Source organism: Talpa europaea (assembly GCF_964194135.1).
Source record: "Talpa europaea genome assembly, chromosome: 3".
Lineage (NCBI taxonomy): Eukaryota > Metazoa > Chordata > Mammalia > Eulipotyphla > Talpidae > Talpa > Talpa europaea.
Window position 1 is genome coordinate 16,400,398 of NC_140069.1, and position 72,089 is coordinate 16,472,486.

The following is a 72,089-nucleotide window of genomic DNA, read 5'->3' on the forward strand; positions in this document are numbered from 1 at the left end:
TTTCTTCAGGGTTTCCACTCACACTCTTGCTTCTTCTAGAATATACTTCCTCCTACAATTCATTTGAATATCACCTATTTTTTTGTTCAGGTTTCAAACTTGGATGTTTTTATTCATCGAGACCCTCCACAGGCTTCCTGTAATCTAAATCAGCCTATCTTCTTTCCTATCAGTTGCCACTGTTTGTGGTATATACTTGGTGGTGTTTATTAGTGAAATACCTGTCTTTTCACAAAAGGGAAAGAGTTCCATGAGGGCAAAGACTACATCGGCTTGGTTCATCAATGCTCATACCATAGCTTGTAGTTAAATATTCTTTGGGTGGGAATGTAAATTGGTGTAGCCAATATGGAGAGCAATATGGACATTTTTCAAAAAATTAAAAATAGACACACCATATGATCCAGTCACAAAAAAACACTAATATGACAAGATATATGCAACCCTGTGTTCGTTGCAGCGTTATTTTCATTAGTCAAGGTATTAAAACAATATAGTTGTCCATGAATCGATACCAGCCAGCTATTAAAAAAACAAGATGAAATCTGGTTATTTGCAAATAACATATATGGATCTTGAAAGTATTATGCTAAGTTAAATAAATCTGATAAGAAAGAAAATTATCATATAGATTCATTCATATGTGGAATATAAAGAAACAAAGCAAACAAACAAACAAAAACTCATAGGTGCAGAAAACAGGTTCTGTTTACCACACGGGAAGGGTGGATGGAGGAGCGGTTGAAATGGGTCAAGGATGTCAAGTGGATGTTGACAGGTTAAAAACTACAATTTTGGTGGTTATACGATGGAGCATTTATAATGCAGAAATACAATGCTTACCCCCAAAGCTTATATAATGTCATTAACCTATTGTTACCTTAATGAAAATTTATTTTACAAAAGAAAAATATTTTTGAGTGAATGAATTAATGGTATTGGTTAAGTTACTCAATCTCTAAGAGTTTAATGTCTTTATATGTACAATGAAATATTGATTCCAGTTTCCTAGAGTTCTCATTAGAATGAAATGAGGTAACAAGTCTAATTGGTTCAGGACAATAGTTGGTGCTTCATATATATTATTCAAGACCTGAGAGTTATCTGAATTCTTTGACTCAATTACTTTCCACATGACTTAGGATAAGTATTCTCTTTCTCTCTGTTCTTTTATTTTCTTTTATTATTAGGTCATATGCTATAAAAAACACAAAAAGCAGTTATTTCATAATTTTTCATTTGTCCAGAACTTTTGTACAGAGAAGTAAAATAGAATTCGATATTTTCAGAAGTATTACACTATAATTTGTAAGCAAGATGAAGAAGGTATTTCTATCCCAGTTATGAACAATAATGTTGATAGACAAGAAATCAAAAATATTTGCATCAAATCATATTAAGCTTAGTGGGAGAGACAAGTTCTAATGGGGTATTAGCCTCCATATTTCTTTTACCCTGACATTGCATTCCTTATTTTTGCTTCTTCTGTGTTGGGAGAATTTGATCGCTCTTTTCCTTGCCACTGATTCCTGATAAGACTTTCATTTGCCCACTCATTCTTGTGATGTGTTTTTGAAAGGAAATGAATTTTTTGTTGCCTGTGATTACACTATAGCCTTTATCTCAGCCTCAGTCAGGAACAATCTATATACACATTCCTATAATTGAACACAGTGACTAATGAATTTATAAACCAATTGATTAATGACTATAAATGCATCTTCATTCACAGTAGATAGAGCTAAATAAATGACAAAATGTGCATGGTACTGTATTATGAACTTCTCAAACCTGCTCCTCTGGTTCCTTATTTCTTATGTCCCAGAAACTTCAGAGCAGCATATATGGCCTGTCAAACTTGGGAAGCTGGCAGTGTGACAGCGCTAGTCCTGGGGGTCTTCACAGAATAAGCAGTCAGGGTCCTGGTCGGCTGGAGATTCCATCTGAATAGTGAGTGAGTGCACAGTAAAGCTGTTGCTGAGGGCTTTAGCAATCTCTCTCCGAACAACCTGGCTGTCCTGGCTGGCTGCTGTTGATAAAGAACCACAGTGAGATTGGCATTGATTGCACACACTTGGGCAACTGCTAAATCTCCAGCTTTGAGTACTTTGTCTTTGACCTAGTGGTGTGGGGCATGAGCAGAGCACTCAGAAGGAACCAGGTTGGCTCTGACAATCAGCTACACTCATCAGACCAGGCAAAGGGAAATGCTGCAGCAAAGCATCCTGTCACTATGGGAACTTGCCCTGCCTGCGGTTCTCTCTAGGGTCAACTCTCCTAGGAGCTGTGTATAGAAGGAGAGAGACGCTTTGGAGATAGTCAAGGTGGAACGATCTCATATACAATCCTACTCACCAGGCCCCAGGGACGACGGGGTTGCAGCCCTTCGATCTAATCAGAACTTATATCAAGGCCAGTGACAGGAACCAGGAAGCATTTAGAGCTCCCCACAGACCTTTCTCAGAGCAGCAGCCCTCAATGCCATCTTTTCTCTTGTCCTGAATGATAGGAAGAGGCTGTAAAGTTCCCTCTGTAGTAAACTGATTGCTTACTGGATTCTTCCACTGCAGTGAAATATGGGTGTAGTGGAGACTATAAATTCCCTGGAGCCAGATCTATGCCTCTCAGTGAAGATGAGGATGTCTGAGAAAGCACAATTCCCAAGTGACCACCACGGGCATTCCTGTGCCCTGCCCCTAAGTAATTTCTTGAGTTACAATTTAGCAGCCTGACATCCTTGGCTTAAGCTGTCTTCTGAGGTCATGAAAGACATTGCACTAACTATTTTCCCAGCTAGCACATGTCATGGGCAAAATAACCTTTCACTTCAGGAAGAAAAATTTAGGGGAAAAAAACAAAACCTAAGAATTATTCACAAGGTTATAGAATTTGTAACCATCCAGTAAAGGAACCTCCATTTATTTCAACTAACACATCTTTTAGCCTGTTAGAACCTTCAGGATGGGACCTGTGTCTCTGTCTTTCCATCTTCAGTAGCAAGCAAAGCAAAGAAGATTCTCAGGGAAGATTTATTGTTGGATTCATCCCTGTGGTTTTAGGGGTAGGGCAACAAGTCAAAACAGGTAAAGCCTAATTTCCAAATCTAAGACTTTGAAGTTCTGAACTTCCAAAGTTCAGAATCGAAGACTTTGTTCTGCCCTCTGCACTTGGCCTCAAGGGATGCCATATCACTGTTTCTATGACAACATCTAGATGTACGATAGTTTTCAAAGGTCCTTGGTAATACAAAACACTTTGCAGTTGTTTTGACAGGCAACAGACAATAAAGGCAGTTCTGCAAAAGGAGGAAAATTACTGACATTACAGGACCAGGACTAAATTTTGTCCAGAGTGTTTACAAAACTTACTGACCTGCAGCAACATGAACTGATAGAATTACTTGGTTCATTGTTAGAGACCAGATGTGCAAGCTGTGCACAGACACCACTCCATCCACCGATAAGATCAGCTCTTTCACGCCATTGTAATTCAGGCTCTTTGGCACACCTGACAAGAGGGGAGAGCAGGAGGTTATTGCTACCCAGCTAATACAACCCAGTAAGACGGCTGAGTGGGGCTGCAGTCCTCAGCAAAACACCAGCTTCTCTCCTCTGTATTGATTCTTCAAATGTTTCCAAATAGGAGTCACCTGGCTATTTCAAAGGGCTTAACATCAACCAGACAAAGAGTACTGGTTGCAGAGTTTACCGTGCAATAACCAACAACAGTAATCACTCTTTGATTTCGGGATTATTATTAAACCAGGGTATTATTAAGCCAATTGTGCTTTTCCCAATTATCTTCACATACACTCTGGAAAGCAAAATGAAATGACATGGGATTTGGAATCAAGTCATCTTTGGTTCACATAATGGCTACAACTATTGCAAATTTTCCCAAATTGTAGGACTTCTCTAATCTCAGCACATTTGTAATTAAAATAGGAGTGATAAAATCAATATGTAGTTCACAAAGTTCTTTGAGGAGTAAATCAGAAAATATGTGTCCTTTGTAAACAGTCATGCTATACAAATGTTAGTTACCCAGTGGCCACTTAGTGAGCTGTGTTAGTAGGGGATTCTGACATTGTAACACCACCTAATTCATTGGTTTATGAAACTTCTATTATGGTAGTTACATCAGTCAGGGTTCAATGTCTGGGTCCCAGAGTGTAATAGTTTGACTGTACTCCTTGTTTCTAAGGGAAGGTGTGGGGCACACAGGAATCAGCCCTTTTTTGGGACAGAAGGGTCTGGGGTGTCCCTAGCCTGGAAAGAGAAAGCTAAAAAAAAAATAGGATCACTTTTTAGTCAAGGATTTACATACAGAAGATAAGAGGAAATGAATGTGTGAGGAAGCTTGCTTTGGTAGCTATACAGAGAGAAATCAAACCAATGGTTAGTTAGAATGATAAAAGATATCAGTTCCATATAGGAATTTAAAAAATCAACTCAACCAGCACAACAATGGGGCAGTCATTTGACATATGATGAGAGGTAAATGCCTCTCATCCTAAGAAGATGCTGTAGAAGAGATTTCTAAGCATGGCTGCTTTTTAGCCTCCACTTCAATTATATTGATATATACACAATGGAAGCACTTGGTATATTTATTAAAAATACATACACTTCAGCTCCATTCCAGTGCTCCTGAAGAAAATCTCTAATGGATGAGAATATGAAACCTATAGACTTTCAGAGTGGTTTTCCATCGTAGATGCATATTAATATCACTAGGGAGATTTTAGAAATAGTGATGACTCGATTATATCCAAAAGCAATTACATCAGAATCTGAGGCTAGGGTCAGCCTTAGTATGGCCATAATTCTATTGGTGATTTTGACCTACAGCCTGTTGAGAAAAGTTGCACCATTTCCAAGTCACCAGGATACAGTGATTCTCAGGTTTGGCTGCATGTTAGGAAATATCAAAGCCTTTCCCCACCCCAGTCGATTTAATCAACATTTCTGTGTATAGAACCTGGGTTTAAACATTGCTGAAAGCTTCCCAGATGCTTGCCATGAGCAAATAGGTGTGAATCACTTGCTTAAAGGAATAGAGAATCCTCTTCCTTCCTTGTGTCAGGATTAAAAAATCTTGTTCATAGGGATTTCCTCCGTGAGCCTAACTTACAATTCTCTGTAGTTGGAGTTTAGTTTAATTTCATTTCATATACCAATGTATTGTTTCATGGAGGTAACACGGCACTGGTCAGCATGTTCTTTTATTCTATGAGCTGCAAAAGACTCCATCCTATAAGCAAATTAAAAGAGTTTTTGGCTCAGCTTAACCATCAAATGTGTGTGGGGTCATGGGTGAAATTGTTATATTGCAATCACTGTAATAATAATACATCTTTATTGAGAACCTACCCCATGTCTAAGTTTGTGCTAAGCACTTTATTTGTAGTGATTATTTCATTTAATAATTATAAGAACTCTATGAGTTAGTTTTCAATGCTATAATTCCTATATAATTTGGGGAGAGGACAGTGGGAGGTAGAAAGGTCGAGAAGCTTTGTAAAGACCATATAGATAAGTGGTAGAGCCGAAAATGTGGAATTCTAAAGTTCATACTCTGAGTGTGAATTGTCATGTAAATGCTAGATTCCAAGTGTTGCAACTCAAATGCTAGATTCCAAAGGCTGCAATCTAATGTCTGTCATCATTGGGGAGTTACAATTGACCTTTAAAGGACTGTGGTCATTCATCTAGGACCCTTGAGATGAAGTCATAAGCCCACTACCATTTGCTCTCTTGCCTTGCTTATCTTTTTTTATGTAGAACACAAGTTCATCATTACTTATTTTAGTCTAGAAAATAATGTTGACAAGCAAAGGAATATGCTTCCCCTGGCCTCAATGTTCCATCAATCTTAGAAAACACTTTTCCTGAAGAAAAGGCTGCCAAGATATTAATGCATCCAGAAAATACCCAAATTAGTGTTAAAAAGTAATTTCCCAGACATACAAATACATGCAAAAGACCACTCAATATCACTCACAATTATGGAACTACACATGGAATCAGTAATATATAGTGTACCTATCAATTAGAAAAGAAACAAAAGTTTGATGATGCCCAATGACAATGAGAATGTGAGGGTATGGGCACTGTCTTGCTTTTGTTGGGAAATAAATTGTTATGGAATCTTTGGTAGAAAGAATAATATTTGCCAAATTTTAGAATGCACATAACTTTTGAGATAGCAATACCACTTCCAGGAATTATGCCACGGATATAAGGTGCTGAAAATATATATGCACAGAATGATAATTATAGCATTGTTTGTAATGTCCATTAAGCATGTAAGCAAGTACATGGATACAGTAGAATACTTTGGAGCTATGAAAAAGAAGGGGGTGTATCTATGTATCTACTAGTATGAAAGATCTCCAAGAAAAAAAAAAAGCAAGGTACAGAACAAAACAAGCATCAATGTAAAATCCTGTTTGTATAAAAAAAAGACATATACACATATGTTTATTTGTGGTATATTGTGTGGATGCATAGAAAGATATATAGGCATCTATTTATGGATCTACACATATTTTTTAGAAAGACATAGATCAACTTATTTATAGGTGTTACCTTTGATGAATGGGGCTGAGAATTCAAAGGCTGGAAAATGGAGAGACTTTTTCTTATCATTTTCTACTTTATTTTAAAATTTTACCAAGTACAAGTATCTTTTTATGCTAATGTAATTTGAAAACTGGGTTTAAAAATTAAGCATCTTTCAGAAATGAGTAACATTGCTGTTTCAACAACTAGCTGCACTTTTCCTTAAGTAAAATAATATAGTCTTCAAAGAGGAGCTATATGGAGAGAAAAAAAATGAATACAGTCATCTCAAATTGTGTATCGATTTGTCTTTTATCCTCCCCTTTAGGTCAATAACTTCCATAATAGCAACAACAGCTGCAGCTCAGCATTTGGCCCTCAAGAAAGGAAACGGCTGCATCTGTGACTTGACAAACCAAATATCATCACCCTGAGAGCAGGAAAGTTTTCTCATTATTCAGTGATGTTGGACTCCATTTTCTGTTTCGCTGTCACCAACACTGTTATCAGCCATAGGGCCCAGCACGAACAAAGCCCTTACACATATGCCCACCAGTGACCACCAACGAAGTGTGAGCCTCCCTGTAGGCAACCTCCCCTGAGACTGTCTCCCTTGCATGCAAACATGCTGGACGAAGAAGAAAACTTCAGCCAATGTCTGGAAACCTGGGCTCATCTGAATGTTTGCTGGGTTGCAACCCTCGAGTTCTGAGCGAATTTTCTAGGTGATGTTCCCAGTGTCCTCATCATGGAATCCCTGAAGTGGTATGAAAAGACTAGTGCAGTGGTTCTCAAAGTGTGGTCCCTGGACAGCAGGATCAGCATCTTATTAGAAATATAAATTCTCAGGTCCCACCCTAGACCTGCTGATTCAGGAACTATTAGGTTAAATTCAGCAATCTGTGTTTTAACAAATGTCCCAAGCGATTGTGATGCCACTAAAGTTTAGAAGTGCTGGACTAGTCTGACAAGGAATATAGATAAAATCCACAATAATTACAATGCTGCCAGAAGGATGCATTTATGCAGTTTTTCTTAGGTCTTTTCTATATTATTAAGGATAGATTTATGTATTTTTCAAACTCTCGCTATCTTCAGTGTTTGTGTGTATTGTTTTTATACTGTGCCATATTTTTGAGTAATTACTGGAGCAAAAACAGACACCAATTCTTTTTATTTGTTCCTATAAGACTAAAATCACAGTATTTGTTTTCCTAAAAATTCCTCATATGTTCCACATTTTCTCTATAATGCAAATTAGCAATGAGTGTACCTCAAGGTTATCCCCTTTTGTGATTACAAGGAAGAGAAAACATTGATCATAATAATAATAAAATCACTCCTACCTTCCATGAATATGATGGAGAAGTCCTTTAAGATAGTGATGGTACTGGCCAAAACCAGGATGGAAAAAACAAATGTGCAAATTGGGTCAGCCATTTTATAGTCTGGCTAGAAAAGATAGGGACTTTGGTTAACTGAATTTGCATCCCCCATGCAGAAAGTCTGATTTATTGAATTAGTAAACCTCCCAGCGTCCTTGCTCCATTTCACTGAGAAACAGTTTCTTTATCCCTTCACCCTCCTGATACTTGACACCCCACTCAAAGGCAAAACTTCCTGGAAACACAGTGCTGCCTTTCAGCTTTAACCTACCAGTGACTATAGCAGGGAGCCCATAGGCCATGTTCTCTCTGGAACTTAGGAAGTAAAGGAATAATATCCTTCATGGCTCTCTCAAGAGAACTGAGCTGACTTCTCTCAAATGAATAAAAGTGCAGAGTATGGAATGAAAATATGCACAAATTTGCACAAGAATCAATGATGTTTTGGCATTAATCATGACGAAAAAAAGGGCATCATCTGTTCAGAGGTTATGTTACCAAAGAAAGGGGGGTACCATGTTCCCCACCCCACTTAAAGAGCCGAGTGGCCAGGGGAAGCTGAATAACATGGAAGGCAGATGGGTTGAGGGGAGAAAAGAAAAAGGAAAAGCTCTTGTTCCTGTGGCCAAACTTGCACCCTGGTACTAGAAGGAGACACAGAAGGAGACACAGAAGGAGGAGAAACATGAAGAGACACTTGGCAAAGATACGTGAGGAGACCAACATGCGACCGTTATCTTGACTTGTACTTTGATTTTGCTCCTTGGGTCCCAGATTTCCCTGGTCGTTTATTTCCTTCTTATGCAATGATGGTCTTTCAGGCCTGGGTAGCCCTGCTTCAGGCCAGCCCTGTTTGGCTGGGCATTTGCCCATAGGAGATGAGGTGTGTGTGTGTTATGTTGGGAAACTATTCCTTAATCTCTTCTCTGTCTATGCATACTAATTCTTTAAAATTCTTTCACACTAAGAATCTGCTTTAATCTTTGTGTGTGCAAATGGTGGGACCCCTTAGAGTATGCAAGTGTGGGGGTACAAGAGGGTCCCCCTTGTTCTCATCTAACAGTTGCATAGAACCAAGGCCTGGATGGACTTTGGTCTTGGTACATGGAATTAGCTTTTTTCTTTTCCTCCAAGTGTGACACATTCATAAGACAGACAACTTTGATGAAATCCTGAGTAGAAACTGAGGCCTCATTGTTGCTTTTTTTCTCCTCCACCCCAACTGAAGCATTTAACTTTAGGGTGAAACACTTGCTATTCTGCCCTTGGTGGCTGTTTTTGGCATAGAGAAGTCCATGCCTGACTGCCTCTAATAAATCTATTTCTTGCTTATATTTTATATATATATATGGCAGAAATAAGACATCAAACCAACATTTGTAAATGTATTCTCAAGCTCCACTAACCCTTACAATTTTGAACTCTGTTGACTTAAATTTTTCAGTGAGTATCTTGTCCAACTGAATTTGGACATCCTTGAAAATTTTATTTGTAAGTTTTCATTTTTCAGTGATGTAATAAAGATTCCCTGCTAACTGGACAATCACGGTATAAACAGCCAGAGATGAATTCTCTTCTCCATTAATCCCCAATCTTCAACTGAACCTACCTCTGTAAGTTCTTAGTATAACCAAATAAAAATCTATAGTAAATATGGCCAGAGGAGGTTCACCCAGAATATATTCCCACTTTCCATTATCACCCTGGCATTTGGAGAAGTTACCTCCTGCTCCAGCTCCAGCCCCCATTTGTGGATGATATAGTTACTCTACCCTTCCCCAGCAAAGCAGTAGGTCGGTTAGACTCTCTTTCCCAGAAATACGAATTTTCAGCAGAGTGAAAAGAATAGAGAAAAAAATCAGTAGGATCACATTCATTTCAGTATGGTGCCTGGGACAGAAGGTGGATAGTTTTTCTGAAATCTACATTTCAAAAGGTGTCGTTATTTCCAACCCTGATTCTGTCCAAGGATACCTCCAGTAAATTTCAGGCAATATATCTACTTCTCGCTTAAAGTGAACTAGAGATCTCTTTGTTATTTACAACCCAAGAACTTTAAGTTATTTCTGATTCCATTGCTGTCCATCTTGACACCATGACAAAAAGAACTGTTTTTTTGAAAGAATGGCAGCTCTGCAACTAAAGACAGAGTTTGCAGGAATTTGGAGACTCGAAGGTTTCAAGCACTGGGTGATTATTTAAACTTTGCAAAGCAGTTTATATAGGCAGACAGAGTCTGTCCACCCTCATTTAAGTTAATATTGGAGAGTCAGCTTATATACTATCTAATCTATAAAGTTGTGGTGTGGGGAAAATAAACACACTTACCTTAAAGTAGATAATAAGTGCACTGGTCAGCACACTGATGCTCTGAATTAGGTCCCCAAGGGCATGCACAAAAGCTGCTCTCACACTGGCATTCGCTTGCACTTCCTTGTGAGTGTGGCCTGAGTGTTTCTGGTGCAAAATCACACTCAGTCTGAAAAAAGAGAACAAGATCCTTGGTAGACCTGAGATGAATTCTTAAAAACATAAGCAAGAATGGAGGAGTTGACAAAAGCACCTCAAATGGCACCAGAATGCCACACAGTTGAAATGCCAATGCTTTAAAAGGTGCTACTTTGGATGAATTTCTAACACAAGATTTTTAATTTCAAAATCATAAAATTTAAATTTTTTTCATAATATCCAAAATTTTTGTCATAAAATTAAATTTTTTTCACCTCGGGACAGGCAACAAAGATTCACTTCAGTTTTTTCATTCATCTACCTAACACTACTGTTTCATGTTACAACTGGGAAGTATCACTTCTTAAAGGAGAAACAAGGATTTAATAAAAAGGATGGGAAATAACATCTTTTGGGATATACTATCAGCCACTGTACTAGGCTTCACGAAGTGAACTTCATCAAGATTGGCTTTTTTAATTTTTCATTTTCTTTCATTTTATTCATTTCCATGAGAATGTGAAATCTGCATAATTCATAATTTCCTAAGGGCCACAGAGAGTGCTGTACTTATGTGTATGTAGCTATTTATCAAGAGAGTCGAATATATTAATGTATTATAAATATTTAAATATCTTGGAACAGACATTAAGGGAAAAAGTTATTGTTTAATATCACGCTTCCCAGTCTACTTGCAAGTAAAGAGTATGCTAAATCTCTGATCCTCACCACAAAGTGGATGACTGCTACCCACCAAGATTTGATCATTACAGAATGTACAATTTTCAGATGAACACTATTTTGCTATAAATTAATTTTCAGTTAAGAGTTTAAGTTTCATTAGAGAGCCTGGTCTGGCTGGCAGTTAAGAGACTCTCTAGATCTGTCATGTATACGCATCACATTGTCATTCATCTTTATAGTCATTTCATTAAAAAAAAGAAAACTTACTTAGGGACTCTCATAGGCAAAGCGCTGTTAAATGCTTGTAGCATAAAAGTGAGTGAAAACAGACATGACCCCTCTCCTGTGTGACTTTAAGTGTGATGGAGAAGGCAGAGGTTTAAAACACACACACATAAATGGAAAATTCAAATTCTAACATTTTGTAAGAACTGGTGCTATGGGATAGGGCAACAGAGGAGCCTTATTTAGTTAGACAAAACAATTGAGCTGGATTTGAAAAGTTAGGTTAAAGTTAATAAAAGGGCTAAGAGAGGAGGAATATTTCAGATAAAGAAAACTGAGCATGTAAAAGCCTCAAGGCGGGCTCTTTCATGGCACAAGGGGTTAAGACGCAACCTGGAAGCTCACCACAGCCACTGCAGCATGAGTTCGATTCCTGGCCAGGGAGCTACCCATGTGGCACAGCAGACCTCTCCTGACTCACATGCTGCTCCCCTCAGCAGTGTATTTCAGTCCATCTGCCTGTTCTGTTCCCCCACTCTGCCTCTGGTGAATCCTCTCACCCCCCACAACTCTTGCCTGTACCCCAGTTCTTGTATGTATAAATAAATAAATCTTTAAAATAAATAAATAAATAAATGCCTTAAGGCTATGGCAATAATTTTTATTCTAGAATCCTTTTGCAACTTCTATTAGAATTTGCCTCCTGATTTTTTGGGTCCCCAAGGAATAGATTTATTCCCAAGTTACTGCTCTGATATTCCTATATTCAGATCAGACAGCATGTAGTAGCAGTTGAAACCTGTAATACAGGTTCCGGGAGAAAATATTGTACTTAGTATCTTTATTTTTTTTTTTTTTAAATCTTTTTTTTTTTTTTTTTATAGAGGCATGTTTTATTTAACTTAGTATCTTTATCCATAAATTACTACCTACTTGCATGGAAAAGTCAATGCTTTTCAATTCCCTTGTCCTTTTAAGTATTAAAAATACCTGCAATTCAGGTCAAAGTTCATAAGCAGTTGCAGTAAAAAGCAGATTTGGATGGTATCTCTTTAGAAAGTCAGACTCAATCATTGAGGTCCCAGATTTATGTGGTAGTTATCTAGGAGTTTCCTTCATCTTCATGAGGCATGGGCACACCTATGAGACTTAAGACTCTGGAGAAACCCTTCATATTTCTACTCATCCTGCTGCCTTGTGGACTTATTGTTCTCATGCAAAGAAGATGCTCTTGACCCCAGTTTGCAGCAGCGAGAGCTCTGGCTATTCATCTCCTGGTGATGATAGATTCGCATTGATCTGCCCCCATTTCTTTCTCTCGGTGCCAACGTGAAACGCATTTTCAAGTTAACCATTGGAAGCAAGGACCAAGTCAGAGATAGCAAATACCACTCCTCCAATGTGTTTAGCTCAGAGACTTTGAGCAATCGGTGACAGAGAAGTGGGAAAAATGGAGCAGGTATCGGGTATAGGGTGTAAGAATGACCGATGGAGATTTTTCAAAGGGGACATGCTCAGATTTCTCTCTTAATTCCAGAGGTCCCACTGTGCCCTCTTAAAAATCAAGTCTTAATGGTCTCCCTGACAGCGCAGCATGAGTTCAATCCCTGGCCAGGGAGCGAACCCACATGGTGTGGCAGACTTCTCCTGTCTCGCCTGCTGCTCCCCTCGGCAGTGTATTTCAGTACATCTGCCTGTTCTGCTCCCCACTCTGTCTGGTGAATCCTCTCACCCCCCACACCTCTGGCTTAGACCCCAGTTCTTTTATGCCTAAATAAATAAAATAAATCTTTACAAAAAATAAAAAGCAAGGCTTATAATGTCATTATTCTCTCTCTTCCTTCTTCACCTTTTAGTATAAGCCTGCCTCATAGCATGTATCATGGTGCATTGTAAGATGGATGGATGATAGAGAGCATGAATTTCCTGTTGCTGCTATAATAAATTACCACAGAATCTTCATGGCTTCGAACAACATAAATTTATTTCTTAAGTTTCTAGAATTCAGAAGTCTAAATTGTGTCTGCAGTACTGCATTCTCTCTGAAGGCCCTAGGGGAGAATTTATTTCCTTACCTTATCCATCTTCCAGAAGTTACTTACATTCCTTGTCTCCTTGCTTCCAGGCTCACTCCTCCATCTTTAAGGTCCGCAGTGTAGCATCTGTACTCATCGCTGACTTCATGACTCTCTTTTTAGGACCCTTGTGGTTGCATTTCACTTACCTAGATACTCCAGAATAATCTCCCTATCTCAACAGTCCCCCTTGACTTAATCGTATTTGCAAAGTTCATTTTTCATGTAGATTAATATATTCAGCAGTTCCAAGGATTAGAATGTGGTGATCTTGGAGGAGCCATTATTCAGTCTACCACAGGTAAGAGAGAGAAAGAAGTACATAGACAGATAGATACACGATAGAGTTTTAAAGGACAGTTGCCCAGAATCAGTCTGTCAAATGGGAAGGAGCCAATCAACCCTAAGATATCAAAGCCCTGGCTTCAAAACTCAACTTTCACAGACAGCTAAGCAGCTTATTTGGGAAAGAAAAGTCCAGTATGGCAATGATTACATGTCTAATAAGACACAATCACTCATAAGGTGGTTTACAGATCATCTGAACAAGAGAATGGAGCAATGGGTGGGAATAGCTCAAAGAGAAATTTTCAATAACACAGGAAGACTTTGTATCACTCAATGATACAAAGATAAGATAAATTGTTTTAAAGGAAATGACTTTCGTTATTGGTTCTGGGAAAATATATAAAAATAATGACCATTCTATGGGGATGTTGAAAAGGAAACGTCAAACATAGAAAGGAGACCAAAGTATACAGGTTTAAGTTCCCTTCAGGGCCAGTTCCCTGGGAACTCATGATCTGTTCATGAGACAACAATTGAGCAGGAGTAGGTCACATCCCATGTGGAATGATCGAGATGCATGACAGAAGAATGTCCAGCAGCTAAACTGTGGATCTGGTGGATCTAGATAAACAACCTGGTTCTATACTGATTGTCAATTTACATAATCTCTCTGACCTTCAATTTGCTAATCTGTAAAGTTGCGTTGTGAACATTAACCTTGATAATATATATCATTTTCTAGCATTGTCTCTGATAGATAGGAGACATTCAAAATGAGAGCTATTTGAAGGTGACATTAAAACACTCTTCCCAGCTTAAACTAGCACGACCAGCCTTATTTTCATTCTTAGGAGCCCTTTGAGTACCCTGACACATGGCTAGCCTCTTCACAAGTGGAAGGATTAAAAACAAAAAGTCCACAAATCTCTTGTACAGACAGGATTAAAGATAAGCCCCTTGGGTAGTTTCAGGGGTGACTTACATGATATTGGCCAGCACCGCGCAACCCGACACGATGATCATTACCGTCGCCTGGATCTGGTAATTGGGGTGCAGCAGGCGTTCACACGCCAGGTACACCAACACACCAGTCACCACCCAAACGCACAGGATGGACAGCAGGGCACCAAGGATCTCTAGAGAGTCAAGCACACAGATACCCGCACACAAGGAATTTATGAATCACCTCTACCCCCCGGAGTCATAGCACATTAATATTGCTTCCCCAGATGAGAAAAAAAAAAAAAAAAAGAGGCTAGAAACTGGTTTACTCAGTGATTTACAAAGCAAATGTATGGATGGATTTTAGCACTAAGATGAGACCTTTAGTGTTGCATTCACAAAACACCAGTCTCTGAGTTCATTATGCTCCCTATTACTAATTTTTAGCAAATTTTTGAAGCTTATTAATTGCTGCCTCCCCTTGCTGTTTTCCTTGGAATTTTAATTTAAACAGGTGTTAAAATGATTGAAACTTATTAGGAGATGAAATAACGAGACACAAAGTAAAATGTGTTTAGCAACTCTTAATTTCACCATAAAACATTTGCAACTTGCCTGTATCAGTACCTTCTGTGGAATAAGATAGTAAAAGTAGACTTCAAATGGTGCTTGATAAAAATGGGTCTCATTTGCCAATCCAATATTATAAATACACAGGCAAGCTCAGAGGAATAGCAACCCTCTAGCTAAATTTGAAGAGCAACAAGAGAAAGCAGTATCAGTATGGAGACACTTGTATTAATATTTAAAGGTAAGATAGTGTTCAATCTGCCCATTGAGCAGAGTATATTCACTCAATTAGGAGTTCCTTGATACCTCACTCTCATCTTGAAATTAACTTTGTTGGTAGATTCCAAGGGTTGATGGCACATCCCATAGTATTGACCTTCCCTTCCTTAAAGCTGAGCTACGTAAGGTGTTTTGTTCTCAGTGTGTAGCTATTATTTCCCAGACTTCAGCTATTTCCATTCAACCTTCATAGTTTTTGCTTTATCCACATACCATTTATCTTAAAAGCCAATTCACTTTTCACACGTAGCTTCTTCCTAAATAGCGTTTTTAATGAGGCTGTGTGTCTGATGTGCTAACTGATTTTCTAGTACATATTAGGATATGTCATTATTGTCCATGTGGCACAGTATTATCTGACTTACAGCCCTGGCACATTTCACTGTGGGAAACAGTGGGAGATGTTTAGGCCATGAATTCCAGTTTCAGACACATAAAGTCTGCCAGTTACTGGCCATGTGATTTTAGACAAGTAACTTAACCTGCTTGAGGCTGTTTCCTTGTCTGTAAAGTAAGTATAGTAAACAGTACATCTAACAGGTGGCATCTGTTATAGGTTGAGCTGTGTGCCCCCCAAATTCATATATTGAAGTTCAAACCCTTAATGCCTCAATGATGACCCTATTTGGAAATAGGATTGTCTTAACTAATATAATTTTTTAAGATAAAATGAAGTCATAATGGAGTAGGATGGGGGCCTCCCCGGTGGCACAGCAGTTGAGCGCTGGGTTGCGAAGCTGCCCGCGGCCTCGGCAGCGCCGGTTCAATCCCCAGCCGCTGGGTGAGGGTCCCACATGGCGCGCAGAACTCTCCTGCCGCCCGCTGCTCCCCTCAGCAGAGTACTTCGTCACTCTGCCTGTTCTGCTCCCCACTCTGGCTCTGGTGAATTCTCTCACCCTCCCGCGCCTCTGATTGTACCCAGTGCTTGTAAAAATAAATAAATAAATCTTAAAAAAAAATGGAGTAGGATGGGTCCATAATCAGACCTGCATGCAGGAGGATAACAGGTGAAGATGAAAGCAAGTCAAGAAATGCCTAAGACAGGCAGCTAACCACCAGCAGGTAGGAGAGAGCTGTGGAAGTGATTTCTTCCACTGTGGGAATGTTCACAGACCTCTTCTGAAACTCGGAGACAATAAGTTTCTGTTGTTTAAGCCCCCAAGTTTCTATCATTTTGCTATAGAATATGTAGGAAACTAATAGCATAGGCAGCAAATCCACCTTGGAATGTTTATACTTTTATCAGTCTAGCTAGGCTATTTAAAACCCCCCTTTGCAGAATATTTAGAGGATTAGGTCCAAGAATTTCCAGTTAGCCAGAAAAAGAGATTGGGTTTGTAGTTTCCTCCCCATGAGAGTCCAGGTCAGGGTATGCATGTCCAAATCTAGACCTGTGGCTAGGAGGGATGGCAAGACTGGAGTTAGAAGGGGAAAACCCAAACACCACACCCTAAAGTCAGGTGTAGGCACTAACATAGAACAAAAGACAGTCAAGAATTGAAAAGTAACCACTTAAAAAAGAGGCCACTGATAATGGCTATCAGGACTGCTCAGAAAACTGTTATTAGAGCAGTTGTCAACCAACCAGCCTCCCCTACGTGTACACAGCAGTGCTGCCCAAGATGGGAGCCACCAATGGCATGTGACTATTTCAATTTAAATTAAGAAAAACAGAAAGCTCCGTTTTTCAGTAACACTAGCCACAATTAAAGTGCACAGCTGACACATTATACTCTCCATTATAGAACATTTTCCCCAAAGTCAAGTCCTGTTGGGAAGCCGATGCTCATAAACTCCCATGGCCAGCATGAGAGAGTACAGGCAGTGTTCCAACAGAATGAGAGAGTACAGGCAGTTTTCCAAATTCTCAGCCCTCCCTATGTTTATAAAACATCCCGTGTTTATGAAACTATGTTGGCCAATGGCACCAGAAAGGGCAAAGCATGTGTGAAAATTTGTATGGCGAAATGATGGCTGCTCTCAGCCAAAGGTACATGTTTTTCAACTATAGATTTGAAAGCACTTCAGCTCACATTGTCACAAATTCTTTCTACTGATGTTTATTGCCTCATCTCTCTCTCTAGGCATTGAAATAAAGATGATTGAAACCAGCCACAAAATGAACTGTTTGGTATAAAATTAAGACTTCCTATCCTTCTAAGTTTGAAAACCCAAGTCCACAATTGTCAACCTATGTGTTATGGTCTGTGTCTAGTTGTGCCTTTAGCTGAAGGCTGACTATGTGAGCATGTGCCACCCTTGTTTGCCCTCTCACCCAATGTGAAAACATGGAGTTGTGACTATTTGTTCACGTGTAAACACAAGGAGAAGTGGCGTTGCAATGTGTGCGTTGGTGAGACACTGGTAGAAATAAACCAGTAAACATTTGTCAGCAAAGAGACCCTCATCATGATCGGGGTCAAGCAATAGCCAAGCAAGGATGAGCAATGACTCAGTCAAAGACCCAGTTCTAAGAAAAGAGAAAAAGTAAAATTTCATTCCCTTCTGTTTTTGTGGTTGTTGATGATTGATTGAGCAAGATGTTCGGCTGAACCATTCACTGAATGGTTAGTGCTGTGTGTGAGCAGGCAAGCTTATATTCTATTCCCAACACCCCTCTGAGAAGTTCTCCAATCTCGCCAACTATCTTAGGCTCTCTGTTTATTTTGCAAATTGGCACAAGCTTACCTAACCATTTACTCTCCCAGATACAGAGCAATTTAATGAATCTCATGGCTGTTACTATAAGCTGAGATGCTCAGGTTGGGATGGTTGTTAAAGTGATGTGTGTGTGCTTGTCCCTAGTAGAGGAAGTACCACTAATCTGGCTGTTCACTGAATTAATACTGAGCACACACCTTCCCACAATCTCGTCTATTCTATCCCATGCACCAGAGATGTGCCACTAAGGAATTTTTGAACAAGGCTTTGCTTTGTTTCTTGCATATTTAATCTTCGTTTGACTTTGACTTTGCAGCTCTATTCTGCTGTGAATGTTCAATTGGTGGGTTGTACCTGCTCGGTGCCATCCAAAGGTCAGCTGCTTGGAAGGGCGCTTTGAAGACAGCCACAAGGAGAAGAGACTGAGCAGGAAACTTGTCAGGTCAATTAAGAGGTGGGCAGCATCTGTGACAACAGCAAGACTCCCAGCAATATGCCCACCTGGGGGGTGCAGAATATTACAGGGGGTTAGGGAAATCCAGCGCGCAGTTAGAGTCATATACATTCTAAATGCACTTGATGAGGCTGTCCCAGACTCATAAAACTGTAGAAGAGAAAGTGTCTCAGTGTTGATTCAATCTACTTCTTCTTCCCAACTTGACAGTAAATTGAGACCCAGATAGTGGATAACATTGAAACATATAGAAAATGAATTTCAAGGGACAGGTCATTTTTAGGAAGCAAAATATAGAGCAAAATATAGAAAATATGGGGCACACTTGGAGATCATCCTGGTTAAACTGGGGCATAAGGACTGAAAAGAGGTAAAACAAGTAGAAGAGACTGGAGAGCTACAGGCCAGGTTTTAGGACTCCCGTGTGCCAGGTTGAGGACCTGGACTTTGCCTGTAAACAGGTGTGGCAATCTGGTCCACTGTTTGATTTTGACTTTCCATTTTACCACCTTCTTTAGCACTTCCATCTGCTCTGCTCATTTCTAGGATCCTCCTGAGCATGAGATCTCTGTTATGAATAGTGGGGCATAGCAAGGCCAGGGAAGGTGCCTTCCAAAGAGATTATTGCATGCACTAATCCAGTGCCACTTAGGATGAGAACTCAAGTCATGCCAGTTCCATCTTATTATTTTTCACCATTTTTTGGTCCCCTTACTCCCATCTGGTTCTCCTTTGAGAAAACACCTCTAGTCTGCAAAATAGAAACCAAAGGAAAACCTTGTTTTTTCTTCCCGTACACGGTTTGTTGTTCAGGAGAAATAACCTTTATTGCTCTTACTACATCTTCTCAGCTATCTGACTGATTGGTCCTCCCAGCAACGGTTTATTGCCTTGTGTACTACAAAGCAAAGGAGACTGTCAGTCATCAGCCCTCCATCATCAGACTCACCTTGTCTCGACTAATGATTAAAAAAAATTACATATATGTCTCATAATTGCAATAATCCCCACAGACTGCTGGCTCTAGCTGTAGTTAATAACCGGTTTGTCAAAGTTTAATGGTCTGAAGCAAAGTAGTCCTCGAGCTTGTTACTGAGCTGTCAGTGCAAAAATCGGAATGATTCATTAGCCAAAAAGCAACATTTTGCTAACAAATCAGCTGTCCTTCCAATTATCCTCTAATGTTCCTCTAACTGCCAAACTTGGGTCTGATAATAAAGCTGTGTTAATAATGCATTATTTCTTGCCCAGAGAATGACTACATGCAGATAAGCAGTGCTCACAACCTCAGCAGTAAATGATTTTGATGATTCTATGAGTTGGGCTAAAACTGTAGCTTAAATCAAGGAAATAAAACCTTACAGAGTTTCTTCAGCAAGCTCAGCTGAGTCAGGAGGAAACTGAGAAAGACAAAGGGGCTGGCTTAGGAGGAAGCATGTTAATATGGAGCCTGGGAACCGAGAACCATATCGCAACCATCAGAGCTGCTTACGAGATCAGTCCAGAACACTGTGGGCAATCATGCCGAATCCCATGGAGCAAACTGTTTGCAAGAAGCAGTTGGCACCTGAACTTGCATTTGCTTCTAAGAACATGGGGTACTATTGACAATTAATTCAATCATCTAGTCAGTATTTACTGTGCCCTTACTGTGAACAGCACCAGGACAGAGTAAACAAAGATAAACAAAGTTAAATAGATCACAGTACCTCTCTTCAATGGTCTCATTGTCTAATGTCCATGGCAACAAAGAGATGCAGCACAGGTTAGGGGATCAGAAAGTCATTCTCAGGGGGAGCATTGAAGAACTCTTACCGAAGAGAGGGTAAAAACTAATTAGAGTGAAGTGGTTTTGTTAGGGGGAAAAGGATGTCCCAAAGCTATTTCCATATAGGCTTTGTGGACTCCACCCCCACCCCAGGTCAAAGCCAAAGACACTGGGAACTCCAAATCCCATAACCACCAAAGGGAAGGTGGCTGGGACCTGAGGGTGGGGTTCAGCAGCCAGGTGGATAGAAAAGGCAGACACGTGGGCTTTGGGGGACCCATTTTTGGGCTCTCCACCAGCTCGCAGCGTCCGGGCAGCTCTGAGAGTGACTTTGGGTTTCTAGGTCGGCGGATCAGGTAGGACGCATTAAAGACTTTATTTCCCTATTTCCCCCCTGAGTTGTACATTTTCCTTATTTCCTTTTCCTTTGTAAATAAACCTTTTATTAACCCTTTTGTGTGTGCCTGTAGTGGAGTATTCATAAGTCCCTTTAAAGCGCGCGGGTGAGGACCCACAGCCAGGAACCTGTTTAATATCGGGGTTGCTCTATAACAGTTTTACTTTTTTCCAAGAAAAGATATAAGCAGGAACAAAAAAAGAGAAATGAAAGACTATAGCTCCTTGGTGGAAAAGCAGGAGGTATAGAATGTTTGGAGGAATAATAGGAATGAGGTTAGATGGGTGGGTGGAGCAGACTCTTGCACGCCACGCTAAAGAATTAGAGTGTTATTCTATGAGTGTAGGGAATCTTGATGATTTAGAGACAAGGTTGTAACATGTTCAGATCAGTATGAAGGGTGAGGTCTTTGCCAGTATTATGGAGGCAACTTGAAAGCAGGAGAAGCTGGAGGCTAAGACACAAATAGCTTTACTTCGCAGTAATGGCAAAGGAGATTGCATTCCAGGCATGAAGGAAGGCAGTAGCAGTTGTATTTCTGAATTACTTGGCAAGGTCTAAAGCACAATGCATTTGTAACAAGTAGGATGGTGTGTGAAGAACTGAGTCCTGGAAACAACTCTACTTGGTGCCTGTGGGGCAAAAATGACAATAGGAAAACCCAGGAGCCAGTGGACCAGGGTCGCATATTCGTGTCAAGTGTAGGTACTTTAAGGTACAATGATTGTTTTGCATAGAATGAATACACAGCTAAAACAAAGGAGTCTTGTAGGGAAGTAGTAAAAAAAAAAAAAATTCAAGCATATCTAGTGGCCAGATGGTAGCATGACTGGAAAGCCAAAATAAGAATTTTTCATTTTGTCCAGGAATCCAGAGCTTCTCAATATATTAATCTCTACTCACTTGGGGCAACCTACAGGACCAATCACAGAGGAAGACCCTGACCAGTCTCTTCCTATTATTAGCACCCTTGTCAGCTTACCCCAAAGCTCAGTAAAATGTCTTCTGCTTGCCATGATGGGGGAAAGGTTGTGAATTAGGCAAAGGGGAGCTATTGAAGAATTTTGAAGACAAAATTAACATGACGAGAGTAATGTTTTAGGAAAATCAGTTCGCTACCAAAGAAGTTAAAATCCCAAGTGATTATCTGTCAATAGCCACCTAATTCCATTACTGACAATACCACCTTTAGAACTCATAGGCAATAATTATTAGGAATGAGAAGTAAAAGAGTTTGATTTGCTCAATCAAAGTGAATAGTTTCCCATTTCATTTCTAAGACTATATCATTTGAAAAGCAAAATGACTTACCCTGGCCCTAGAAATTATGTGATATCACTTATTTTTGAAAGCTTTGACTAGATGGTAATAACCATCTAGTAATAACCATCAAATTACCAGCACTGAATTTGCCTTGGAAAGGATAAATTTAAGTACTTCTCTAGTTTGTAAAAGCTATGAAAATCTGACATATAGGCTTCTAGAGTCTATAGCTTGAAGAAACAAATTAATTTTGATTAATAGCTGTTAAAGTAATAATAATAATAATAACAATAAAAATAGCTTAGCATATTCTGTTTTTTTCTAGTCTCAGATTATTTTAATTTTAGCCCTCTTTGGGGGCAAAAAATAGAAAATGAAGTCAAAATATTGGTAACATTGTAATGGGTAACAGTGGGAGGGAGCTATTGTAAATAATACTGCAATAAACAGAGTTGCAGGTTTCCTTTCCAATTAGTGTATTTTGTGTTCTTTGGGTCGATTCCTAGAAGGAGAATAGTAGGGTCATATGGCAGATCCATTTCTAGTGTTTTAAAGAACAGACAGAGATAAATCTTGAAAGCTGACCTTAGATATGAGGTAAGCAGGAGGGGGAAGGAGGAGAAGTGGGGTTGGGAGGGGTGAAATGTGAGAGAGGGAGCAGGGAAGGGCACAAGGGAATATGGTGATGAGTGACGATGGTGCTTTGGTGGTGGAAGAACTACAATGACCACAGCTGAGGGGAAAAATTATATAGTGTCCCAGAACTAACAAGAACAATATAAGAAAAAGTACCAGATTTAAATTTTTTAAATGATAGTAATAAATGGCTCTGTCTGTATTAAAACAAATACATAAACTAATACACCAAAACTTTGAAATGAGAGATGTAGACTATTTTGTTAAAAGCAGAGATACCATATTCATAGGGTGGGTGTGGGGGACGAACTGAGTATTTTAAAGACCTTTGTGTTCCCAAATTAAATTATATTCTAATAAAATCAAAATTATATTTTTGATAGAACTGGACAAAATGATTCTCATGCTTAATGACAATGGTAAATAGGAAAGAATAGCCTCGCCTTTTTCCAGTTAAATGAAGAATAATGAGGAAAGAACAACAGCTATCGTAACATATAAATTTACATTAATTAAATATATTATTGCTGACAGAAAGCATTTCAGTCTATCTGCCTGTTCTGCTCCCCACTCTGTCTCTGGTGAATCCTTTCACCTCCCACACCTCTGGCCTGTACCCCAGTCCTTATATGCATAAAATAAGTAAATTTTTAAAAAGTTTCTGAAATCTATTTGATGGTATGGCCAATAGCATTCAGCATGTTGCAAAAAAAAAAAAAAAACTGTGAGAGATAAAGAGAAATAAAAAGTGTCCAACAATACTTCATGATGTCATTGGAGGTGATCACTCAAATGTGGGCTAGTGACTAATAATTTTATTTTGCTTCCCTCCATTTTCAAACTTATCTACAATGACCGTGGTTTTATTTTATTCTTACAGAAAATATTAAATCTTACTTTCAAAGAAGAACCTAAGCAATGTTTCTGTGATGATGCAAGCTTTTGTCAGTTGTTCAGTCAGAGAAGTTTCTTGAGACTCACCCACGACCTCCGCGACCATGAACACGAAGCACACCGCTGAGGCTGCGCAGAGCTTCCACTTGGCGCGGTTTTGCTCGTTGGCCCTCTTCTCCGTGGCCTTGGAGTCGCGATGGCAGTGATAGATGGCTCCTGACTCCAGCTCCTCTGGCAACTCTCCAGGACATTGATCTTTACTGGAGGGTTTCTGCTGGAGTTCTACACTACAGATGAGTTTGACAGAAGCAAGAAGTGAACCTGGCTGCAAACACACACCGCAGTGGCAGCCCTACCCATTCTAGAAACCACTATTGGGACGTTTGCTAACTAGCTAGGAAGTTATTATTCACAGCTCCTTCCACAAGAAATAACAAGAGTAAGGAACAAGCATGAAATTTCTTTCTGGATTCTCAGCTCCCCAAAGTTTTGCTTGTATTCAGTCAAGTTCTTATTCAGCCTATAGTACCAGTGACTGGAGAGCTATCAAAGAAAAAGGGAGAGGAGACACATTCACTTTCCTTCCCTAATGTTTCACTTAGAAAAGATTTTGGACAAATCTTTTTGTGCTACAGATTAAAAGGGGAGGGGAGTGTTAGATATGTTTATATGTGCCAGTCTGGTTACTTCTTATTGCACACAACATTATTAATAGATCATAGTGCTTTTCCTTGCTAAGTCAGTACAGACCCACAGAAATCTTCCTAGCACAGCTTTGCAGATTATCTCTAGCAATCATGCAAAATTATGAGTTGAAACTTATACTTCCTAGAGCAGAGCGTGAAGATCAGTTCTGCTGAAATACAAAGGATTATAGAGAAAGATTTATAAGATTATGGAATGTCACAGGTAGAAAGATTATAGATAACATTTAGTCCAGCCTCATAGTTTCTCAGCTGAAGTAGTCAAAAGTCCCAGTGATAAGTTATTCCCTGAGGTCAAATAGCTAAAAAAATAACCCAGCTGGGATGTCAAACCTAAAGGTTTTTCCTTTATGTGAGTACTGTCTCCCTGCCTGAACATCAGTCAGTATACCCAACACCACGCTTTCCTGATGCAAATGTCAAAGCCCACAATCCTGAACTAATCAGATTTTTTATTTTTAAATAAGCAGTAAAGAAGGCATTAATTAGATTCTTAGAATTAGGTACTTTGCACTCATGGCTTTGAAAGGTATAAAATGAAATGAATTAGCTTTCACCAGAAGAGTTATTTCATCTGTCTCATCAGCAGCCAGAATGAAAGATGGATGGCTTTGGCTTACATGATGATTATTAATATGACTCTAATTATCATTATCTTTGGGTTTTCTGAATAAAATAACATATTCCTTATAGAAAACCTAGCATTACAGAAAAGTATAAAAAAGGAGAAAACCACTTGTAAACTTACCTGCCGTGACATCTTTCATTGATATTTTATTGTCTCATTTCACAACATAAGGATACCAGTTAGAATTTGGGCGGGGGTCTTTCTATTGCAAATAAAAAAAAAAAAACTCATGCTTGATGAATTAATAATGGAATGTTACTGGTAGGATTATTGGGCTGTCAAAAAAGCCATAATGCATTTTTGCTTGAAAAACACAGAAAAAATATGTCATGGCTCTTCTGACAACCCGATATTTGTTCTGTAACTGACAGTTTGTAGAGGTATCAGTCTTCAGGCTGATTTATCAGAGCTTCAGATCTGTTGCTTCGTGGTTCTCAGTATGCCTCAACCTCAGACTGGTTTCCTCATGGCAGTGAATTGGTTGCCTGATATAATCAGGGTTAGATATTGCTTTTTCTTAAGCAGGAAGAGAGAGTGTCTCTATACCCTCATGATAAACAAGGTTCCTTGGGGAGCACACTGATTTGGTCAGTGGGAGCTACCCTCTGTAGTCTCAGGGATATGAATGGGCTAAGTAGATTAGACCTTGTTTCAATCAGAAGATTGGCTAAACCCACCGTGCTGACTCCTAAAGTGAGGAAGACGCTACTGCATAGCTCAGAAGGGAAGGCCTGGAATGGATTGTGGCTGAAATGACAGCATCAGGACTTTACCAAAGATACAACTTTGGGAACTGAGACTTAGCTATGTAGTTTGTTAACTTTTTCTGTTTATTGAATCTCCTATTTCATTACTTTTGACATACAGGGAGCATTTATTCAACATAGTCAATACAGATATGTCAAACTTAATAAACTGATTTTCTATTACTGGACAATTCATTCTTTCCCAATTATTTGTTCATAAATACCTAAACACTGCTATGATTTATCTCCTTATAGTTAGTCTTTGTTCAATATATTATCTACTTAATATGTAGTCCTAAACGGAAAATTACTAGGTCAAAGTATATCTACATGTTTAAGAATTTTGAGGTATCTTGCCAAATTGCCTTTGGGGTATTTGTACCATGATGTTAATAAACTCAGGATTTTGAACCATTTCCAATGACCTTCTTTGTTAGAATAAGCTATTTGGCAATAAGCAAGGAGAGTAAATTTACTTTTAAATATTGCTTCTCTGTCTTGGACTCTAAGATTAACCAGTATATCTATATCTATATCCATATCTATATCTAAAGTGTATGTATACTTTATCTTAAGTGTATGTATACATATACTTTGAACTGAGGTTGCTCCTTATGGCATGGAGTCAGAAGTGCAAAAGTGGGCTTCAGAGTGTCGTGTCATGTGGAAATGTATTTATATGTGTGTGCTTCATGCAGGGAACCAAGAACCAACAGTCTTACTGGGCTCCAAGAAGAGTCCAAAAGACCTTGAAATATTGAATACATTCTCTATCTTCTCATTAGAGCAAACCTGTCTAAGTACCTCTAGATGCAGAATAAGCTTGTGATCTAAAATATAGTGTGCTTTGTAAGAAGAATTTTAAAAGGAAGGTTCTGAAAAGAAAATGCTGTGATGTATCAAAAAATGAAATATGAATTAGTTGTCAATGAATAATCACCATAGATTCCCACACATTCAAATATAGTAAAAATATTTGAAGAGTAAGAAAGTAGACCAGAGCAAAGAAATTTATTGTAGCATGAAAGAGAAAAAAGGGAAAGAAATAGGGAAATGGTAGAAAAATTAATGCCAATAGCCTTTAAGTTCATTTCTTAAAATTAGAATTAGGAAATGGAGTTTTAGTTTGTGAACTTCTTCTATTTTGTATTTTACTTCTATTTTGTATTTTATTTTTGTTAGCAGGTAGATTTCAAAACTCTCACTTCCGTGTTTGCAAAATGGAGCTGGTAATATTTTTCACCCTCTTATTTAACACATTAACTATATAAAATCACTTTGTTTTTGTAATTTCACATCATATTGCCTAACCTTGAATCATTATTGCTGTGGAATAGTAGAGATCAAATTTTAGTTCCCACCATGCATTTCCAACAATTTATGTATTCATCCATTGATTCAACAAACATATATTGCAGGTATCAGATCTGCAAATGATACCATAGTCTTTGAGACAAAAGATTTATTGCATAGAAGATTGAGACAAACAGAAAGCCTGAGGTTGTGCAGTATAATAGGCACATTATGCATGCATCACCTATGTAGTATAATAGACATATTATGAGAGAGAAAGAGAGAGAGAGAGAGAGAGAGAGAGAGAGAGAAGGTGAAGCTACTTTAAATAGAGTTGATAAGGGAAGGAACCTCTCCAGGGGTGGTATCTCAGCAACTAGTTAAAGAATAACCTGGAGCAGACTCCATGAAGAAGAAGCATCCGCAAACAGGTGTTGGTGGTACAAAAGTCCACAGACAATGTTTTGTTCCCCCACTCTGGCTCTGGTGAATTCTCTCACCCTCTGGCGCTTCTGACTATACCCAGTGCTTGTATAAATAAATAAATAAATCTTTAAAAAAAAAAAAAGTCCACAGGCAAGAAAGAGCTTGTCTGGTTCAAAACCTTTTCTGGGGGCCTCCCTGGTGGTGTAAGGGGTTAAGACATAGCCTATGAAGCTGTCAGCAGCCACTGTAGCATGAGTTCAATCCCAGGCCAGGGAGCTACCCACATGGTGCCGCAGACCTCTCCTGACTCACCTGCTGCTCCCCTCAGCAGTGTATTTTGGTCAGTCTGGCCATTCTGTTCCCCACTCTGTCTCTGGTGAATTCTCTTACCCTCCACACCTCTGGCCTGTACCCCAGTTCTTGTATGCATAAATAAATAAATATTTTTTAAAAAAAGAGCTTGTCTTGTTCAAGAGCTTGTCTTGAACAGAAAGGGAGCAACATAGGTGGCCACTTTGGCATGAATAAACTGAGAATGGAGTCAAATCAGCAGGTGGATGTCAGGTCGTGCAGAACTCTGTAGCCCATTGTAAGTCTGAAGGGGGATGTTAGAAAGTTTTGACCCAGGAAATAATGTTACGTAGTTCACATTTCTAAAATGATCACTTTGTGTTCACAAAGGCTAGAATGTAGAAGGATGGAATCAGGGTTAGAGGGAGTGGAAATAGAAATGTTTACAGACTCAAATCTAATTTCTTATCCAGGGCCAGATATCCAATTCCCCACCCTTCCCCATTTTAGAAGTTTTTATTAAGATATAATTCATGTATTAGTGCCTATCCTTCACAAACTCTTCCAAAAAATTGAGAAGGAAGGGACAATACCAAACATGTTCTATGAAGCCAATATTACACTAATACCAAAACCGAATAAGGACAACACAAAAAAGGAAAACTATAGGCCAATCTCCCTAATGAACACTGATGCAAAAATCCTCAATAAAATTTTAGCTATCAGAATCCAACAATGTATCCATAAGATAATTCACCACGACCAAGTTGGATTCATTCCAGGGGCACAAGGATGGTTTAACATCCGAAAATCAATCAACGTTATCCAACACATCAACAAAAAGAAATATAAAAAACATATGATAATATCAATAGATGCTGAGAAAGCTTTCGACAAAGTGCAACACCCATTCATGATAAAAGCCCTTGAAATTCTTGGGATACAAGGAACATACCTCAACATCATAAAGGCCATCTATGACAAGCCAACAGCCAGTATCATTCTCAATGGTGAAAAGCTGAAAGCAATTCCATTAAGATCTGGAACAAGACAAGGATGTCCACTCTCACCACTGCTTTTCAATATAATACTGGAAGTCCTAGCCAGAGCAATAAGACAAGAGAAAGACATCCAAGGAATCCAAATAGGAAAAGAAGAAGTCAAACTATCACTATTTGCAGATGATATGATAATATACATAGAGAACCCCAAAATCTCCACAGAAAAACTAATTCAACTCATCAATCAATTCAGTAAAGTGGCAGGATACAAAATCAACACGCAAAAGTCAGTAGCCTTCCTATACACAAACAATAAATCTGAAGAAGAAATCAAAAAAACCATCCCTTTTATTATCGAAACAAAAAAAATCAAATATTTGGGAATAAATCTAACAAAAGAGGTAAAGGACCTATACAAAGAAAACTATAAAACACTGTTAAAAGAAATAGAAGAAGACACAAAGAAATGGAAAGACATCCCCTGCTCATGGATTGGAAGAATAAACATTATTAAAATGGCCATCCTACCAAAAGCAATATACAGATTCAATGCTATTCCAATCAAAATCTCAATGGCATTCTTCAAAGAAATAGAACAATTATTGATGAAATTCATATGGAATCACCAAAAACCCCGAATAGCCAAAGCTCTACTGAAAAAAAAAGAAGGAAATGGAGGCATCACACTCCCAGACTTCAAACTATACTACAAAGCCATAATAATCAAAACTGCATGGTATTGGAACAAGAACAGACATACAGACCAATGGAATTGAATAGAAAATCAAGAAATAAACCCACAGATTTATGGTCAACTAATCTTTGACAAAGGAGCAAAGACTATGCATTGGAGCAAAGAAAGTTTGTTCAATAAATGGTGCTGGGAAAACTGGGTTGCTACATGCAAAAGAATGAAGCTTGACCACTACCTCACACCATACACAAAAATCAACTCAAAATGGATTAAAGAACTAGACATAAGACCTGAAACCATAAAATACATAGAAGGAAATATAGGCGAAACACTACGGGATTTGCACATCAAAGACATCTTTACAGACACATCACCCAAAGCAGTGATAGTGAAGGCAAAGATAAACAGCTGGGACTACATCAAATTAAAGAGCTTCTGCACAGCAAAAGAGACAATAACAAAAACAAAGAGAAACCCCACCAACTGGGAGAACATTTTTGCACCCAACACTAATGATAAAGGACTGATCACAAAAATCTGCAAAGAGATGATGAGACTCAGCAACAACAAAGAAAATAATCCAGTCAAAAAATGGGCAGAAGAGCTAAAAAGAAACTTCTCTGAAGAGGAAATGTAAATGGCCAACAGACATATGAAAAAATGTTCAACATCACTTGTAATCAGGGAAATGCAAATCAAAACTACCATGAGATACCATCTCACACCAGTGAGAATGGCACATATTAAAAAAACTAGCAACAACAAATGTTGGCAAGGGTGTGGAGAAAAAGGAACTCTTCTGCACTGTTGGTGGGAGTGCAAACTGGTCCAACCACTGTGGAAAGCTGTGTGGAGATTTCTGGACCTACTAAACATAGAGCTTCCATATGATCCAGCAATTCCACTCCTAGGTATTTACCCAAAGGACACAGAAACATCAATTCCAAAGAGCACCTGCACCCCTATGTTTATAGCAGCACTGTTTACAATAGCTAAGCTTTGGAAACAACCCAAATGCCCAAAAATAGATGACTGGATCAAGAAGATGTGGTACATATACACCATGGAATATTACTCAGCATTCAAAAAAGATAAACACATGCAATTTGCAGCAACATGGATGGCGCTGGAAGGGATCATGCTCAGCGAAATAAGCCAAAAAGAAAAAGAAAAATACCGGATGGTCTCACTCATAGCAGGAATCTAGAGAACTTAAATAAGGGACCAGGAAAATGAATATAAGAAAGTGAAAATCAAAATCAACAGAAAACTATGAACCAGAGACACTTTTTGGGGGTGGGGGTGGGGGCGGGAGGGGAAGGATTGGGGTCAGAATGGGGCGTTTGCAATTGTATGGGGGAATATAAAAATAAAATTTATTATTAAAAAAAATAAATAAAAATAAAAAGAATAAACAATGAAAAAAAAAGATATAATTCATGTACCACACAAATGACCCATTTGATGTGTATGATTTAATGGGTTTTTGCATATTTGCAGAGTTGTGAAACCATCATCATAATCTAATCTACAACATTACATCACCCCCAAAAGGGATCTTCTACCCATCAGCCATGAGTCCCCAATCTCCTTACATGCAACTCTACCCTAGACAATCACTGATCTACTTTTGTTTTCCACAAATGTGGCTATTCTGGACATTTCATCTAAATGAATCCTACAAGGTGTGGTTTTTGTGAATGAAATCTTTCAAATTAGTATAATGTTTTCAAATATCAGTATGCCAGTTCTTTATTGCTTTTGATTTCCAAGTAATATTTTGTTCTATCACAATGTCTTATTTATATGGTAATCACTTGATGGACATATAGGTAGTTTTCCTTTTAGGGAAAGTTATTGTGAAAAATACTGCTTGAAAAGTTTTAGACAAAGTTTTTAGACGTCTTCACTGCTATTCAGTCCCTAACAATGCAATCCCTGAGACTCTGTTTTAATATTTTGTGCAGTTGCCAGAGTGTTTTTCAAAGCATTTACTGTTTCACACAAAATGTGTAAGCGTTCCCAATTCTCTATATCCTCTGCAATGTGTGTGTGTGTGTTTATTACAATCATTCTAGTGGGTAGGAAATGGTATCTCATTGTATTTTTCATTTCATTTCCTTAATTTAATGGTTAATATGTTGAATATCCATCATGCATTTATTACACATTTGTATATTTTCTCAGAGAAATATCTATATAAATCCTTCATCCATTTTTAATTGGTTGATTTATCTTTCTATTGAGTTGTAATTGTCCTTTATATATTCTGATATACATCCACTGTCAGATAAATAATTTGCAAATATTTTTCCCAATTTAATTTCTCTCTTTTCATTATTGCAATAGTATTGTTTGCAAAACAAAAGATTTTAATTTTGGTGCTCTGTTTTTTACTTTATCATCTAAGCTGTTGGTGTCACATCAAAAAACTATGACTTAAACCACAGTCACAAAGATTTAAGCCTATGTTTTCTTTCAAAGTTTCTCTAGTTTTAGCTCTTACATTTAGGTCTATGATCCATTTTGAGTGATTTTTTTTTGGGGGGTATAGTGTGAAAAAGTTATCCAAATTCATTCTTCTACATCTAAATCTAAAATATTTAGTTGTGCTGACAACATTCATTGAAAAGATTATCTCCCTGCCACACACTAGTGAATTGTCTTATTTAATTACTCTTATTGAAAAAAATGACAATTCATATAAGGATTTATTTCTACATTCTCAATTCTTTCCCTCTGGTTTGTACAACTATCTTCATGCCAGTATTTTGCTGTCATGTAACTTTTGAAATCAGGCATTGTAAGAGCTCCAAATTTGTTCTTTGTCAAGTGTTTACCTTTTCTGGGTATTTTTTCTTTCATATGAATTGTGGGATTAGCTTGCCAACTTTTTCAAAACTGGCAGCTGGGATATTTTTTAGTAATCACATTACTTACACTACTTAAAAGCCCTACTTTAGTTTGGGGAGTATTTCCATCTTCATATTAAGCTTCTAATCCACAAACTTGGGCTATCTTTTCAATTATCTAAATCTTCTTTAACTTCAATGTTTTATAATTTTCAGTGTACAATTTTGCACTTCAGTTCTTAAATCTATTTCCAATTGTTTTATTTTTTTTCATGCATTTGTTAATGAAGTTGTTTTCTTAATTTTATTTTTAGAATTGTTCATTGTTCCTACATAGTGACACTATTGTTATTCATCTATTGTTATTGTTACCTATGAACTTAGCGAATTTGATTACTCATTTTAAAGAATTTTAGTGGATTATGTAGGAATTAGTGGATTATGTAGGATTTTTTATATACAATTTGCTATCATCTACAAACACTGAGGATTTTAGTTCTGTCTTTCCAATCTGATACCTTTTATTTGTCTTTTGTCTCTCCTGAGTGTCCAGGTTAGAACACATAATAAAATGTCTAATAGAAATGGCTACAATGGACATCTTTGTTTTGTTCCTGAATTTAGGAAAAAAATGTTTCAGACTTTTAGCTGCAAGTTTTCTATAGGTGCCCTTTATCAGGTTGAAGAAATTCCCTTCTATCCTTCATCTGGGGATTATAATGAATTTATAATATATTATAATGAATTTTCTCAAGTGCTTTTTCTGCATCTAATAACATGATCACAAATTGGTTTTTCCTTTATCTTATTAATGATGTCTATTCTTTGATTGTCACTTCAGATGTTAAATCAAGCATGTATTACTGGGATAAATCTAACTTGACTCTTGTTAAAAATTCTTTTTTATGTTGCTGTATTTTTTTCTAGGATTTTTGAATCTATATTCATAACAGATACAGTTCTATAGTTATGTTTTCCTCTGATGCCTTCTTTTGCTGTCAGTGGAATATTGGTCTCATGTTTGCTAGAAATCACCAGGGATGACATCTTGGGTTTGGATATTCTTTGTATGAAGTTTTCTGAGTACTAATTCTATCTCTTCACTTACTGCTAATTCCACTTAGATTTTCTATTTCTTCTTTATTTAGTTTGGTAGTTAGTAGATTTCTATGAATTTTTCCATTTTATTGTGTTTCTCTTTAAATTAGTTAAGAATACTTAAGAACCAGGATTAAAATAATTCTCTCCCTGGCTTATTTTTTTATTATTTGAAAAGAAAATAAAAGTGAGTTTGACAGTTTTGTTTTGTTTTTTAATCACAGAACACCATATCCACTTATGAGTTAAATGAAACCCTATAACCATAAATGTTTGGCTTTATTTGCACAAACAGAGTGCTAATGGCCTATTTTAATGAGGAGGGAAATTCTGTCATTTCAGTAACAGTGTCATAGGGTTAACAATTGCTGTCCAAAATCTCTACCTGCGTGAACATGACGCTTTGTTGCTTATAACCTTAATAAATCACATCTAATAATATTTTCTAAGAAGAAATCATCCTTTATAATGTGAAACAACAGATGTGCTAGATTCTTTATCATACATTATTTAAGCAAAGTTATAAATATCCTAAGAAAAACTTTCCTTGCCATTGCTCCAGCATTTGATGCTATCAAACACAATGTCATTTTCTTTAGAATATTAATTTGGTTTCATGAAACAAACAAAACTCTACATGTATTATTAAAATTTAAGGATTCTCTGAAATTCTGCTCCTAACATAAATTAATCTCAGACTTTCATTCATTCATCTAGATGTGTTGAGTGTGTTTCCCTTTGCTACCCAGTGGGAGTGAATTCCTCAAACACACCAAACTCTGATTCTTACAAGACTGACTTTATCAGGCAATTATCTCAGTCTGGAACTTTCCCTAACCCTACTTCCTATGTTGGATTTCCCTAAACTTGTTCAAGGTCCTTTTTTTATTTTTTTCAGTTCTGTATCACTTCTGAAAGCTTTCTCTGACTCCCTGAGAGCTAGGTTCTCTTGAAATACTCTCATTGAATGCCTTAGAATGACACACACTATTTTGTAATCCCTCTTTCTCATATGTATTCTACATTAGACTCAAAGTCTTTCAAGAAGACAAAGATCTGGGACTAGAACTGTTTTCTTCTCTACTATATATCCAGGTGTTTTCAATAAATAGCTATTACATAAGGGAATAAGAGTGAATATATTGTATATGGCACTGTGGTAAATATTAAAAGTAACCAGACTATGTGGAACATTAAACTCAACTATATTTATTACAGGTGTGCATATTTGAAAAGGCATCTTATGATGAAGAAAAGAGCATTTTAAAGAACAATATAATCACAATTTTGTCACATTGTTGACAAGCTTTAATTTTTTCTAAGTAATAAAATTTACTATCTACCTTAAGAATGGAAATAATTGAGGAAAATGTGTAAGTACATTACATTGTATATATCCATTTTCTGGAAGCAAAACTACACGTGAAAAGTATATTAATAAAATGTGTCCTTCATGTACTTAGGATAGTTAAGGAATCAAATCTACTGTAGAGAGTGCTGTATATTCTAGATATGAATTATACAAGTCAATTAACAGTTTATAAAATTTTACAAAATTCCCCCAAGTTGCAATTTAAAAGTTTCCAGCTTTAAAGCAGTAGGGAGCTTATGGAATATTCCAGACAGAAAATTGGGAAGCAGAAACGAACGTCTGTTACCTGTCCAGGGTGCAGGCATACATCTTGGTGGCTTTCTCATTCACAAGATAAGTTCTTTCAAGAAACTCCATGCTGGCCACAATAAGACCTTTTGCTGCTATTGATGCTGCTGTTTGTTTATTTGTTTGTTTGTTGCTGCTGCAGCTACTAATCAACTCACTGTCCAGTTTTGAAAGCAAAGCAACACTACAATTATCCACACATTTTTCAAAGAAAAAATAAAAAGGCTTCCTGGACTTAAAACAAGCCTCCTACATCAACATTCTGCTCAAATTATAGCCTCCTTGGAATATCATTTGGCCTCATTTTCTCACCCACAGAAACTCCTTTCCTAGGGAGACTGCAGATAGGATCATATCAAATGAAGTGTGTGTATGTGTATGTGTGTGTGTGTGTGCACACTCCCCATGCTATCTGATTCCACTGTGCTTTCTAAAAGGAAGAGGGAAGGGTTTCCTACTAATTGCTGTGGTAGAGATTTAGTCATCAGAGCACACCTGGATGAACTGCAAACAGTCACTCTTTTGTACACTAATCTCTGTTTTTTCATTCTCTTTTTTTTTAATGGGGGCCGGGGGGAGGGTTGTCTCTCTCTCTCTCTCTCTCTCTCTCTCTCTCTCTCTCTCTCAACTTAAAGGCATTTCTCCTGGGATCTAGCTCTAAGATGACCTTTCAGCAGCTGTCAGCATTTACTTCTCCTCTCATAGGACCATTTTGGGATTTCTCTACTGAAGGGAGGACATGGGTCATTAGTTGCTCTGAAGTCTGTAATCTGAAACAGTTTCTGGTGTGGCAGCTTTGAAGCCCTTTAGACAGGCAGAAGGGCAGGCTTAGATTCTAAATAAATAACAGCCTTGGATCATAAAAGAACCAGAATGATCTGTGTTCTCCCTGCCAGGATCCTCTCTGCTGAGTATAGAATGTTCACCTAAGGAAACCTTGTCATAACTCTCAGGAAAACAGTCTTCTGTGTTGTTCCCGGGAGGACTTCAGCCCTCAAACTGCTAGAATTTGATATGTATTTCACGACAAAACACTTTTTTTCCCCCAATTAATGATGGGACTACCCCTCAAGGGCAACAGCAGTCAGTGGCAGGCCTTTGCTTTGGGCCAGAGTGCCTGAAACCTATACAGATGCATACAAGGGCGAGGATCCCAGGGCAGAGGAGAGGGCATAAGCCCTTGAAATTGGAGCTCCCATTTCCTCTTCCTTCTAGTAACTTCCCAATAAGAAAAGGCAAAAGAGTGTAGTCCCAGATTAGCCCAATGGCTCTTGGGTAGTTGTCCATTCCCCAGAATGGCTTAATAACATTAATAGTCGCCAAGAAAGAAGGGGATTCAGTAGCAGTTGCAGAAGGCAGGCAGGGGAAAGTGATCACATCTGTGGTAAAGTTGTACCTTTTATTTATCCTGAGATTTCAGAACTCTCTTCTAGAACAGAAATTCTAAGGTTGCTTCATAGGGCACCACTGCCTAACCAATTGTTAACTTTACTCTGACAGATGGGAACTGAGACAATGGCTCTGGGAGGCCATTTTTTCTTTGCAAGGGAAAAACTGGGATTTAGTTTTAGCAGAATAAAACAAAGTATTTGCTTCTCTTATAATCTTGCTCTTAATGTTGCAATTTAATAGGCTCTTTTATGGAGACAAAAGTTAGGACCCATCCATGCAACACATTGTCACACCTTGCCCTGGAGCCACTGGTGAGCCATCTGGAGCACGTGAGAGAAATAGTATCAAAGTGAATAAATGTCAAAAAGTGAGGAAACTACTTAAAATCAGGCTAAAACCTAGTAAGGATAAATGCAGAGAAGATGGGAGCCATGTTAAAAAAAAAATGGAGTGTCTGTATTTCATCAGGAAACTTGAGATTCTGCACCCTGGGTTTGGTCACCAGTGTGTACACAGATGTACACACACGTTTACAGCTGCTTATGATTTGCGAGACTGGAGATACATACTAGATGGCTAATGTGAAATGTCTATGAGATAAGGAGAGTCTGAGGGTACGTGAGAAGAGCAGAGTCCAACTGATATGGAACATGCCAAGGTGGAGGGGAAAAAAGTGAAAGGGAAAAAGAAGGATTGGAGAACCCAAACAAAAAATGACAAGACAAAACCATGTTCTATCAATTTCTCCTATTTTTTTCTAATTGAACCATATCAAATTGTCATTTCTGCAGGGCCAATAGGGTAGATATATTGATTCAACTATGCTTCAAGCTAAGTATATACACCCACATACATATACACACCGATAAAATGTCGATGTGCTCTTGTATGATATATTTAAAAATAAAAAAATTGGAAGTGTATATTTTTATAATATTGGGTAATTTGGTGCTATTTTTATCAAAGGTTTGTGAGTTCATAGAGTTCTCCTTAAAGATAACGACAGAAAACAAAGCTTCTGGTGTAAAGAGGAAGCATTATGGATTGCAGCAAGTAAAATTTTGATGTTTAAAAAAAAAGTTTTGCCAAAATTAACAGGAAACTATAAATCAGAGACATTCTGCAGGGGAGGGCGAGGGAGAGGGATCAAAAGAGGGGCTGGAAGAGCACAAGGGACTACGGTGATGGGTCACCGGTGAACTAGTGGTGGGAATTCTGTGGGGACTACACCTAAGACAAGAAAGCAAACATTGTACAAAAATGAACAATGTTGTAAAATATATATAAATAAATTACATATGAAAAAGTTTTACTAAAAATTCAGCTGTAGATCAGTTGTGATCAAGAGTGTTAGGTCTTGTGAAATACTCATCTATTGATCATTTTATCCTTCTACAAGCTTGTTTTAACTGCACTATCATTCCCTCCTCCAATAGTCAGCAGAATATTTATGAAAATTTTCTCAGCCTCCCAGACTGACCTTTGATCCAGTTTAGCAAGCCCTGACCACCAAGGGCCAGGGGCCCTAGTCAGACCCCACGAGAGTCACAAAATATGTCTTCAGAAAGCAATGTGGATTTAAAAATTAAATCCCTTCTCTTGTTGACAGACGGTTTTGGTGGGCATTGTGCTACTAGTCCCAGTTTCCTAGGCAACCAACATCCAAACCATCCTGAATTACAGGTTGTCCTATCCGCCTACTCTCTATCACAAGCTTGTAGCAACTGAAGGGGCAAAATGTAATTTATAACAGTTATCTCTGGGAATAAATATTCTGTCAGCACAAGAACATCACTGACACAGCCAAAGAACTGGTTCAGCATCCCAGGGCTAGCTGTTGTCAGCAACAATTTCTTAATAGGTTTTTACAAACAGTAGCTAATATTTGAGCAAAAACAATTTACACAGGTGTCTCACACATTACTGGCATTCCATTTGCAGAAAGGATGCAGAAAACCACTGTGGACAACTAAAGTACAGAGTTTTCAAAATTTGCATTCCCCAAATGTAAACTTCTACTTCAGAAATACCCCATGTTGCAGCTATTTGCATGTCACTACTTTTAAAAAGTGAGAGAGAGATGACAATGTGCTTGTTTTAAAATAATAAATGTGGGTTTTTATCCAGTTTGGCTCTTTGTGTTTATGTTGAGGTAATGGAAAGGAGTAGTTCAATGTGTGGGCTTTCAAATTTCATAGACTGAGGTTCCATTTCTGGTTCAACCACTTCCTTAAATCTGCTACATGAACGAGGCACCTGACTTCTGTGTTTTTCGGTTTCTCATCTGTAAAATGGAAGCATTCATAAACTCTTATCTTTTTCAATTATGAGAATAAAAAAGATGTGTATCAAGGTTCTTGGCATTATCCAGCATTTAGCATGCTCTACAGAGGTCTGAGTCACTGCACTTGGTCCAAGTAGGATGTCTTGATTGTCCTGAGACACTGGCTGAGAATTAACAGAAATCTAAGAACTACTGATGAATGGAAAGATCCATCAGAGAAATACAGGTTATTGGAAAGAAACCCCAAGGATCTGATCTGCCATCAGTTGTGTGACTTTGGGCACATCCCTTATACTCTGGGTACATCCCATATACTCAACTTTATCAAGCAATAGATTTGTGCCTGCCTGACCCTCCCCACTTAGCAGCAGAGTGCCATTTCCAGTGTGTCCTGAATAAAGAGGACACAACTGCAGAAGAATTGCAAACACAACCAGTATAATCACCTACTAAAGATTCTGGGCTTGTGTATTCCCAGAGACTCTGCAGATATTATTTCTAAGTTGCATTTCCTTGCAAGGTGGTTTTATGGTTATTACTATAGTGTGACTTTTTTCCAAAGTTACCTCTAGAAACAAGACAAAGATATTGGAAAATTAATTGGATTGTATTTTAAAGAACGTTGTAACAATTTCATTTTAATCTAAACATGTATCAAACCATTTCCTAATATTTCATACTTTCTTAAAAATGGACTGAAAGTAATCTGAATTTTATTTTCTTCTTGATATATTGGGACTATATATCTCTTCCCTATTTTTGCCATGTTCATTTTTTAAAAGCAGAACTCTAGAAATGCTCCACTACAGATGCAGTTTATTGAGAAAAGACTTGATAAAATATTGATACTAAAACAATAAAAGAAATATTTTTAAGTTTGAGAGAGATAAATAAATAATACAAAAATAAAACAGCAAGTTTTGGCAGGAGGAGGGGGGAGAGATTGGAGCTCGGTGGTTAAAATGCTTATGAAGTCCATGTTTTATTGGTTAGTCTCCATGTCCCACACTTCTTTTTCCAATCACTCTGCAAGCTTAAACTTTTTAATCCTTAAATGCACCCTCTGAGTTAGATATAGCTGACTGTGTCTTAAAAAGTCCAAAGCAGTGTTCTTCTGGTTTTACATTTTTACAATTTCTTCTTTTATTCACATTGAAATCATGACGTTAAAGCTTTCGAAAAGGCATGACTTCAAGACACTGGAAAAATACAGGTAAACAAAAACATACTTTCTAACATTCCAGCTCCTTAGTCTATATGTGCACAAAACTTCACTAAAATCTAAAGCACTAAATTTCTGAATTAAAAAAGAAAAGAGAGCATTCTCTTGTTATTCTCTAGAATGCCACCATTTAATTTTCATGAGCACAGTTTACTTTCCTTTAGTGAAAGGTCTGAGGAGCCCATAATTCATCTTATGAGAAAGACTTTTCACTGTAAGTTCCCGGATGAATGCCAAGAGAGCAAAGATATAGCTCATCTTCTCTTCTGAATCTTGAAGCCTGGATTTATTTGACTTGAGGCTGACAAGACTGTCTCTCAGGAGACAGTCCAGGAGACAAGACAAAAGCTGCCTGGAAGCAAAACCCTGAAAGAGGGAGCCACTGCTTTCACATCAAACCCAGGATGTATCAGGGGAAGGCAGCTGGGTTTTCTGCTTGGAAGCACAACCAGGAGGCATTGCAACTAATTTATCTCTTCCTTTGGTATTAATGAATTTGTGCCCAATGAGTCTACATTTTTAAATGCTGCTAATCCAATTGCAGCAAATCTCACCCCCACCACCATCAGAGGATGAGTCCTTTGAATTTGTCTCCAAGGAGACAGATTGACAATGCGTTGACGCCTCCTGTTACATTTTGCAATTCTGCAAATACCCATCATGCAGGTATTGGTCAGTGAGAAGATAAAGGGAGTTTTCATCTCCTTTGTAGTCCCCTAACTCCAAAAGAGAAGAAAAATATTTATTTAATTATAACAGCAAACACATCACACACTATGGAAAACATATGATTTGGCAACAAATGCTTTTAAAGATTTATGTGTTTGGGGTAACGGTCCCTTTTATTCTTCAGAATCTAAGACTCAGATTTTTTTTCCCTGAGCCATCACTAGAATTATAATACTTCTTTCATTCACAGAATAAACTATTCATTTTCAACATTATGACCATCCAGATTAAACAACTTCAAAAAATAATATCCAAGATACAGACCACAATATCCTATTATTTATGCAACTGGAATCACTAATGTAAAACAGTATGAACAGGTCTTGACAGAATTTGAATTTTCTTGTCACAAGAATTTCCTTGTCACAAGTTAGTTCCCCCCAATCCTGTAAGTAGTCAACTCGGCTGGCCCCTGGCCGTTTTCTATTGAAGAACAGAAGTAGAAATCAATTCTGTGATTAATGTGATATCCTAATGAATATTAATTCTCTATCGCTTCTTAGAATCATCATTATTATGGATATTGCTGTCAGCAATTGAGAAATAGGTCTTTTTAATCTGCTTTCTACTATGCAGTCATTTTTCCTTAAGTTTTTACTAAAGGCTAGGCCCTCAGTTAAAGTGACATATACTGATTGGATTTGTTGTCTGCTCAAATACATCCTACCCACTTTGTTCAGATGATAAGCCTTTGAGGATTCCACTCTCATCCATGTGGTCACTAGCTAAAATACAAACTTTTTTTTTAAAGATTTATTTATTTATGCATACAAGTACTGGGGTATAGACCAGAGGTGCTGGGAGGTGAGAGGATTCACCAGAGACAAAGTAGGGCACAGAACAGGCAGATCTACTGAAATGTACTGCTGAGGGGAGCTTTGGGCGAGGCAGGAGAGGTCTGCTGTGCCATGTGGGTTGCTCCCTGGCTGGCTGGGAATTGAACTCGTGCTGCAGTGGCTGGCGATAGCTTGAGAGTTGTGTTTTTAACCCCTGCTCCATCTGGGAGCCCCTACAATGCAAACGTTTTGTTGCATAGATGGGATTATTTAATTTCTACCTCATGGCTTTAACAATGTGGTATATGTACCTGTATTAAACTCTCTTCTGATGACATTTCTCTTCAAATTTTACATATTAGACACTCCAGCCCAACCACCCATTTTAACTGATACAACCACTGAGTATCATGCTGTACACATCCCGTTGGTAAATTCAGTGGCTGAGTTGTAATTCTGTCCCTTTTACTGATTTTATTGTGTCAATAAGTAAGTTTGCTTATTTGTACCCCAATTTCTTAACCAAAAATATTTGAAGGACAGTATTGAGCGATTTCAGCAGACTCTTGTGAGTAAAAATCATCGCCTTTCTTTTTTAAAGGTGACAAAACAATTCTCAAGTATTTCATATCATCAAATATTCACATGAAAGACTGAGAAATGTTCATGGATAAAATGTACCATAATGTAAAGATCACCTAAATAAAAATTTTAACATGTTTAATTTGAAAAGTAGCATGAGTCCCTGGCAAAATGTATTTAAAATTCAAGAAGGTAGACAATAGACAATAAGTCCTCTTACATAAAATCATAAACTAAGATCCAGGGACTAAATCAACTTTAAGAATATCTTGAATACCTTTATAAAATTCTTTGTGCATTTCTGAGCACACAGAGACACAAACTCTTTCTTTCTCTCTCTTACACACACACACATATATTTTTGGCAGTTCAACTCAATGTCTATTTCAGGAATGACTTATAAACATGTCAGCAGTTAATTACTCATATGTCTTTTTTTTAATTATTAATAGACTTTATTTTCTACAGTAGTGTTAGGTTTACAAAAAGAAAGTGAGTAAAAGCTAAAAGTGTTTCCTATATTAACTCTGTCCTTATACCTGCATATCCATTATCAATAGATGGTACATTTGTTACTATTGGTGAACCTATATTAACACCTCTTACTTTAAATTAGACTCACTCTTGATGTTTTACATTCCATGGATTTGGACAAATGTATGATGACATGCATCCACTCTTACAGTATCATACACAATATGAAATCTGATAGTGTTTCACTGGCTTAAAAATTCTTTTACACATAGGCCTCCCCTAGTGGCGCAGCGGTTGAGTGCTGGGCTACGAAGCTGCCTGCAGCCTCTACAGCGCCGGTTCGATCCCCGGCCACCATGGTGCAACAGACCTCTCCTGCTGTGCCTGCTGCTCCCCTCAGTAGTGTATTTCGTCAGTCTGCCTATTCTGTTCCCTGCTCTGGTGAATTCTCTCACCCTCCTGCGCTTCTGACTGTACATGGTACTTGTATAAATAAATATATAAATCTTCAAAAAAAAAAAAAGGTACTTTAAAAAAAAAATTCTTTTACACAGAGCATTTAAACAAAATTTTCCTAATGTTTATGCAACTGCTGTCTGGTGAATCCTAAGGTAGCATCAATAATGAAGCTATTTTCTTTTCTGTTGCTGGTGCTGAGAGATTCCCAGACCTGTCTTGTAACTACTGGGCTAAGAAGGTTTGATGGTTCCATAACTCCCCCTTGAGTTTACAAGCAAATGGAAGAGACTAAAAGTGAAAGAAGAAAGCAGGAACCCCTTTGAGACAACTCAGCTCATTGTTCAACCCAACAATTGGCACATTATCCCCGCTCCTCCTCTTTCTGCTAACCCTTGGTGAAATTCTTACTGCTAATGACTAAACTCTAAGCTCATGCTAAGCTCTGGTGATTTAGACAGACACAATTCCCACTCTGAGAATTTATAATCTAAGGGAGAACTGCCTTTGAAAAGCAATTCACTGGGAGACATACCATAGAAATCACAAAGTAGTAAACATGTCACAATACTGCCAAATACGTATCCCTAATAAAACAGTCATTCACAAAACCTGAACAAACAGTAATGAGAAAAGTGAGGATCACAGGCCCAATGCCCTTCCATGACACCAAAAATTAGAAACTCCTATCTTAGCCTCTTGGATTATTAACTCTGACTCTGTCAATTGAAAACAATACCATATATCTCATGGCCTTGAAAAAAAAAAATCTCACTCTCTGGAATCTGAAATTACAGGCAATGAAGCTTGTGATATTGTTTTAAACAGACATCTGTAAGTGAAACAAGCTTGGCCACATGAATGCAAACATTTCCTGTCTTTGCAAGAAGGTGACACTTTCCTGGTTGAGTCTCATTGTGGAAGTAATGATAGTGGACAAGAAATATCAATAGTATCTCTTCCAACACCTTAAGGGCAAAATGATGTTGTTGCTGTGCAAAGTAGATCTCTTTAATGGAGAAATTCAGTTGTTAGTTACTCTTCAGCATGGTATTTACAAACTCAGCCACTTATTCAGCAGGTGAGAGGAAATAAGAAGACTAAGACATTAAGTCATGTGAATAGTAATGTGAAAATATTATTTGGAAGTTTGACTTGCCCATCATTTTCCCCTAAAAATTTCCACCTGAGGCTTCTTTCTCCCAGGTTTCAAAAATAAAGGTGGTTCGTACAATAAATAGAGATATTCATCTAAAATGAACACCTGAGGATGTAATAGTGGTCGTAATGAAATATAAAAAGAAAGTAAGGGTGTGGGGAGGGGAGGGGATGGAGGAAAACAGCATACACCAGGTGGTCTCTCTTGATGGTACATTGTTCCCACTGAATGAGTTACCTGGAGGTTAAAATTGGCACTCAAAATACCAAGCATCCAGTACTTGGACATGGTCCTCTAAGACACCTACACACTGCCTCCTCTTCCTGGAACACTCCTTCTCCTCTGTGCACAGGGATGACACCTTCTCATCCTGAGAGTCTTGGCTCAGGCACAGCTTCCTCAGAGAGCCCTCCTCAGCTCTCCCTGAAAAGAGTCGCGTGCTCCTAGCTGTAGTTTCTCTCCTTGCACATTGCATCCTTCATTCCTTTCAGAGACCTTACCACTATTTGTGCTACCCTTTTTATTTTATTTTTTTTTTATAAATTTTATTGTTATATTCCCCATACAATTGCAGTCCCCCATTCTGACCCCAATCCCTCCCCTCCTGCCCCCGCCCCCCTAAAAGTGTCTCTGGTTCATAGTTTTTTGTTGATTTTGATTTTCACTTTCTTATAGTTATTCATTTTCCTGGTCCCTTATTTAAGTTTTCTAGATTCCTGCTATGAGTGAGACCATCCGGTATTTTTCTTTTTCTTTTTGGCTTATTTCGCTGAGCATGATCCCTTCCAGCGCCATCCATGTTGCTGCAAATTGCATGTGTTTATCTTTTTTGAATGCTGAGTAATATTCCATGGTATATATGTACCACATCTTCTTGATCCAGTCATCTATTTTTGGGCATTTGGGTTGTTTCCAAAGCTTAGCTATTGTAAACAGTGCTGCTATAAACATAGGGGTGCAGGTGTTCTTTGGAATTGATGTTTCTGTGTCCTTTGGGTAAATACCTAGGAGTGGAATTGCTGGATCATATGGAAGCTCTATGTTTAGTAGGTCCAGAAATCTCCACACAGCTTTCCACAGTGGTTGGACCAGTTTTGTGCTACCCTTTTTAGCTCTTTCTTTGTGATAGCATCTGTTTCTGAGAATAGAAGCTCTTGGAGGGTAGGGGGTTTTGCTGTCCACACTCCTGTATGCCCAGTTCTTAGTGTGAAATATCTAATATATCATGAATAAATTTTTACAATTTTTAGAAATCGTGAAAGAAGGAATGGATGATTGACTAGGCAGATGGATGCATGAACGGATGGCACATACTGGTAAGATTCACAATAAACCATCTGCATTTCTGCAGACTTGGGTATCCCTCTACTTACAGGTAAGTTATCATAACATTTCTGAATATGTTTTCCTATTTACAAAATGGGGATAATTGGATTTACCTCATGGGAATGTTAAAAATATCAAATGCAATAATTTATATAAAATCATCTCAATATTCTATGTAAAAGGATTTCACATATAAGGCTAATGACAATTTCTCAATAAACAAAGGATATTCATATTAATACTTCATCTGTAAAACCAGCCTTTAATCAAATAGGTGATTGCCTGAACAAACATGAAAAAATATGGCAAAGTACTTTCAGATCTAGTTGTCAAGTCAGCTAACATGGAGAAAAAGTTATAATGTACTGAACTTTTCTTCCTTAAAAAAATTGGACTTGGCATGTTAAGCTTTAATTGCACTACTAAATGACTGATATTAGCCATATCTATGCATTCTTGAAATGGCCAGGGACAGCTAGAGAAAAAAAGATCATACAAGCTGATAGATTATGGAAAGAAAAAAGCTACCTCTGACATTTATCTTTGATAAATTATTGAAAATCTAAATCCTATTTTAATTATTTTTTCTCCCTAAAATACAGAAACTTTATTGCACATTTCCTTTACTAACACTTGCAGAGTATACTTTATTCTAGTGCTATTTAATTTTCAAAGTACATTTGGACAGTAAATATGCATTTCAAAATATATGTGGAGAACGCCAATTTATTATAAGACATGAGGAGTTCTGCGTTATTTCTCATTGGTGCAAAACTAATTGACTTTTCTCAGTCATTGCACAAATATTTATTTTTCCATTTTATCATCTTTATAATTGCAACTGAAATTAGAATAGGGTCCAACCACCTGGCAAAATTAGGAGCCGGGAGCTTTGCATTCCCAAGTATCCCAGCCACACTGATGTTCCAAGCCTCAAGCCATGGCTGATAGAGGTCCCTTACTCTCCACATAGATCCCAATTTCCCATCCATGTCTCCATGAACAATGATATCTGGTGATTTTTTTTTTTCCCCTGAACTGAAAATAAATTCCTAAAATGTGTTATCTAAGGATTCAGAAGTCAGGATGAAATTGGTATCATACACTGGTTTTTACATTGACCAAATTAGCACTGTGAGTTGGTGGTCTTGTCATGTGACATGGAGACAAAAATGATGAAAAAATATAAGAGAAAGGGAAAATTTAGAACAGAACCAAAACATAAAAGACAAAGACACATTGCAAATTAGGGGAAATGTGGAAGAATCACATAAATGCAACAAAGAACTTTTTTCAACTTGATAAATGCAAATAGACCTGGATATTATGCTAATATAATCTTCAATATATGCTAATATAACCAACTGGGATGTCCTCACTCCTTGAGATATTAGACTTCAATACTAAATTCTATGACCTATGGCAATGTGAAGTCTCCCTGTATTATGACATCTTTCTTGGTACTGGAGTATGAAGGTGTCTACCACCAGGCTGTGATAGTATCTTCATTTAGCAATGTATTAAACCAGATAATTAACTCTCCATTCATTTATTCACAGAAGAAACCTGTGCAAAAAAATATAGCAGATTAACTGAGAATTGAAGGCAAAAAATGGAGGAGGAAGTTAAATTGCAATTATGTGAGAAAAATGGGACCATAGGTATCTCTGTTCTGAAAAGACACCTCAGTCATTTGCTAATAAATTTAAGGTTATCACTGGTCTTCTTTCACTTTATCTCAAACTCTCCATCTTGAAGACTTCCACATCTTCATTCTTATTTTGCTATTTTCTCTCCTTCCTCTTGAAACCACAGCAAATCCTTAAATTATCACACTTGGAGTAATTCAGGGGTAATCTGCTAGGGTCTGCTTGTTTGTTCTCAGCCCTCACATTAAGATGTTTATCAAGGGATTCTCCCAAAGGAGAAGAATATTTTTCACAAAAAGAATTCTGATGCAAGACTTTTGGTATCTTGAGCTTTCTCTTGCCCCTTGTTTCATCAAATAGTGCTATACTATGTGGCAGGAAGCTTTACTACCATTCACTGACTTTAATTCTTTCTTTCTGGACACAGGGTGAGACCTCGCTGTTCTTTTAAAATTGGGTGTGATCATAATACTAATTCCCAATGTATCAAGGGTAACAATCACATGAGTCGCTTTCAGGGGAAACAAACCTTTAGTTTTGTAGGCATCTGAGATCTGGGACTTGCTTGTTTTGCAGCATAACCTAATCTTTTCTGACTCATACAGTATTCTGCAAAAAATGACATCCTCTTTGATTAAATCTAGCCACTAGGAGAACGAACACTTAACACAGATTCTACCCCTTGATAAGGTGGTAATATTCTGAGACTAGAAAACTGGAAATGGCACTACCTTGAAGAGTTTGTTCATAGGGCTTGCTTGGTCTTTCTGTTCATCCACAACTCTCCCTCCCCACATTTGTCTCTATGCTGGACATTGCATATCAAGAATCTGTCAAGTTGAAATTATGCAGGCATTGCTCTTAAGTGCAAAAAAAGGTTGTTACCTTACAGTTAGTCAACATATCAGTTATACCAGCCAATACCCAATGCAGGTTTTTAATCAATTCCTTCATCAGTAGTTTTCAATACCTTCCATGTCTTTCTGTGGTTTATATCACCACATCTGAAAGTGAACTGAGAAATTAAAATAAGCAGCTTGTACATTAAGTACATTAAGAATGACATGTTATATTTTAAAAATTGAATATGGTGATGTTCCACAAAGTTGCACATTTTTACAAAAAATTATTGAACTGTGGACTAAATAAAAGTAAATGAATTTTGTGGTAGGTAAATTATACTTTTTAAAATCTGTTAATAAATGACAGTGAAATAGATAATTGCTTTAAATAAAGTCTAATTTAAAAAATCATGCTTTATGTTATGAAATTTTCATTTTACTCTGCACAGAAAAAATATCAAACTTGCACTTCAGTATTTTGAGAAGTATGACGATGTCCTCAGGGTATTAATGGCTGATAATAAAATTAATTCATGTTTCTAATTAATGTTACATTTGAAACTTCCATCGTGTTATTTTAATATTGATAGCCTATTTATGTAAATGCATCATTAGTCTCATTCTGGTGTTGTTTTATGTGTTGCATAAAATCAGGTAGCACATATTTTTAAAACATGGAGGTATTTGGTAACAAGTAGACCTTTAGCCTCTTTGTCATCTCAGTAAACAGGTAGGTTTAAATACTGGCATCTTCTATCTATTATCACATATCAGGTCTTAGGCCAAGAGAAGGTGGTAGTTTTCCAGTGGCAAGGAAAAATAGTGAAGGTGGAGGAGGTGGGATCTGACCTGAGAGATGCCTTCTAAGGTGATATGGAAAACAGAGAAACTTACTGTTAATTCACTCAACATTTTCTTGGCACACCTAATCTATGCCAAGCAATGTACTCAATGCTTATGCTGCTTTGGTGGCCAAGTCCAATATGCTCCTCTCCTATAAAGTGTATATTCTAATGACACAGAGCAATGTCTGGTAGTGTCGAAAACCCTGACAAGCCCAGCCATGATTTGGAGAACAATTGAGTCAAAGATTTCCACACAGAGGAACAGAGGCCCATGGAGAGGAATGGAGACCGAGGTACTCCATGGAATAAAGGCAAAGACCAGCCATCAACAAGGGCAATGGAATGCTCTGTGGTCCTTCAGTTGTCAGAAAAGAGACTTAGGCTTCTGTGAGGGACTAGGCAGCTCAGAGGTCTTCAGTGGAATACCCAGAGCTCAAGTATGGGGTTGACCTACCAACTCCTAGTACCTCAACTATAGCTTCCTCTGGGCCCCTCATGGATGTGAATCTTCAGACAAAGAGTCCTTCAAAATGGCAAACACTATTATTGGAGGCTGTGATCAGCTCAGACAAGGAGAGGCTTTATGCAGTGGCTAAAAAAAAGCACAAGACATAGGAGAAAAAAACCTAGATTTGAATGCCAATCCTTCCTTTTAGGAGAGAGGTAGGTGGTCTGATCATTTTAGGTAAAGGGTTTGGTGAGTAGTTTCATCAGTTTCATTATCTATAAACTGCCTCTGATATAGTAATACCTAATTTATTGGAGTATTGTGATTATTAAATAAGGTTATGTTAAACGGTGCTTTGATATTGACTAACTCTCCACAAGATATGCTGCCTATTATCAAAACCCCTTTACAGCTGTTAATAAGTCTTTTAATGCACAAAGGATCCTACTATAAGCCAAGTAGAGCAAGTCTATAGGCATACAAAAGCCACTTTATCACTGCTTTTAAGTCTTAGTTACTAGAAAATAATTAGCTTGAATGTAAATACCCAATAAAGCAGCAGCAAATGTAAATGATTACTTTTATATCCTGGCCTCCATTTCATTCAAATCCCATATAACATAGATTACACCATAAGAAGACTTTACATTTATATTACCATAGCAATGTCTTCCCAACATCTAGCTTTTGTGACCTTCCACAACTCCAGGCCTCCTGAGATCATTTATAGACGAGATGTTATGTGATATTTGCCATGCAGAGTGGATCTTAATAATCACACTTCTGACCAGGTGATGTGATAAAGGAGTGAAGAGGGTAGCAGCACGAAGAGGAAGAACCCCCGAAGGGGTGGTCAGGGTAAGATGGTAAAATAATTCCTAAGAAAATGCATTCTTCTCACATTCCTCTGAGCCTCCTCTTAGACAAAAGTGAGTATCATAAATGGTGAAGGATACTTCAGCAGGCAGAACTCTGGCATTGGCCAGGAATCTCCCTGTCTTTCATGTTTGCAACTTCAATCTAAATTATTATAAAGATAAAAAAGAGGCAATATGCACTGACTCACAAAGAATTCTAGCACGGAGCTGGTCTCAAATGTTTCCCTGACACAAAGTGGAAAAATAAAAGTGTTAGAGACAAAGGCTGTAAAGTTCTTTGTGAACATAGTGGACCTCTGAGATTGGTGTTTAGAAAATACCCTCAACAGTTAACTTTACCATTTTCCAGCACCATATCCAATCTTTTCTTTGCCTATAAGCAGAGGCACCTGGAATATTTCCCAAACCCTCTTGCTGGTGAAGGTAATCAAAAGATGGATTGGACCCTTTCAGAATAGGCGCTCTAGGTTTCTCTATAAGGAAGCCAAACGAAGGGGGGCTGCCATCTTTGATTTCTATTGATTTTGCTTCCTCGTGGATCTTAAGCCTGTCTCCAAGGCCCAGAGACATTTTCCTAATTAACAATACCATGTTCTTGATTGAATTTCAACTTTCACTCAGTTAGACCATTTTTCCTATAAATTTACCAAAACTTTGCCATCACCTAAGAGCAATGCAAAAGTGAATGACTCAAGTTGTTTTAGTAATAAAAGCCCAGGTTGATATGTTGTTCCACACATCAAAAGAAAATATTATCTTTCAAATGAAGAGTTATGCTGAAAGAAGGAACTAGATAGACTTGGAGACATTCACACTTGGCATGGCTGATCTTTTCTTATTATATTTGTGCAAAAATTAATAGGGGTTTGCTGTAAAATATTCCTCTATCTACATTAGTTTGGGACTGCAATAAACTTTTAAGTTCTGAAAATATGACTTATCTGGCCTGATAATACATTAAGAATGCTCTGTATTTTTTAAAAAAATAAGCTATTGATCTTAGAAGATTTTAATTTAGATTAGTTCACTTTAAAGTGTAATAAACTGCAGGGCTCACATGTTGAATCACTAAGGCAGCAATTATTTTAAGAATATCAGTCATCTGTGCTTCCAATTTAATCAAATTTCTTTGTAGAGTTTTTAGATGGTATTTGAAATAACCACATAACCTGTCTGAGAAAAGGTGTTTTGAGTTGTATGTCAAGAGTTGAAGAGAAATCAGAAAGACAACTCACAGTTTTATAAGATCAGTGATGACAGATGGGTAGTTGCTTTTATTTTATTTGTGAGCAACTGTTGTTTTGCAAGATTTTTATTTTTTTAAGAGAGAGGGAGAAGGTACAATATCTGACTAAAAAAAAATAACATAGACTGTTTCTGAGTTAAATTTGCTAGGGCTAAAAGTTTTTAAGAAGTTAGCATAAGAACAATTATATGATTTTGGTGCACTCTAGGAAGTAATTCGTGTCATGTTCATGGTAATCAAAAGGGAAAGGGAGAGACAGACCCTGCCATCCACATTTACTTGAAATTTTATCTTAGATGCCAATCGTTTCATCTTAAAGGACCATTATTGCTGAGATTTTTAGGATTCAATGAAGATTTTGTCATCTTGGCCCTTGACATGCTTCTGCTAAGATGGAGACAGTTGACCTTCATCTCTGCATTTGAAACAAGGCACCATTCTTAATCCTGTGACATCATTTAGAGCCATCTTTCCTGACTTTTGTACCTAAGGCATACAATGCATTGCAATATAAGCTACATTTGAGGCATTCATTCAATATGCTATTTCACTGATAACTGCAAGTTGAAAACCGCCTGGTAACTTCACAGCACACTCTAACAATAAGACATACTCTCCCCAGCAGTGGAATTGTTGGCTCATTCTGCAGAAATGAGCTTAGTGTTGAATAAATCCTATCCTCTGGGATGTGACTCCATGATTGAAGCTCTTATTGAGGTGATGTTACATATTCAGAGTTCCCAAACTATCCACCCACTTACAAGTGTGTGAATTCAGCATCAGGGTCTCTATTTCTTCATTCATAAATTGGGGGATGAAAAAGTAGTACCCTCTGTGAAGCGTTACCGCTAGCGTGAGTGAGTCATTATAAGTGTTCAGAAGAGAGTCTGGCACACAGAAAACATTGCTCACATTGGCTATTGTTATAAGTGCTCTTGCTCTTACACTGATGTTCAGAAGAACCTTTATGCTTCACATGACCGAGAAATTCTTCAGAGTCCCTACTAAGAAGACAAAAAAATTAGCTGCAAATTATTCTTCATTACATTTTGAGTCTTAAGCATTTCTAGAATGCCACAACATTAAATGTAAAGAACTTAAAAGCCATAAAGTAAAAAGGAGAAGTAGTAGGATTCTAAAATATTAAGATCATAGATAACACTATGTCATGGTGTTACAGACCCCCAACACATGTGGGTATGGAGAACTTCTAGGAGAAAGAATTCAGCAGAGAGTTTCAGATAAAACAGGCAAAGTTTTTTTAAAAAAAAAAATTTTAAGGGGCCACCCTGGTGGCGCAGGTGGTTGAGCACAGTGCTGTGAAGCTGTCCACAGTCTCTGCAGTGTGGGTTCGATCCCTGCCACCTGGTGAGAATCCCACAGGGCACAGCAGACCTCTCCTGTCTCGCCTGCTGCTCCCCTCAGCAGTGTGTTTCAGTCCATCTGCCTGTTCTGTTCCCCACTCTGTCTCTGGTGAATCCTCTCACCTTCCCGCATATCTGGCCTGTACCCGGTTCTTGTATAAATAAATAAATCTTTAAAAAAATTTTTTTAAATTGATATAATATTGTTTTCAACGTTGTTTCTATTCTAGAAGTATAGGATCTTGGGGCCTGCCTGGTGACACAGGGATTTAAGTGTCTGCACTATGAAGCAATCTGCAGCCACTGCAGCATGATTTCAATCCCCTGCCAGGGAGCTGACCCACATGGCACAGCAGACCTTTCCTGTCTCTCCTACTGCTCCCCTCAGGAGTGCATTTCAGTCAATCTGCCTGTTCTGCTCTGGTGAATCCTCACACCGACTGCCCCCCACCCCCAACCCCTGGGCTACACCCCAGCTCTTATATGCATAAATAAATAAATCTTTCTTTTAAAAAAGCACACATTCAACATACAATATAAGCAAAAAAAGTGTATTTGCTTTGCAAATGCAGCTTCCAGATAAGTAAGTAAGTCCAGAAATCTCCCTTCCTATCGGCCTCCTGCCAAGCACCCCCTGGTGCTTTGGAGATGGGTATTCTGTGGTAATAATACTGAAAAGGGTGAGCATGTCCTATACCATTAAAATACAAACAACGAAGTAAAAAGATATAAACCAATGTCACTGTAATACAATATTAATTAAATGAAGCAAAAAATCTCCAACAAATTGCAAGTTATAGCTCTCTCCTCTATGCATCTAACAGATGGCTGAGAGCCAATATTGGTATGGATATTTAAAAATTAAAATTTGATTTTTGTCTCTGCTTTATACTTTTATTTACCTTATCTTCTTATGACTGTAAAAATTTGTCTTTATGTAGAAAAGGAATTTAGAAATTATAAATAAATTATTTTTGCCAGCTTAAAAAAAAAATCTGGAGCTACCAATGGCTTTGAACCAGCAGATCCTCTGGAAGGATCCTCCCCAGATTTCAGGAAGCCTGGTCCTCTCTCACCACTTAGGTCGTTCTTGGCTCTCTCTGCCCTTCAGCAAGCATTTACCAAGCCACTTTGTAGTAAATGGCTCCCAATGTTCAGTCCCCCTTTTCAGTTAAGTAACTATTGAACTATCTTTTTTCCACTTATTGCTAATCTAAGTGAATCTATTTTATTTATTTGGTTGGCATCTGCCTCCCTCACCCGAAAGGCATCTCACAGAGAGAAAGGACTTGTATGTCACTTGCCTGATACATGGCAGGATCTCAATGCCCACGTGGGCAGTGAAATAAAATTACAATCAGGAAAGAGTCATCAAAGAGTGAATATTTACTGATTCTATAAAAATTGCAAACCTAGCAAAGGGGTTCAGGGTGTAACCAAGGGGACTCAGGGTACACAAGAAAGAAGTAGCCCCCCAAAAGCAACAAAGAAAATTGGAACAGACTGATTGGAGTAGAGAGTCCGATGGTAGGGGGAATGATAATTGGCAGACAGCTTTCAGTTAATGGCAACATCACAGGTAGCTATCAATACAGTAACTAGTTCCTCTTGCTGGCTTGCCACCCAGAGAAGAAAGGAGGTGATGATTTTACAGAGCCTAAAATACAAGTCAGATCCCCTCATTTTCATTTCTGAGGCTGCTCTGTCTTTCTGCAGGTCTAGTTTGGTCATTTTCACACAGCTGTGGAATAGTCCATGGACAGGGAAACACAACCCAGAAAAGGATGGCTTTCTGTTATACCCCTCCTCCCCTCCAGGTACACCCCCCCACCGCCTCCAGTAACCTCCAATCTCAAACTCATGTAGCTGAGAATTGATGAATGAGAAGTAGGAATCTCAAGACTGTGACTCAGTAAACAGCCAATTAATTCACGTTTTAAAACAAAACGCCATGTAATAGGAAGGCAGGGGATTTAAAGCTGTGATGGGGGAATTCACTCTAGTGATTACCCCACTGCTTAAGTGTTCACTAATAAAACTTAATTCCTCTAGATTGATTTTCCACTCTCTATCACCACCAGGTCATTGCTACTGCACCAAGTATACTCCTTTGGTGCTCCAATGTTGTGTCATGGAGTATGAGTAACAATTTAGAGGGACAAGATAGGAGACATATCGAAGCAGAGGCTCAGCAAAGGGTCTGGTCAGTTGAACTTAGGCATTGATTTTCCCATCTAAATACTTAGCTTGGGGTTAGAAAAAAAATAATAAAAAATAATAAAATTAATAAAAAATTAATAAATACTTAGCTAATTTCATCTAGTAATTTTTTTCACTATAGACAAGTAGTATGAATAGCTCTTTCTTAGAGAAATTTCATAAACCATAGGAGACAAAAGAGTTCCTGCTTCTAAGTGATGTGTATCTGAGTTCTTTACTGTGATGGCTAATAAAACAAGCTGTCATCCCACCGGGCACTGGGTCACCACTCCTAGTGATCTAATAATCATTTTCTACAGCACCTGTGGGCTCATGACCAATTTGCCTTAAGAGTGTGCTAAAGGAGTGGGTAATAAAAATGTAGTTTCTTAGTAATCTGTCATGTTCTTACATTACAGATCTCTTGTTTTACAAATCTACCTGTCTCCACCTATTGTCTGAACATTTCCTGGAGTTCCTAGATTATTGTACCATGAACTATAATTATTTTATATATTACATCATCATCTTACAATAAGCACTCCTTAAGAGGGAGAATCATGCCTGTCACACTTAATATGTTTTCCCAATGGTCAAACCCTCACTAAGTATGATTGAGCTTAGTTGGATACCTAAAATGTCCACTACAACAACTTCTGTATATGTCTAGCTAAAAAGCACTAGAGGGCCTCCTGGGTGGCGCAGCGGTTGAGCGCTGGGTTGCGAAGCTGCCCGCGGCCTCTGCAGCGCCGGTTCGATCCCCGGCTGCTCCCCGGCCACCAGAGGAGGGTCCCACATGGCGCGCAGACCTCTCCTGCCGCCCGCTGCTCCCCTCAGCATTGTACTTTGGTCCTTCTGCCTGCTCTGCTCCCTGCTCTGGCTCTGGTGAATTCTCTCACCCTCCCGCGCTTCTGACTGTACCCAGTGCTTGTATGTATGTATGTATAAATCAATCAATCAATAAATAAATCTTTAAAAAAAAAAATAAAAATAAAAAGCACTAGAACCTCACTGCATGCTGGCACTTCTATAAACCTATTATTCACATCTCTGAATCCAGGAGATAAGAATGTCTTAACAAAAATCATAAAGCAGGAGATTGTTAAACCAGAATCAAATCCCAGTTCCTGGGCAATGGAGTCAATGGCATTGCCTTGCTTTTGAATAGCACTAACACCACTGCAACTATTTTCTTGTGTGATCTTCACAATAGCACTCAGAATGAAAGACAGACAGACATTATTATCTTCCTTTTGAAGATACTATATTGAGTCACAACATAGGTAAGTGACTAGCTTCGGTTCCTTACCAAGGATCAGAGGCAGGAGTTGAATCCCAGGAGCATGCAATCTTCTATGCTACCAGTTCATTCTTTTCCCACTAACTACACTGTGAAATATGCATTCCTAATGCTCTGCCTTTCATACCTTCCTATGCATACACATTGCCTGAGGATTTTGTTAATACAACAATTTCTGAGTCAGCATGTCTGAGACAGTGCCTAAAATTCTGTATTTTAAACACACTATAAGGAATGTCAGTGCCTCTAATTTCCAGACCAAATTTGAGTAGCAAGCTTCCAGAAGGTAGTGACTATGTTAATTCATCTTTATATCTCCATTGCTTGACACATACTTGATGCTCATAAAATATTTGTTGATTAAATGAAATAATGAATGTCCAACCACACTTGACCTACTTTGGGTACCTCTAGTGATGAATAATGAATAAAACGCTCAGGAACTCGTAGTGAATTAATGAATTAATAAGCAATCAATGAAACAAAGAAAACACCGACTACAGAACACCAGATGATCATACTCAATGGAAAAAGAGCTCCAGGGCACTGAAAGAGGGTCCTCATAACACAGCCAGCAGCAGCCCTGCGCTAGCTACTGAGTCCATAATAACACAGTTGCTTATGTATTTGCATTCATTGGGATATAATCTTGACCATGTAAGTAACATGGCGACTTTTCCCAAGTACTTTTTGTGCTTTGAACACAGTCTCACCAGTATTTCCTGCCAAGTGTCAATGGAGTAAACCAATGACAGCACCCCAGTTTTTCTCTGGGAAAAGAAGTCTGAGCTGCCCCAGCCTCTCCAGCAGGGTTGCAAGGAGAACTCAGACCTCCTCACTCTCAGCCCAGATCTTGGTTTTTCAATCCGCTGACTCCTTGATCTACATGACACTCGTGTGTGGTGAACACAGGGCTGGACTTCAGATGAAATATTTAACTGTTCTGAACTGAGATATGAAAAGGGGACTTAGGAAGAGGAAGGGATGGAGCTTTATGAAAATCCTCTGAACAGTTGCTGAGATGTAACAGCACAACCCACCTTAAGCTATTTTCTAGGGATCCTGTCTCAAGGTCTGGAGCAGCAAGTCATCCTAGCACTTTGAATCTGTCTCAAGAAAGCATGAAAGGAGCAGAGACGGTTGGCCGTGCTACCTCAAGCCACATCACAGGCCTTAGTCTCCTTTCCCTATTAGCTCTGCCCTCTTCCAGGTTGTCTTCACCCCTACAGGGCAGCAAAATAGCCCCCAGGCTTATGTCCTCCTACTCAGCTCCAGTGGAAGGACAGTGCCTCCTTTACCAGCAGTGTTACTGGGCAGGGTGAGGGGACACCCCAAAACCCCCAAACCTGCCCTCTTTAAATAGGTTCTGCCATTGCATCATCAAGACAAAACATATTCTAGTGCGTAAGACCTTTAGTGGAAAGAAACTTTAATGAACATAGTTTGCAATAAAAAGAAGAACAGGAAAAGAATAGATAAAATAACTTTCACAAGAAACACCCAAAGTTAACCAGCCCCTCTGGGTAAATGCCCAGCCAGACAGGATTGGCCCAAATCAGGGCCACGGAGGGCTGAAAGTCTGCCACAAGTCTAAGGCAGCTCCTGGTGGGGACCCAGGAATGGGGTAAAATAGGCCAGACAAGTCCAGAAGGAAAAAAGCAAAACTAAAATCGAAATAAACGCTGCCATTGCTAACCTCCCCAAGGGTCTCTCACCCATGTCTGTTTCAACACTGTTTCAAGTGTCTTCTATATCCCCAAGTCCCTGGTACAAGCCAAGGCCGAGAAGCAAGTGCGGCTTCTTCACGAGTCTCTCTGCTCCAGGTACCTCCTCTAAGTCTCCTGCCTCTCCATCCTGCGTCCTTCCTCAGTCTCCTCTCCAGCCTCTCCTTCTCCCAGCTCAGCTCTCCCCCTTCCTTGGGTGGGGCAGAGAACCTAGAACCTCCCTTTTTCTTGGAGACTACCCAGTTACAATAGCACACAAAAGTCCCGGGATTCTCTCTAATTTGGTTAGCTTTGTTCAGTGCAATTGCCCGAGGCTAACCCAATCAAAGGAGTCAGTTTGTCGCTGACTTTAGTTCTCTCTCTTGGGCTCGAGAATACAAACCCACTGGAGCTCAGCAATCAGACTTTGGAAAGAGTGGTTAACCAAAAAAGTTAGGGTGCTGTTGCTAAAAGAGGAAGGAAGGGGTGTTGTGTAAATAAGCAGCAGAGACATACTATTCTGATCTAATATTTTGTCCGAATTCTGATAACTAAGTTTGTTAGGGGGGAAAAGGCTGTCCTAAATCTAATTCCATACAGGCTTTGTGGACTCCACCCCTATCCCAGGCCAAAGCCAAAGACACTGGGAACTCCAAATCCCATCACCACCCAAGGGAAGGTGGCTGGGACCAGAGGGTGGGGTTAAGCAGCCAGGTTGGTATAAGACCAGACACAGACACGTGGCCTTTGGAGGGGTCCCCCATTTTGGCTCTCCGCCAGCTCGCAGCATCAGGCCAGCTCTGAGAGTACTTTTTGGGTTTCCAGGTTGGCGGATCGGGTAGGATGCATTAAAGACTTTATTTCCCTATTTTCTCCCTGAGTTGTACATTTTCCTTAATTCCCTTTCCCTTGTAAATAAACCTTTTATTAACCTTTTGTGTGTGCCTGTAGTGGAGTATTAATAAGTCCCTTCTAAGCGCGCAGGTGAGGACCCACAGCCAGGAACCCGTTCAATATCGGGGCTGCCCTATAACAAGTTTCCCCTGGGTTCCAAAACACACACCCTAAAACTTGAACAGCATTTCTGGTAACTGGCTCCCCGTCTTTCCTTGTATCTTGGTAAGCTGCCTGGAAACAATAATAAAAGCCGGTAATGTTTATCAGATACTGACTTTGTACCGAATCTGCTAAATGCATTATAGATTTTATCTTATTTTGTCATCACAGACACCTATAAAGAAGTGGTTTTATCACATCTACAAGTTTAGTTGAGATGACTGGGACTCAGAGTGAAGTCGTTTTCCTAAGGTGACATGACACTTAGGGGAGAAACAAGACCTATCACCTTCTGTCTGATTTCAGGGTCTAAGCAATTAATTCCTAAGCTGTGCTGCCTGGCTACGTTTTCATGGACTTATCTACAATCACTACTTTCCAGGTTTATGGCAAATCACTTGACATCTTCAGACCTTGAAATCCTTACCTGTAAAATGAGAAAGATGCTACCTGCCCAGATCTACCTCTCTCATCCCTCAGGGCAATTGTGAGATTTAAATGAGGCGATGCACAAGTGACATTATGATTATGATTATGTATTACATAACTGTGCAGAATTACAGATACAAATATACACTTGGCTTTATAAACACATACCCTGCACCAAATCCCAGGATCGCACAACCCTTGAGCCTGACCAGCTCATCTTCATCGGATATCCCACGCGTCCCGGGTTCTAGCCACCTCCTATACATCCCTCCCTCTCATTTTTTTGCAGTCCTGCTCTGCAATCTGATGTCTACCCTGGGGAGACATTTTGCCCTTCTCTGGGTGACTATCCCCATGCAGTGCCCTGTGATCATGGTAACCCGATGCCTTGGTGCCTGCTATTTGCTCTTTGGTGCTTATACCCACAGGACTGAGAAGTCCTCAGCTCTGTCCACCTGAATGAGCAAGTGACAGAATGAAGTTTGTTAGGCTATGATTTCTATTTATATGAATACTTTTTAAAAACTAACATGGCTGATTTCCTATAAAATTTAGAGGCGTGGAAAGAATTTGGACAAATCTCAGTATCTCTTTCTAAGGTCCATCCAAACCTCAATAGTTTCAACATTATCTTTAATCCACTTAGTGAAGTTTTTTTTTAATCAATATCATTTTATTCTAATAATCTTAACAGGTATACCTAGCTTACAAAATATAATAGAAATTAAAAAATCAGAAATCTTCACATGAACACAATGCTTTGCACGTTAATTTAGTTTTTCCAAACAGAGGTTTTTGAAAAGTCAATGAAGAGTAATACTAAGCATCTCTATCACTATAAATGCTGAGCTGGCTTTTCTGTGAAGCCAATTCATGATTGGTATCCAGAGTGGTAATTCTTCTTAGATCATCCCCTCAAAAGAATTTCTTCTTTGAATTCTCAGTATCTGCACTTACAGCACTAAAGTGCTCTGCTAAAGACTTTTTACCTTGGTAGACAAATTTGAGAGCATCCAAGGATCTGTCAAAACAGCAATTTTTCAACTTAATAACAGAATGTCTTCAGCAAACATAAATACAGATGTTGTCGTTTCAATGGGTGTTTCAACATTGTCAGATAAGGGGCCATTCATTACACACAAGTGAACAAACAACTTCACAGCCAAATATACTCAGAGATCTTGGGTATTTATGAAATCTGGTTAGTTGCTTTGCTTTTCCTATTTGCAGTGGATGGATTTCAAAGGTGACTAGAACACTCCTTACTGATCTTGGGATCAGGGATGTGGGGATGACTGGAAAGATTTTTCTTAGGAGCTATAGGTTAAGAATTTTGTCTCGACAGTTCATCACTATGTTTTTCTTAAACTAGCTACCTAACTTTTCTGAGTATCAATTTTTTCATTTATAAAATGGAGAGTATTTTCATTTACCTCTAGAGGACAGCTGCTGCCTGCTCACAATTATTCTCTTCTTTTTCTTATTTTCTTTGGAGAATTATTCCTTCTCCATTCTAATGAAATTTACAAGGGGCTGCCCACATCACACACACACACCCTCAGCATGAGGTGTAAGATACAGTCATGGCCAAACGGAGTTATATCCCTTTGACACCTGTGGTTGCTACAGATCAACCCAGGAAAAGGAAACTTCAGGACTTCTGTTGGAATCTATGACGGAATTTTCAGTTCAGGAAGATGAAGGCAAGAGCCATGGGATGCTACCTCATGGAGAGGAATTTTCAGTTCAGGAGGATGAAGGCAAGAGCCATGGGATGCTACCTCATGGAGAGGACCTGCCAGAGGATAAAAGAGACAAAAAGGAAAGAAAATTTCTACTAAATGATGACAGTGAAACTAGGAACCTAAGTTTGTTAAATCCTCAAGTAGCCAGCAGACCCTAGACTGAGTCATACATGACAGATGCTCACTCATGATTTGTTAAAGGAGTAGATAAGGACATTTTAGATTTTGAGTTGCTCAATTCTGAGAAATGCTGTTTGACATCAGAGAATTGCTTATCTTCTTGTTGAGTGGAGCCAGCAGGACTAAAGACCACAGTCTGCATTTCTCCATCCAATTTTAAGGATACTCGTAGCTTTGAAAAGCCTCTATCTATCATGAACGAACAGTATTAGTGAAGCAGGTGACATACCTGATCTCCACTTTGTTCGCTTTCTGTAATGGGGGGAATGGTCATTTTCTAAACTGTTTTTAAGACCACTTGGGAGGAGAAAATGAAGGGAGGGATTATTCCACACAAATCAGTCCAGATTGAGCAGTGAGGACGGCTCCTCTGAACACTAGCCACTCCCTTGCTAATGTAGCACTGGCAACTCACTCTGAAACCATTGCTAGAAAAGCATCTAGGCAAATACAAGTGGAAAGTCTGAATGTAACATAGTAGATCTGCTGTGGCCACTGTTTTGTATCATTCCATGCAGCATGCAGCTCATTCCTGTCATGTGGGAGCCTTTGATTTTCATTTACCTGTTTAAATATTGGTTTCCTCTACAGATGTCCCATCCTACAGTCCTTGTGCAAGCAAAATTCCTATTAACTTTAATAAAATTTTTAAGCATGAATTAATGTTAGGAGGTGGCTGATATTTTATTCATACTATTGATGATTATTTTAAGTGTTTTAATTGCACCACTGATGCACCAAGACTGATGAAGAGAAAAACGTAATTTTGCTCATAAAAATAAAACAATATAGGGCCTCACCTGGTGGCGCAGCGGTTGAGCGCTGGGCTGCGAAGCTGCCCGCAGCCTCTGCAGCACCGGTTCGATCCCTGGCTGCAGGCAAGAGTCCCACATGGTGTGCAGACCTCTCCTGCCGCGCCCGCTGCTCCCCTCAGCAGTGTGTTTCATCAATCTGCCTGTTCTGTTCACCACTCTGGCTCTGGTGAATTCTCTCACCCTCCCGTGCTTCTGACTGTACCCAGTGCTTGTATGAATAAATAAATAAATCTTAAAATAAAAAAAAATATATAATATAATTATATGTGTGTATATATGTGCACAGCACATTGAGCTTTAATGTCCCCTCTTTGGGGGAAGGAAAGATCACACAATCCACTTTTGAAGACACTCTGGTCTGGCATTTTGGCTCAGAAAGGATTTGGTCCAGTCTCTTGCTGGCTTAGGATATGGATGACACATAAAGTTGATGGCACAAGCCCTCTAGGCCAAGATGCAGAAGAAAGTAGCTAGGGGAGTGGTCTGGGACCACCCAGGGCCTGGATGCTCTCAGCAGAACATGGATGTGGGTATATAAGTCAACAGAGGTAACTGATCCTGGGGGGCTGCTGGATGTGGATAGCCTGGTGCTCAGGTTGGGTTGATGGCACCACAGTGGCTTCCATCTGCCCATTGCTCACTGCTTCATTGTTTTTAAGCAACAAACTCCACTAGAACTTTTTTCCCCTAAAGAGTTGGGAGCGCCATGCATCACTGATTACACATTTCAGAGCAAGCTGGTTAGTAACAGTATGGCAAAGGTTTGAGAGTGAAGGAGAAAATCATTCAGATTGGCTTGATTTTGTGACACTGCACTATAACTTGGGACATTTTTCCATAAAATAAAAATAATTATTCCAACCCCAAATTACTGCTTTTTGAGTGTAGCTGATTTTCTAATGACTTACCTCAGATTTTTCAGTGTTTTATAGCTAAGCAGATTTGAAGGAGCTGCACTAATGGCTCAAACATCCAATCTAAATTTGGTTTTCTCGTAACAATAGATGCATGACTCACTTCTCATAGGAATGATGGAACTTGGATTGTTGTGTCAATCACAGAGAGTGGCTTGGCCGTCTGGCCCCAAATAATAATTCTCTTCACCAGGAGATAGTTATCGTCTCCTTCCCTTAAATAATAATCCTCATTTCTAGCTGGTATAAGAATTTCATCTTCAATAATTCATCAGTGTGACAGAAAAATCTGTTGTTGGTGAATTGTGTTTAAAATTATATTATTCAATTGTTCTCATCTCAGATACACTTTCCATCTGCTCCTCAAAATCCAATGTGCACTGCAAGACTCAAGTTCATTCAGGCAGCAACTGATAGTCATTATTTTTTAACTTTATCTAAAAAGAGCAAAGGCAAACTTTCCTCTGAGTGCTTCATGAACTGTATTTATACTTTGATATTAAATTAAATGCAGAATCAATATGACATCCTGCTTTTGGTGTAGTGCAAAATGGTTGCAAGCTCATTTCAACAAAGATGAAGTCCTAGCAAAGGTACATTGTCAATATAAATCTGTTTATTTTGCACAGTAGAAATGAACAAAGACAGATTCCTTGCACAAGAAAGTCAATCAATGACTCTGTAAGAAAGCCTTAGGATACTCAGCTCACTCTTTTTCTGTCACCTAGAGATTTATTGAAAAAGTGCTATAGCCAAAACAGCATCTTGTAGACCAAGTGGCACTTTCCTCCAAAGAAAATACTGATGACTAAGTGTTATGCAGATAAAATGGTTTTCTATCTTCAATAAAGCATATGGGGGTCATGCATGACTGGAGAGAACACCCCATTGGCATCATCTCCAAGGTGATAGGTGTGTCATAAGCCAACTGGCTCCTGAAAGAGAAAATGCCAGCTCATTCTGCTGTAGTGCAGGCAAAATGTAATCATCCTAAAGCCATATGCAGGGTTGATTTCTATTTTTAGCAGAATTTGTTAATTATAGTTAAAATGCTCTGAAAATTCCAAGTGGAAAATCAAATGTTCTAATTAGATGAGGAGGTAGTACAGATGAGGGATAAACACTGGATTAAAGCAAACCAATTCAAGGTCTGGATCCTGCACTACTGCTAAAAAGCTCTAGCTTTCAATGACTCATTTGACCTCTGTATCCTCCTCTCTAAAGGAAGGTTGACCAATGATCCCTGCAGTCGCTGCTCACACCAACACTCTCTGATTATACTAAGCATTCTGATTTAATTCAATTTATCCCTGGAACTTAGTAGGAGAAACTCAATAATTTGGAACGACATTGCCTAGTGTAGTAATCTTGTTTGGGTATTTACATGTAAACCGAAATTAATTAAAATCAAATGAAAATGCACTCTTCCTGGCACACTAGCCACATTTCATTTGTTTAAAAGCCAAATGTGGGGCCTCTCTGTTGAGCGAGTTGAGCGAGTTGAGCACAGCGAGTTGAGCGCCACGCTGTGAAGTTGTCTGCAGCAGTGAGGGTTCAATTCCCAGCCAGCCAGGGAGATCCCCACATGGTGCTGCAGACCTCTCCTGTCGCGCCCGCTGCTCCACTCAGCTGTGTATTTCAGTCAGTCTGCCTGTTCTGTTCCCAGCTCTGTCTCTGGTGAATCCTCTCACCCTCCCGCGCCTCTGGCCTGTACCCCAGCTCTTGTATAAAAATAAATAAATCTTGGGCCTTCCCTGTTGTTGCAGATGGTTGAGAGCAGCGCTGTGAAGCTGTCCGCAGCCCCTGCAGCGCTGGTTCGATCCCTGCTGGCTGGCAAGGGTCCCACATGGTGCAGCCTCTCCTGTTGCGCCCCCTGCTCCCCTCAGCAGTGTATTTCGGTCAGTCTGCCTGTTCTGTTCCCAGCTCTGTCTCTGGTGAATTCCCTCACCCTCCCACACATCTGGCCTGTACCTGGTTCTTTTATAAAAATAAATAAATCTTTAAAAAATAATAAAATAAATAAAAATAAATAAAATAAATCTTTTTAAAAAAGCCATATGTGGCTACTATATTAAATAGTGCAGATCATAAATATTTCCACCATCCCAGAAAGCAATGATTTATAAAAACTTTCCCATCCTCTAGGACCCTGTGATAATCTACATTTATTATGAAAGAAAAGATAAGTAAAACTGATATCGATAACAACAGAGACAGAGTAACAACAACTGTACAAAAAAAAAGTGTGTTGAAAACCAAAAAAAACCTTTATATTCTTGAAGTCACACCTGAAATGTCATGTGTAGTTATGCTCTTTGAAATTTTTTTAAAGATTTATTTTATTTATGCATGCATACAAGAGCTGGGGCATAGGCCAGAGATGCTGCGGGCGGTGGGGTGGGGGGGGGGGGTTGAGAGGCTTCACCAGAGACAGAGTGGGGAGCAGAATGTGCAGGATTGCCTGAGATACGCTGCTGAGGGGAGCAGCAGGTGAGACAGGAGAGTCTGCTGCTCCTCTGCTCTTTGCAATGTAAGAGAAGCAAACTCAAAAAGAAGAAAAAAAGGCAAATTTATCTGTAGTGTTCAGTTTGATGTGTCCATTTGGGTATGCCATAGTACCTAGTTCTTGAATCAAACAATTTTCTAGGCATTGCTGTAAAGACATTTTGCAGATGTGTTTTCCCATCTACAATTGTACCATCTACAATCAGCTGATAGCAAATAAAGGAGATTATTCTCTATAATAAGGACGGGTCTCATCCAATCAGCTGAAAAGCTTCAAGAACAAAAACTGAGATTTTTCAAGACAAGAAGAAACTCTGCTTCAAAACTGCAGCATAGAAATCCTGCCTACGTTTCCAGTGTGCTAGTCTGCCCCACAAATTTGGTTTTCCAGTCCCTGAAATCATATAAAACAAATACTGCTGTAGATATAAAAGTTCTACTGGTTCTATCTCTCTTAAAAACCCCTACTAAAGTAAATTTTTGTACCAGGAAATGGGTTTACTGCTATAACAAATACCTATAAATGTGGAACAAACAAATACCTAAAATTCTAGAAGTGTCTTTAGAATTGGGTAATGGCTAGAGGCAGAAAGAGTTTTGAGGTTCATGACAGAAAAAGCTAAGGTTGCCTTAAAAAGATATTTGGTAGAAATATTGACATTAAAAGTCATCCTGGTGAGAGTTCAGAAGAAAGTGAAGAGGATTATAGAGAAAGTTTCCAGTATCTTAAAGAATACATATATCTGTTATGGTACTAGAAATATGAACATCAAAAGTGCTTCTGATGAGAAACGAGGAACATGTTATTGGCAACTAGAGGAAAAGTGATTCTTATTATAAAGTGGCAGACTACTTGGCTGAATTATATTCTGCTGTTGGGTGGGAAATAGAACTTCTAAGTGATAAATCTGGATATTTAACTGGTTTTTCCAGGCAAAGTGTGGGAGGTAAGCCTGGTGTCTCCTTCTGCTTATAGGAAAGAGAAAACTGAGGAAGAAGTTGTCAAGTGCATAAGGAGTCATACATACAAATTTTTCAGAGCATTTGAAAAATTCTCACCTATCCATATTGCGAAAGGTGGAAAATATCCTCTGAAGAAAATACCATGGATTACATCCCATTCCACCAAGAGGTTTTGAGTTAAGACATCCCAAGTGAGAATTAGTGATGATTACCAAGTACTTTCTTATTGTTGACCTTCCTAAACTTGAGACTGGAAACTCTTACCTCTCCTCATTATTGGGTAACCATTTATTTCTTAGTTAAAATACAGATTTCTTCTTGAGGAAAGCTTTATTGAGACTGGAGAGCTTGGGTTCTAGAGTGAGACACAGTGTGATATTTGCCAGGCTATTTAATCACCCAAATCTTCATTTTATTTATTGAAGTAACATTGTATTATTATATTATATAAATTCCAGGTGTGCATCACTGTAATATACATGTCCAGTTGTTTACTGTTGTAAATAGTTCTGCAATAAACACGAGGTGCATGTATCCCTTTCATGAATGGTGTTAAGAAAACTGGACAGCCACTTGCAAAAGTATAAAACTAGATCACTAACATCATACACAAAAAGCTGGTTCCAAATGCATTAAAGACTTGACTATAAGACATGAATCATAAATATGCAGAAGATAACATAGGAAGTATGCTCCTTGACATCAGCCTTAAAGATGTGTTGGGAAGGTGCCTCCCTGGTGGCACAGGGGTTAAAGTGTCAGGGCTATCAAGCTATCACCAGCCACTGTGGCATGAGTTCAATCACCAGCCAGGGAGCTAACCCACATGGCGAGGCAGACCACTCCTGTCTCACCCACTGCTCCCCTCTCCCTATTCTGCTCCCCACTCTGTCTCTGGTGAATCCTCTCACCCCCCGGACCTCTGACCTACACCTGAGTTCTTGTATGCATAAATGAATAAAATCTTTTAAAAAAAAAAGATGTATGGGGACTCAACTCCATTGGCAAGGATAACAAAAGAAAAAATAAATAAATGGAACTACATCAAACTAAAAAGCTACAGCACAGTGAAAGAAACTCACATCAAAACAAGAAGACATCCTATGGAATGGGAGATGGTATATCTGACAAGGGGGCTAATATCCAAAATATGCAAACAACCCATAAAATTCAATAAGAAATAGGCAAATAACAGAATTGAAAAATGGATGGAGGATTGAGTAGACACTTCTTCAAATAAGACACACAGGTGGCCAATAAACATGTGAAAAGATGTTCATCATCTCATCATTGGAGAAATGCAAATCAAGACAACATTGGCATCACCTCACACCTGTGAGAATAGATATTATCCAAAAGACAAGAAACAAGTGTTGAAAGGATGTGAAGAGAAAGGAACCCTTATATACTGTTGGTGGAATTGTAAATTAACAGTCATTATGGAAAGTAGTATGGAGATTTCTCAAAAATTTAAAAACAGAAATTTCATATGATCCAGTTATCCCAATACTAGTATTTACCTGAAAAATACAAGGCTTCATTTGAAAAGAATGGAGGTGACACTTTAGCTGAGATGTAAAATCTGAATAATAAGAAGTATCAGTCATTCCAAGATCTTAAGGGATGGGAGAGAATAGGTAGACAATGATGAATCTAAACAAAAGAAACGACAGATACAAAGATCCTTAGGAGAGAATAAAAACTTCTCAGGAGAAAAAAAGAAAATGGTTTAGCTGGGACATCCATACTGGCAGTTTATGAAGAAAGATATACATCTCAACATTGTATTAAGTTGCTCCCATAGCCAGCCTTGTGACTCAATTTGCTAATAAATTAATAATCTCTGCTAGAATTTTATCTCCAACTTTAACCTATTTTATGATATTCCATAACCATATGCAATCATTTTCCACAAAATCTCTGTGCACTTAAGTCATTTCCCTCCCCACTTAGTGTCTCTGGTTTCCAGCATCGTAATGGGAAACTATTATGACAGTCCTCCAAAGCATTAAACTTGTTCACCCTCTTCCCCAGAAGCCAATTATCCATCCCATCTCTTTTGTTCTACTCAGAACTTCCTCCAATTCATCTCCATCCTTCTGGTGCTGAGCTAACAAAATGGAACAGCCTATTTTCTAAGAAGGGTGCTACCAAAGACTAGGGGAAATATCCCCAATATGCTGTGGCTTGGTGGGTTTTTTGTGCCCCATCCCCAAGAGTCTGTTTCTTTTCTGCCCCTGGATCCCAATACAAACACAGATGTGCTTTCCGCCACCGATCACATGTTGTTAATACAGCTGGCTTTCCAGGATTTTGCTTTCCCACTTAGTGTCTGTTTGAGATATCCTCCCCCGAGGTGATGCTGGATTTTTTTGAATTAAATCTCGCTTCAATTCCACCCACACTTTCTACCACTTTATGTCTGGAGGCATTTCTCAATTATTATTGTATTCAGCAGAGTCCTAGGAAATCCAGTGAAGTGAGCAACTAATCATAAATGAATCGAACCAGAAATTTTTAACTGTGATGTTCCAGGGCAAAAATCCTCTAGGAAAGCTTCTTTTCCTGAGATCAGGTGGAGACCAGGAGCTGAACGATTTGACAACAGAACTTAAGAACCTTGTTTTTCAGCCTGGATGTCTGGCTTTGGGTTTTGTCTCGTTCTGCAGTCTCTGTGGCCTTGAGTCATCCATTTTCCCTCTCTGGTGTTCAATTTCATCTTCTATAAAACAAGGACTGGCACCATTAGTGGTTCCCAAATTTTGTTTTAGCACTGCAATTTACTGTGAAGCTGTCCACAGCCTCTGCAGCACCGGTTCGATCCCAGCCAGCCGGTAAGGGGCCCACATGGCATGGCAGACCTCTCCTGTCTTGCCTGCTGCTCCCCTCAGCAATGTATTTTGTCAGCCTGCCTGTTCTGTTCCCCACTCTGTCTCTGGTGAGTCCTCTCACCCTCCTGCAAATCTGTCCTGTACCCCGGTTCTTGTATAATAAAATAAACCTTAAAATATACATATATATATTTATATGTAGTTCCAGATGAATTCAATAATTTGCAAGTGGGACGACTCAGTCCATCTATCTGTTCATCCCCTTGACAGTTCTTAGTGCATTCTTAGGAACCCTCAAATACAATTCATACCTCTGGGAGTACATAATTCTGTAGACCCCTTTCCACAGTCTGGGTTTATAAGTAATAGGCTGTATCTGGGGGAAGAAATGTACAGAAATGAACACAAGGAAGAAGTGAAATATAGAGGATAAAAAGAGACAAACCAGCATTCGTTAAGGACCTGTTACATCCAGGCATTGATGAGACTGGGAAGTGGCCCAAAGGTCTTCACTAACAAGAGGAGTTTTATATGGATTCTCAACAAATATTTATTCCAATTGCATGTATCTCTACCAACAGATAACCTAAATATCTCTAATATGAAACCAAAATTATGTCTTCATTAAGTTCCCACATCTTTTTGCCTTGGGTTGCAATGTATCATCCACCCTTTGCCACAGAGCATTACTCAGATTTCATTGTCCATGTGGTCTCTTCAGCAGCAGCATATGTGATTAGTCAACACAGGGAAGTAACAGTAAGAAAAGATACCATCAGAATTTGTTGGTCTTTTCCATTTGTTAGAACACCATTGCCCGTCCCTAATAATCATAGTGAGGACCTTGGGAGCACTCACTCTAGTAATCTGTAATGCACACAGAGTGTTAACAAATGCACTAGCCCCAGAACAACCACCAAAATCTAGGTCAACTGAAATGTTTTCACATGGTCTATAGAAACACCTTCATTTTATTACCTTGTGAGATTTGTCAATGTGGTTAGAGGTAAGGAGGAAAAAGACAATGAAGGAAATACACATCTACCATATTTCTAGCTCCTAGGGTCCTAAACTGATTAAACACAAACATAGCTCCTGACCAATGCAGCTTTGTGGTGCTCACAGGGCTCATTTCCTTGACCCCCCCAGATAACTCAATTCAATAAATATTTATGGAGTTTTACCCTTTGCTTGCTGTGACAATGCCAAGACCAGCTAAGGAGGCGGAGCAGGAACTGAAACTTGGCTGTAAATCAAACTTTCTTCCTGGGAACTATATGGATATTTAGCAAGATGGAATAAACGGCTTCTGAAAAGGCAGATTCTATACCTGAAACCATGTCCTTGTCTTCAGCTGGTGCACAATTACACACTTCCTCACCTTGAAATTGACTTTGTCAGTGCCCCTTCAAGATAACTTAAACCAAGAAAAGGACCCTCAGGGCATATTTAGAGAGCCTTGTTTTTTGTTTCTTGGGCTCATTGAAGCTAAGATTCTAGAAGGATTGCTATGGTTTTACTCTGAGGGTAGATAATCAAACTTCTGCTGAGATGAAGAGGCTCTGCTAACCTAATTTTTTTTAAAAAAGGAAAAAGATATTTTCAGATTAATTTGAACCTAATCTTACTGTTTTATGTTCTAAGAGTGAAGAAATTTGAAAAGAAATGGTTCGTTCACCATTCATTCTAGAAAGTATTTTCTGAACATCTTTATATGGCAAGCATTGAGCTCACAGTTGCAACAAAATACAAATAGAAATTCCGAACTATGCTTGCATGGTTTCATCTGCCCTCTTGGGCTCCTACCTTTCTCTCTGAGATGGACAACTGCTAGTTCAAGGGAAACGAGACACATGGAGGTAATCTGGACCCAACACCACACGTTGGAGCTCACAATTAGAGTATTACATGTGGTATAATACTCCAATATCCTTCTCTTATCCCTCTACCTGAGAACTAGAGTCCTTTTCTCTGCAGTGGAGCCCCAGTAGAAACACTCCTCTCCTCACACCAGGATTAAGGTTCCTGACCTTTGCTGGGTGTTCACAACTGTCAAAAAACCCAGTGAGGCCATCTTGAATGTGTCCTGGAGATTGGGACTCCATTTTTGCTGGAAGGAGCCCACCAGGAAGACCAAGGACATGGATGACACTATGAATGAACTCAGTCAAAACAGGGCATCTCAAGCTGTGGTGGCAAATTAATTGCTCTCCTTAGCCTAATACATTAAAGGTCTATTTATCACTCTTATCACATTCAACTGCCTTCTTGAGTTCCTACATTTCTCTGAGATTGGTAACTGCTAGATCAAGGAAAATGAGGTCTACAAGGGCACTGTTTCATTCACAGACCCAGTTATGGAGGTTTTGCCATCTTTACTTACATTGTCCAGAACACTTACCTCTCTAAACAACAGAAAGGAAAGGTCTCTTAGGTTGAGCTACTGAGAAACAGATCATGTTTTCTGTGCAGTAAAGTTATTAGGGAGTAAACTCAGAATTGACATCTGTGAGAGAGAAGGAAATTGGTTGGTAATTTGAACTACAATGTAGTAGCACAAAGGCCTTGGCCAACCTTACAGGGTGTTCTGGAGGTTAAAACACTTTTAAGAGGAATTCTTTAGAGTTGTTTCACCCTAAAACAAGAGACCAAGACCTTTATCATCTGCCATCAAGCAGTCATTTGATTGACCTAATTCCAGGAAGAAGACTTGCCTATGGGTGAGGTGACTCACCTCTAGTGAGGACAATTTCCAAAGGGCAACTCAGCTGACAGCTGTCAGCTGTCAACTCGCCCAGCAGCTGGAGCAATGAAATCCTCAGTCCTGAAGCTAGATTTTGTGGCATACCACA

The 72,089-nt window shown here is 38.7% G+C and overlaps 1 protein-coding gene across 1 annotated transcript; it reads right to left on the reverse strand.

The window, feature by feature from the left end:
• Positions 1-1,883: 1,883 nt before the first annotated feature.
• SLC30A8 (solute carrier family 30 member 8) lies at positions 1,884-34,994 on the reverse strand (the record flags this gene model as incomplete). Its single annotated transcript, XM_084229139.1, has 8 exons — positions 1,884-2,029; positions 3,373-3,507; positions 7,910-8,015; positions 10,277-10,427; positions 14,651-14,804; positions 18,475-18,621; positions 23,620-23,819; positions 34,924-34,994. The coding sequence occupies 8 exons, from the start codon at positions 34,992-34,994 to the stop codon at positions 1,884-1,886; spliced, it is 1,110 nt and encodes a 369-aa protein (XP_084085265.1).
• Positions 34,995-72,089: the final 37,095 nt, after the last annotated feature.